The sequence below is a fragment of the Hesperophylax consimilis genome, chromosome 11 (genome assembly GCF_061612785.1).
Source record: "Hesperophylax consimilis isolate HC1 chromosome 11, BYU_Hcon_1.0, whole genome shotgun sequence".
In the NCBI taxonomy this organism is placed as follows: Eukaryota; Metazoa; Arthropoda; class Insecta; order Trichoptera; family Limnephilidae; genus Hesperophylax; species Hesperophylax consimilis.
Window position 1 is genome coordinate 35,159,165 of NC_142846.1, and position 72,089 is coordinate 35,231,253.

Below are 72,089 nucleotides of genomic sequence, written 5' to 3' on the forward strand. Positions count from 1 at the left end.
ATTTGTGACTTCAGAAATGCTAGTTGGTTTAAAATAAAAATTGTCCCCTGTAACGTGATGTTCAGATTTAAAATCATTCACAAGACACATCTCACTAGTTTTATTAGCACTGCACAGATTATTAGCGAAGCTTGGACCAATGTCACTGAAGAAGTTATTTATATGATTTGTAATTGTATTTGGACTCTCTTCCATTGAAGTAATAATATTATTAATTTTCAATTTTTTTATGGTAGTTTGTTCCTTTTGTAGGTTGATAGCCTCCTTTATAATCTTCCACTGTTGTTTAATGTTACCATTGACTTCATCCAATTTTCTTCTGTAGTATGCTTGTTTTGTTGTTCGTATTATCTTTGTACACCAATTCCGATATCTTTTATAGTATTCCAACAGTTCTTTGTTATAGATTTCTCTTCTACATTTATTGTGCAATTTATCACGTGTTCTGAGGCATTTGATTATTCCAACATTTATCCATGGTTTTAGATATTTTCTGTAATGTTTCTCAATTTGTACTGACGTACAACTTTGCACATGAGTTTTCAAACATTTAATGAAATTATCTGTTGCCAGATTGACGTCTTTCGTTGATAGTACTGTATCCCAGGATTCCTCCTTTAATTTGGTCTTCAAAAGGTTGTTGTCAACAATAAGTTTTGGTTTTCCATTAATATTTGAAATATTTAACTCTTGTGCAGCAAATTATTATAATTAATAAAAAATACTGCAATTCGTACCTATACCTATATCTATAGCTACCGTACGACACGTCGTCTACGACAAATGTCATTAAAATAGTAAATAGAATCAAAATGTATTTTGTATCACTAAGAATGGCTTCTGTTAGGATTCGATCTGAATACACGAGTAAATAATAATTTGGTTGATGATCCTCGCTGCCTAGTATGGGTGTGAGATGAGGCGATAACGGCACCCAAGCTGCTCTGTCGTCTGAGAATGAAATCAATTTTCAAAAGTAAGTATGCTCATTATAATTTGAAGCCCCAATTTAGATTTGAGATTGTGGGGTAAAGCGTTTGCCTTACATGACAGCTTGGAATGATGGCCACTCCTTTCAAGGCGGGCCAGCATAAAAAAATAATACAACGAATATTTTTGAATATATCGGATTAGAGAAGGCTTTGACGTGAACAGTGATGATGTTTTTTTTCCATTTTTTTTCATTCAATCTTTCGTTGCAAAGTTTTTGTTCAGCTTGTTTGAACTTCCCATTCTCTAATATTTGTTTATCCATTTATCTCAACTCTTTAGCAGATTTTTTTTGTGCTGAAGCATCATAAACTCCCTTACATGCTCTATCAAATTTCAGAATTTTGTCTAGAATGTTAAGTTAACTTAATTTCTCACTATTTCATTTCAAAAGTCTGGAATGTTAAATTAACTTAATTTCCCATTATTTCATTTCACAACTTTGTCTAGAATGTATAGTTCACTTAATGTCTCATTATTTCATTTCACAACTTTGTCTAAAATGTTAAGTTAACTTAATTTCTCATTATTTCATTTTGCAACACCATTTCCGTCTGTTCTTATTTAGCTTATAATAAAACCGATGTTTTGTCCTTATATTTGAGAGTACTTCTATTTTGTTCTTCTTTTCTTTCATACTCTTTCGAATGTATAAAAATATTTAAAAAAATGTTGTTGATACTCGAGCAAGCCGGGTAGTAATTACTATACCTACGTGTTAAGTTTGTAACACTTACCTTGTCAAACCTGTTGAGAACAAATGATAAATAAAGGAGGTATCAAATGTGTCAGCTTCTATCGCACTTAAAAAAAAGTTATTGCAATATTTTGCCTTCGTTTTTTGATGCCTCTTTTAATTTAATGTTTTACAGTAATTAAGAAATATGTTCTCAATATTTTGCTGAATACGAAGAAGTTATTATAAAAAAACCTGCTCAATTTTAGTTCATTGAGAGCATCCTTCGTTTCTTGTCATATTATGAAATGACAATTTTTGTGAATGAAATTTGGGTTTCCTTAGCCGTGCAGCATAACTCATAATGGACATTTCCCCCCCTTGAAATGAATAGGTAGTGTATATTCGAACTAATGACTCATTTCTCTAACTTCGAGGTGAATTAATCAATCATTGAAACAGTGATTTTTTTAATAAATTATTTTCTAGTTTTTTTCGCTGGTTTTGAAAGTTTTGTCCAGTTTAAACATTTTCAGTGTAGCTGCCTACCCTTTATAATTGGTTAGAGTTTTTGATCGATGGTCCGATGCCAGTTGACTAGTGTCATTTAAGTTAATGGTAATTACTTAGTAACGTTAAATATAGCCTGCAAACGTGAACGAATTATTTTTTAAATAAAATCCTTTCCCCGTTCATCATCTTTTTTTAAATACGCCGATTTTTTTCTAAATTATCGCTGTCAATAATTAGTCAACAGTATATTGTACCAGGTGCAGACGATGTTTTTATTTTAAACTAGCTGTACCCGCCTTGAGTTGGTGTGGCTCATTCTGTCTGTGCAGATAGAGAAACAATAGAGCGTGTTGCTTTTACGTCCAACAGGTGGCTTTGTTTTTTTTAAAATAAGCATATTTTAACTATCATAGGAGACACCTACATAATGTATAAAAACATATAGTATATAAAACACACACATGAATTGAATGAACATTAAGTTTTTAGATTCTCACGGCCAAAAGCATTTTTGTTGTTTGTTTTTGATGCTCAGTGAGATATATGAGGAAGACATCTGCAAACTTTTTGAACACTGCCTCAAAACGGGATACTTTGCGTTTCAGGGTGAACTTTTTGAGCAAGTGGAGGGAGTTGCAATGGGTAGTCCGTTATCGCCAGTAATAGCCAACTTCTTTATGGAGAAGTTTGAGGAAGCGGCACTTGATACAGCTTCAGCTGTCCCTAAAGTATGGTGGCGCTACGTCGACGATGTCTTCGCCATTTGGCCTCATGGAACGGAGAAACTTAACGAATTCCTGGACCATCTTAATTCTCTCCACAGCAAAATTAAGTTCACAATGGAGCTGGAAAACCAAGATAAAATCCTGCCTTTTCTAGATGTGGAGGTGATGCGAAAACACGATGGTAGCCTAGGACATACCGTATATAGGAAACCAACTCATACGAATCGATACTTACACGCTGATTCGCACCACCACCCAGCGCAGAAGAGAGGACTTATCCGTACGTTGGTGACCCGAGCGACCAGAATATGTGAAGAAACAAAACTTGGAGCAGAACTTATAAAACTGACCGATGCACTGGAGCGCAACGGTTACCCGGCAAGTCAGACTAGGCAAATTTTAAGAGCCAAATCTACAACAAACGAAGACAGAGTTGAACAAGACTCAAAAAGCTGTGCTTTCCTGCCTTTCGTTCACAATGTGACAGACAGAATTGCCAGGCTGTTGAGAAAAGAAAACATCAAAACTGTCTTCGGAACCACCACCAAAATCCAAGACCTACTGAGGTCTGCAAAGACTAAGTTTCCTCTGGAAGCAGATGGAGTGTACAAACTCAGCTGCTCTGGTTGTGACAAAGTTTATATAGGCCAGACAGAGCGGACGATTTCCAAAAGGATAGCAGAACATTTTCGTGCTTGTAAACTTGGCCACCCTGATAAATCGGCAATCGCCGAACACTTAATTGAAACCGGCCATTACTTTGGATTTGCTCCCGAGGTCCTGGGAAGACCCAAAACTTATAGATCACGCCTGATTATGGAGGCAATTGAAATCTACAAAAATCCATTTAATATCAATAGAGACGACGGAGCTAAGCTCAACAGCTCTTGGTATCCGGTAATTGACGGCTACACCAAAGCTAAACGCAAATAACATGTCTAAGTATACTCCAATACCATATAATAATACAATATAAAAAACCATTGCATTTATACCTTGATACTGGGTACATCTACTCTAACTGCTGTCAATCGGTTTTCTAATTCTAGAATTCACCACAAGATGGCGCCACTTCCGTTGGCATTTCGCACTTGGATGGGCCCCAGGCTATCATAAATACTGTGCTTTCAGAATTCGCCACAAGATGTCGCCACTTCCGTTGGCATTTCGCACTTGGACGGGCCCAGGCCACAAATAAATAAGCACAAACTCGACAACCAAAATTTACACATCTTCGGATCTACCGGATCTGCCCTGATGATGGACACTGCAACGCTGTCCGAAACGTCGGCTAAAGAAGGAGTTAGCGCAACACGGCATAACACCCCAAAAACAAACAACAAAAATGAATGAACATTGAATGATCATTGAATGAACATTGAATGAACATTGAATGAACATTGAATGAACATTGAATGAACATTGAATGAACATTGAATGAACATTGAATGCAACGTTGTGTCAAAATTTCAAAGTATTCGGTAAAGAAGAGATTTAAGATTTTGAACAAACTAACATTTATATTTTTATTTATACAGCGTGTTGGGGAGTAAAGTGCGCTAACTTCGGGAGGTGATTTCACATGATGGTAGAAGTAAAAAAGATAAATAACTTTCTCCAAATCGCATTGTTATTTTTCCATTGAAGAATATTTATTTTCCCATAGGTATAACTTGTTAACCTAAAAACTAACTTAAAACGAATTTCGACAAAATATCTTTATCTTTTTTACATGTACTATCATGTAGAATGACCCCCGAAGTTAACGCTCCCTACCCCGAACAGCTTGTATAGATATTTGAGGCCTTTTTGAAAAGTTTAACAAAAGTTATTACATTGTCACCACACTCAGGCTTGGCAGCTTTCATGTATTAAATGAACATTCTCACTACTCATACATTATTTGTATTGAACCATTTCAATATGCGAAAATGGCGTTCGGTATTAAGTAACAGTTCGGGTACTAAGTATAATTCGTTTAGCTTTAAGTTCCATACAAAATATTGTTTATATTTCATGGGTGTTTCGTACTTCAGAGTATATTTTCTACTTTATAGAAAAGATTATTATGTGCGTCACCTTTTCTTTTCGTACTTACCGTAAAACTTATTTATTGGAATTTATATATTATATTTGTAAATTTCTTAACATCGTTATAAGCAAACAGAAAAGTTACTAAGTATCTTTGGGTTTCGTAGAATATCTACCCTTTCAAAATCAAGTTGCATTCACATCAGATGTGTGGTGCTGTTTAGCGCTCGGACAGACTGCAATTTAAACAATATTATGTGGATGAGAATACCAACTTACGATTTCTTTTCACCCATCGCATCTGGCTGGCAGTAACGTGAAATCATTGCGGCCTTGTCATTTTGTCAGATTAGTTCTGAGTTTCTCAACCTTTTTGGCTCACCGACCTCTTTTTAAATACATTTTCGTCGAAGCCATCTCCTTCTCATTTTTCTTCAGATGTTTGATGTTACCAGCGTCTGTAAATCTTCACTCTGTCTGTAACAACTCAACAACATAACTGCACTCGTACCAGTGGCATAGATTACGAAGTAAAGTAAGCAAATATACCACAAATATATTATTGAAATTAATTTATTGTGAACCAACAGTTAGGTAGATACTTACCAGTCTTATGTTACCATAAATACATCTTTAAAAACAAAAATAAATTCGAAATAAATGAAAACAGAACCAACATTAGAAATAATAATGTATTTTATACCCCCCAAACGAACACGAAACAAATGCAAACACACTGCAGTTTCATTGGACCTCGTACTTTCAATCTTTTACCGAAAAATATTCAAGTGATTACTAAACTTCCTCAATATTTAAAAGAATTAAAATTATGGCTTTTCGATACAGCAGTTGAAACTTTTTTTATTTAATTTGTATCAATTTATGTTTCTCATAAAATATTCACCATATATTACACTAAACACTTATAACTTCACTATACACTATTATAAACACTTTTTATACAAACCGCTTAGACAAAATGTAATCTTGTTTTTATTATAATTATTGTTTATTTCTAGGTACAATAAAATAATAATTTAAATATATTACCCACGCACAGGCTGCGCCTTAGTGGGTTCCCATTATTCGTATTGATTTATATAATATTGTATGTAATTAATGTAAAAATTGGGAAAAATAAAGGAATAAAAAAAATAAAAAAATAGGTTTCTCTTATTTATTTTTTGTACGGTGAACTAAACATGTACAGATTTCCACGGTTACCAACCATCTTGAAAATCGATCAATCGACCTTTGATGAAACTTATAACCATATTATGACTCTTGTGACTTACCTAGAGTCAAGTTGAAAAATATTTTTGGCAAAACATTTTTTCTTATTGCTCTCGTCGCTCTACTGCATGGATAAAAATGAGTATTGCTAGTTTATTAAAAATCTCTTCCAAATATCGTTCAACAGGTTAAAAACGGGATATCCGGCCGTTTCCTGATAAACTTTAATTAAATTCCTAACATATCGGAACACGTGTTCATTCATTGATAATATATTATACAATGGCGAAATGCGGATTTTTAACAAGTGTTCCGGTATCACGATAATAGGTACGTTCTATTTTACTAAAATCATTATAATTATTGGGATACCTATCAATTACTTCGTTAAGGGCCTGCAATCCGGTTTTTAACCGAATTACAAATAATTTGAAGAGATTCTTAATAAAATAGCAATATTCAATATCAGTTAATTTTTCCCCGTGTGCTGTCGTTTATTTGTATACACTCGGTGCCTTCTGGGGGGCGATGTCGTCAACTTTGGGAATCGCCGGTTTAGTTCAATAATAATAGTTCAATAATTGAATGTGCGTGTGGGCGGTCGCATGAAGTTATGCAATCACAGCCCATTACATACTAAACGCTAAATTGAATAGTTATTGAAACATTTTATTCACATTCCTCATACGCCCAAACTGTTGGTAATTAATTGATACAATTTTGCGCCGTTTATAGAATTCCGGCAATTGATAAAAAATCAATTGGACCGAATCGAATCATTGATTAAATGTAACATACGAATACATCCCACGTGGACGTCCAACCATATGACTAATGAAGAGTTGTGGAACTTTTAATGGTATGAATTACGTCGTATTCAGATTATTTTCAACGTTACCTGTCGTGCCCCATTTTTAATTGGTGCCTTAAGTTAGATGAAATGCTATTCGACTTACACAAATATTACAGCACCGGTAATATTATTATTTACTATCAATTTGTGAGGTAATATTTTATGCAGTGGCAACTCGATACCAATTTTTTTTACTAACCAAGCAAGTGGCCACTTTTAGAAGAACTTGGTGAATACTTTGAGCATGTAGATAAGTTTGTGTAATTGGGAAGCATTTTTACGATCTATAGAAAGACTGATAAAGATATTGAAAGAAGGCTAAATGCAGGAAAATCAATTAATGGAAGACTGAACGCACTTGGCACTAACAAAAAAATGACCAATGAATCGAAGCTAGCAGTCCACAATGGAGTACTGGTACCTGATGTAGAACTGGCAGAGGAAAGATGAAAGCAGACTTAATGCTGTAGAAATGAGATCCCTTAGGCGTATGGTAAAACCATCTATGATTGTGCGAGAAATGTGGTATTCACAAAAAATTATGTGAAGAACAGAGCAGTCTGCTCTTCTGATCCAATTTTGAAAATGCCAATGACTTTCATTTATTTATTTATTTATTAACGGACATCGTCCAAATTACACACGAATACAGTATACACACGAATACAGTAAAATGAAAAATACAGGAGTAGACAAAGGTACATGAAAGCAAAGACATAAGGCAGATATAATATAAGAAAATAAAGTGACAAGTCGAATCAAGTCAAGACTACGCCGTGGGTCAGGACCACAGGACACTTATAATATTCCGTCACTTGTTTAGCGACTGGCAAAAATCATTCAGACTTATCCCAAAAAAGTTAAGGTTTTGACTTGAGTTGACCAGTCTACGCATTCTGGACAATGGTGAATAATATCCATAATTTGTCGAATGATGGTTGAGGAAGAGCAGTTCATTATTTCTGAGTCTGTGGGAGGGGATATTGAAGGGAATGAGTTGCAGTAGAGTAAGTATATCAATAATACCATTTATAATTTTGAAGAAGCAAATGAGGTCATTTCTTTCCCGACGGACTTCCAAAGGAGAGAGGTTTAGAGTTAGTTCAATTTCATCATATGAGTATTTGCCTTTTTCTAATCCTAGCCTCCTAGCGATCCCCCTTAAGAACCGATGTTGAACAGATTCAATGCGTCGAATGTGGACAGCATAAAAAGGAGACCAGATAACACAAACATATTCAAGATGGGGGCGAACCAAGGAGAAGTAAAGAGTTAATTACATTCTTATCAAATTAGAGTTTATTTGCAGATTTTGAAGCAGATCAGAGTCAATCAAAACTAGTATATTGGATTATTGTATGTTTGCCGTAATTTTTCCCTCTTGTAACATAGTAAAGCTCACACGGACCTTTGTCTCATGTTATTTGAATCATGCGATTCTGGAACAGGTTCATTAGCTACTTTATTAGTTAATCCACTTTCATTTAGGAAGACATGGCACGATCACGTGAATTAGATACTTGAGCCGGGCCATGTCAGGAGTCAGAATAATAGAAGAGTATGTATGAGATGATGTAGGAATGTGAATGAGGCAAGGAGTGTGCGCCAAGACCGAGTTGTTAGGCGGTCCGCCCTCTCTGACTACCCCTTCGGACGGTGTGATGGTTAGTTAGTTAGTTCTTTCATTTCGATTTTATTGCCTGCAACGAATGTTTATGTTTTTAAATGGTTAGGGTTAAGCTAAGGTTTCTCTGAGGATGTATTGCGGTGTGAAGTTTTTAGAGAACCCTGTTGTAGGAGAAGGAAACACGGAATCTGGCTTATCGAATTATAGCCGAACTTTCCCATTCGAGCAAATGTAGGCCGTGTATATTTGTTGCTTTGTCATAATTTCAGAGAAAAATAATAAATACTCTCAAGATTCACCCACCCAACGACAAATGCAAAATGCGTACGTTGCCCACAAGTATGCAAAAATCCACTATGCAGCTTTATAGTTGTACTAGTAAACCTGTTGGTTCGAATTTTTTTATGAGATGTAACAAGATTATATAATATTTTCTGTCGTCATGATTTAAAGCCATCCTATTGTTTTTTTTATTGAAAACTGTTGTATGATTATATTACATGACGTAATTAAAAATTAATCACGATAATAATTTTTACCGTGACGTTCTCAAATTATATAAATAAAGGTATTTTTATTTTTTTATTATTTCTTTTTATTTAGGAAGCAAACAGTCGTACAGTAAAAAATTATAACAATAAACATTCATATGTTCTAGACCAATTAAGTTCCATTAAATTAAATGTAGATTTAGTATTTTTTACCTACACAACATATTAAATCGCAAAAAATAAACATAATAAAGAAATACATAAAATTAAAAACAAAAAGAAAAAATACAACTTTTCGCATAGCTATACTATTCACTACAGGTGATAATAATGTACTTTTCACAACAAAAAAATCGAATAAAATAAAAGTATTTTAATTTATTAATTTATTAAGCTGAATTTTATATGATATTAAGTTTGAAATGTCTACATCTCGTAAGGCATTGTGAGTTTCACAGATACGTACTATTACATAGTTTTGCGCGTATTTGGATTTACAATGTGGTATTCTAAATAAATCGTTCGACCTGGTGTTTTGCTTGGAGCAACGAAATGCAATCCTTTCTAACAGATATGATGAATCAACTAGGCAGTTCACGATTTTGTGCAAGAATAATGCATCAGAGATTTTTCTACGTTTATATAAAGTGACAGGGACAAATCGATGGTCACTAAAACGATATGATAGGTGTTTCATAAATTTGTTCTGAATATTTTCAATGCGATCAATATATGTTTGATATTGAGGATTTCAAATTACTGAGGCGAATTCTAGTTGTGACCGTACATATGACATATATAACAGAATTAGGGTGTGTGCTACCGTAAAAGGCTTTGTAATTCGAATAATGAAACCCAATTGCTTATAAGCTTTTTTTAGAATGTTTTCAATATGATCCCTAAATAACATTCTAGAATCTAGTATTACTCCAAGATCTCTTATTGTTTCTACTCGTTGTAGAGGTACATGGTTTAGTTTGTAAGTATAATAAATTGAATGTTTTTTTCGTGTAAAAGTAATAACATTACATTTATCTATGTTTAGATATAGTTGATTGTTTTTGCAATATTCCTCAATTTTACCAAGGTCTTCTTGTAATTTGTCGCAATCATCTATGGAGCTAATATATTTATATAATTTCATGTCATCAGCGTAAAATAGGAAACAAGAATTACTAATAACACGATTCATGTCGTTTATGTATAAAATAAACAAGAGAGGCCCTAGATGGGAGCCTTGTATGCACATATATTATGTTTTTTTATGTGAATACCACACAAGAGTCCCAACTGCTCCTAACCGTCTGGAGTCAGTGAGACTGAGGAGGGTTGTTTCATAGAATTTGAATAATTCATAGAATTTGAATAATTCATAGAATTTGAATAATTCATACAATTTGGATAATAATTAATAATAATAATAAGTTATTATATCACTATGTATCTAAATTTCGCTAATAAACAATTAGTTAATGTTAATATCAAGTGACCTACCAGGTAAGTACGGCAATATGTATTTTCTCCATATCTGCCCTGATGATGGACACAGTAACGTTGTCCGAAACGTTGGCTAAAGAAGGAGTTAGCGCAACATGGCATAACACCCCAAAAACAAATATATCTCCATATATAGTTAGTAATAACGTAGATCATTTTAGAAATGTATTATATATTAATACAGCGCCCTAGAGGTGATTTTGAACAAAACGGCGCTATAAAAATCACCCAAATATTATTATTATTATTATAATGCAATTCGTATTAGTCAAAATAATATTTTTTTGTAATATGCTTTTATAAAAATTTAATTTATTCTTTATTTTATTTATGGTCATTTAAGGAATATAATGCATTGCACTTCCCCTGCATTCCTTCTGGAATACATTCCATCATTTTCAAAGTTTGTTCTCATTAGTGCCGTGAGTGTTTAGAGAGTGGTTTTAAATGGTAGAGAAAGTCGGGGGCTCACGAGGAAGACATGGCACGATCAAATTATTCAATTACTTATGTGTGGTAAAACGTGACGTATGTGATGAACTAAGAAAGGGGTGTAACGAGAAGGTATGACGTGGAAGCGAATGGTGGATGATGTCGGGGATACCCGAGGAATACACTGCACGATCAAGTAGAACAAATACTTACGTATGCTAAAATGAACGAAGAAAGGGGTGTAAGAATAATGTATGACGTGGTAGCGAATGGTACATGGGGGACGCCCGAGAAAAACATGGCATGATCATCTGAAACAAATTCTTTAAAAAACTGAACGTTTCTGTTTTATACAATGATTTTACCTTTACAATGCACCCAGTTTCAGGTACACTAGAATGCACAATCTCAAAACTTTGCTACGAACAACGCCAACGTATGTCCACACTTATTTCAATCGTACAATCCAGCCGTTTTCCAATGTTCGGTTATTTATTGCTTCAAAAACAAACTTTACGGAACACATATCTTCCTTATCATTGCATTAATGTCGGAACTTAAACTTCATCAAAATTATCTACGATCATAAATCAAATTAACGATCGACTTTTTTTTACGCCCCGCGTGTTTTATCTATTCCTTGTTCTACTAATTTTATATTATTACTTGGTTAATTGGCCTTTTATTGGTAAATGAATGTCCATGTTTGCTTATCTTTTTCATTAACCATTCGTTAAAAAATACGATTCTTATAAAAACTAATTGAAACGAAGTATTTAGCTGTTAAAACTAAGAGCATTCAACTCTTGGGTATTTGAACGTTGGTTCTAAAATAGGAAAATTGTCTTGGAAATAGACACAATACGAAGACAGCAAAAATGTTTTTTTTATTACTCCAATTTATACACGATTTTTAATAGTAATGCCGCCCAAGAGTTCTAACCGCCCGAAGAAATTGGGACTAGGTATGGTAGCTTCAATTAGGGTATATTGTGAAGTTCAGATCGCCATTTCAAGCGACGTTTCTATAATGAATGGTCGACTTTCACCTCGGCGATACTGAGAGCACCTACTACTCCATATTTTAAATGTATTTTATTTGCAGACGTCTTTTGAATTGCTTAAGTTTTATTTTTTCTTCTTAAAGTTTTGTTCAAATAGAAGCCGTGTCACAATTAAACAAAAAAAATGCATGAAAAAAAACATTTGAATATGATAATATGGATACTGTTAGTATCGAGAGTAGGTACTTATTTAATTTGTATTATAATTATATAACGGTTGATTTAACGCAGCAGCTGTGATCATACAGATCTTGAACGGTCGTTCCTTAATGTTTATATTTATTATTTATAGCTTCAGTAGTCATCTCTCTAATACTGTTTGTGCTTTAAGCGCTTCACATCCGCACATAAACGTAAATCCTTTTTTCTTGTGTTTTTTTCGAATGTTTAATGATTGATTGACATGCTACTGAATTATTCGAAACAAAAAATCTTGCTTTGTAAATATTTGTTGTTGCCAAAAAAACGTACATACGTTAGGTACACATTACAGTTCAACATACCGTAACTAGGGATGCATATTGAGCTAACTTTTTCAGTTACCGAAAAAGATTAAAATTTTCGATTATTTTCTCATTACAAACACAAGTTATACTTTTTTTCTGTGTTGAATGTAGCAGAATGGAACGCACATGAAAAATATGAAATTTGGCGTAGTGCCTTTTTTTAGACAAATTATTTAATATTTCGAAGCTACACCGTTCACATTGTAAATTACGTTGCGTGCTAAAAAAAAATGTTTTTCGATGTATATATGTATATGTTATTCGTGGACGAACGCATCTGTTAATTCATTCGTTAAAGGCCTGCAATACCGTTTTAACCGGATTACCAATACTGTTTTTATCATTATAATTTACTTATACACGGAGAAAAATGAGTATTGCTAATTTATTAAGAATTTCTTAAAATTATTCGTAATCCGGTTAAAAATAGGATTGCAGACCTTAACGAATGAATTAATAGGTTTTCTGATAAAGTTTTACTAATTTATAACGATGTCGGAACACATGTTCATGGTAATCGTAATATTTTGGCATTTCGCATGATCACGTGTTTCGAAATGTAAAAAATTTTAACAGTTCTCCGTCTGTAAATATTAAGGCATTTTCGTTGTATATATGAATAGCTGTGCTTTTCTATAAATTGCAATATCTAAATTATAATCCTCAATTTACATAATATCGGTAAACATAAACTGCTGCCGGTTTTGCAATCCCTAATCGCAGCTCGTTGGAAAAATCTAAATTTTAACTATCGCGTTAGACAACGTCCATATTAATTTTATGATTGATGAATCAATAATGACCGCTAACTTAAATTGAGATTTACGTAGGTAGTTACCCAATGTATTTTAATAACTAACCCTAGATTAAACAAACCGGCCCAATTACTTTGGAAAGTAATTATATAAATACATATTTTAATCTCTCTGTTCCCGCAAACGTTGACCAACAAATTTCAGCCAATCTATAATTTTTTGAACTTTATTTAGCCTCTATTTAATTGAGGTGATGTTTTGTATTTCTTTATTCTTAAAACGACTCGTCACTAGAATAAATTAAAACCCTTTGGCAAAATATTGTAAAACATTAGAAGGCCTACCTTACCTTCCCTGGTACCGCCGCCCCGGGAACCATTTGTTGGATAACGAACACCCCTCCCACAAGTTTCGCCGAGTGGTTTTCTACGTTTGGTGAATTAGCAGGGGTGCCCGGGTTTATGGGGTGAGGTTTGTCTAGGTCTTGGAGGCGGATGCATTTGCCCACCTACTGCGTGGCGGGCCGAATCGGGAGGGTCTGGTTGAGGAAGACTTTTTGACCTCTCCAGCCGGACTCTCGACCCCTCGCCTTGCACCGCAGTGGGAGGGATAGATTCATACGTCCGTCACTCCTGGACACTTAGAATCCCAGATTTTTCCTTTCCAGATCTTCCTCTCTTTCCTTTCTATTAAAAGACCCTCTACTCATCATCCCCAAAGATGACATAGGCCCTGAGGTAGTTTTTTTTCTCCGGGCCTTCTGTGTGGAGCTAATGTAAAGAATATATAGATATACCATTGCACACTGAGAGTGCTCCACGAAGCAATATGTAATATTTGCATGCCTGATATAGTTAATGTTATATCTGCGTTACTATGCAGATTTCGGTGTTGGGAACTCTTTGTAAAAAGTAAAAGGTTCTGAATTATAATTGTGTTTATTTACGTTGCAATTAATAGGACTGGATTTAGCTACACTGTTCATTAACCGAGGGTTGGTAATTCTCTGGTTCGAGAAGCTTGTTCCCTGTCAATATCATCTCACAAGTACCTGTCACACTCTAGCGACATCTGACGGACTCTGGAGTAAGCTTTATGACTAGCGCCATCTATCGCTTAAATACTCAACCTTATTACTATACATCACAATTAATATTTTTGTATAATCGTATTATTAACATTACATCAATAAGATCCATAACAAGTCCAACAGAATTCAAGTCTAAACTAAAAACTTACCTTTTTAAGCTGTCGTACCCTTAAATTAAATATACCATTCCTAATAGAAAGTCCAGTTATATTCAATTTTTCAATTAAGTCCTTAATCTTGTATCTAAATTTCGCCAATAAACAATTATATAATGTTGATTAAGTGTTAATCTCAAGTGACCTACCTGGTAAGTATTGTACTGTATATTTTCTCCATAAATAGTTAAGTGATAACATAGATCACTGTAGAAATGTATAATAAGTTTGTAGAGCGCCCTTGAGGTTATTTTGCACAAAAACGGCGCTATACAAGTCATCCAATTATTATTATTTTATTATTAACAGGCTATGGGCAGGTACCTATATACATATTGCAGATTGTTCATCATCTCAGCTCCGAGCAGCTCGTTACCGGTCGGTAGAATTAGGCGTTATGTTAGGAACCAACCGTTATATTATTTATCTCGCTAACATCGGATCGACGCCTCCTTAAACGACTGCTGCGTTGAGTTTTGTCAAATTAACCGGGACAAGATGATTAATGCCCAATACGTATTTGACAGGCACAAATAATATGTTTACCTTGTCCAATTTGTTCCGCCGGATAACTGATGTTGACTTGTTAAACGGCGCAGGCCACGGAGACGGAGCTGTTCACGGAATTTGAACCATTTTAAATATATATATATAGCGAGCCACGAATAATGAACCTAATATGCCGTTATTAGTTAGTACCTATTCAAATCCACAGTTAGACATTGTATGTAAAGTAGAAAAGAACGTCGTTCAAAAAATGATTTTCTAGTTTAGTTTTGTGATTTTGTACTTATTAGATTATTTTACGGTAGATTAGTTGAAAGTCTTTCAATAATGATGCGGGATAATAAAAATTAGAAAAATTAACAAAACAAAACGAATTACTAAAAATATCTAAATATTGATCCTACTTTCCAACCCTAATCTTCCATGTCTCCTTTACTTCTAACTTCCTTATTCCTCTTAACATTTTTCAAGTTGGGAACGCAACAATCCTTCTGGCTACGGGCAACTGTAGTGAGGTTTTCACGTACAAATGAAAACCACATATTTTTAATAAATCTTTAAAAATTGCATTGTGCACACCGCGATATCAAGATCATTGCGCGCATACATTTTCCAAAAATCCTTTTTTTTGTTTCGCCTTTGGTGTTTTTATTTTAGCCGAGGTGTAAGGTAATACGGCCCGCACGTAATTTACATGGGAGGAACGTAGAGGCACCGGGCAGTTGGGCACTTGTTGCGGCCGATGTTTATCGCGGTTGAGTTAAGCCTGACACTTTGACGTCTTTCTTTCTTCATTATCGCCGGTGACAATCACGAACGCTGGCAGGAATCATGCACTTGCTACTTCTGCAAAACTACGTAGAAGTGGGACTGGAAACATTTCATACAATACTGAACGTCAAATCGGTATAATACTCTAGGTAATATAACCGGCATTGTAAATAAGTGGTAACTTCGTTGAAAAATATTTAATTTTTAGAGACTTATTTTATTTTGATTTGTTTGTTTTTGAGTTATTTTGTCAAGTTATAAAACCTCCTTATCTTCTTCTTCACAAGCCTTCTAGACACAGATTCTCGAACATCTCCAGTTTTCTTTTCCGCGACTAATGATAGGTAGCATCCCTGTTGGTCATGATGGATCAATAGTGTCTTTCTCGCAAGGATGCTGTTTTATCGTTTCTCTACTCTTTATTTCACTTACTTATTTAGCGTCCAAAATTTACGGCATAATGTGATTTTTAAATTGGTTAATGAACTAACTCTCATTTTGTTCTCTTCAACATAATATAATATTCTATACCGTATGTTATTAATGGTAGTGCTAAAGCAGAACACGATGAAAGAATAAACAGTTAAAGTTAGGTAAGGTTTGTTTGTTATTTTTCTTCGCTTTTAATCAATTCTCTGTTTGTTTTGTTTGGATTTGGAACCCTCATTAATTTGTTTAATTATATAATATACCTAATAAATAATACATAGATAAGACTTCTTGCTTATCAAAAAATGTCCTACGTTCAGGCGTGTTCTTTCACTCGTAACTATGTTATTTATTTAATATTGAGATTTTGGCCGGGGCCAAGTCCCTTATATCACCCGAGCCCCTAAAGCCTATAGTGTTACCGACTGTTGTTTTGAGTTCCGCGTGCACTATATCAGCTGCGGCCCCCGCACCTGCCAAAAAATACCGTTTTTGTGCTTTATAAAACCGTTTTTTATTACTCCTCTTTTTGAAACTACTGATTGGCGGTGGAGTTCCATTGTATTAAGTATTTACGATTTTACAAAACAATTAATATTGTTTACCTTTTCCACTGATAAACGGTGGAAAATGTTATATTTTATTATTATTATGTTGATAAAGTATGAAGATCATTATATTATGTACTTAAGAACTGTTAGATTATTATTTTTTCAATATATTGCATGTGCTTATGAGACACTTTAAATCTTCCAAGAAAACAATATTATCAGTAATTATCTTTTATAACTACTTAGGGTTTAACTAATTCAAAAAGTACGTAGAACTGACGTAAGAAAAATAACGTTACTTAAAATATTTTTTATAACCTGCTGTTTCTATAAATTTGATTTGGTAGGCGGGTTTGTGTACCGCCGCCCGGGAACCATTTATTGAATAACCAACACCTCTGCCACAGGTCACCCCAAGTGGTTCACATTGTTTGGTTATTTATCAAGGGTGTCCGGGTTCATCGGATGAGGTGTGTTCAGATCAGATCAGGAGAGGCTGGTTTGGGGAGAACCATCGCCTTGCGCTGCAGTTGGAGGATTATGGTTATATGTCCGTCACTCCTGGACACACTGATACCTAAATTCCAACCCAACCCTCATACCTCCACCCAGCAAGCCTGAGAGACTCCTGTGCGGAGTTAATGTAAAAAATTAAATCTAATGTTTTACAGAGTTAGTTCACGATGTACCGAGTATTGAGTTAACGGCGAACGAATGTGCATAAAATAGCAGAGGTGTGGCATACCGTCAGGGGCACATAATTTATTTTCTCTGACAATTTAGTATTAGCAAAGTTCAAAGAGTAATTTAAACCACGGACAACGGGAGGAGATAGATCGCCCATGAAGTTGATTCTTTGTCCATTGGCAGGTCAAGATATGGCTACAGTTTTTTGGTAGGCTCAGGAATATTTTTTCGTATTTTATTGGAAAAAGGTAGAAAAATCTACAAAGATTTTCAATATCACCTTTTGGACAAATTACAATCACCCATTGACAGAAAACAACCCAGAATACATCATAAAATCTGCTCCATCACGGTAGTACACCGGTACATACGCTGATTTCAGACCGATAAAACATTTTTAGGTGAATTAGCTGTCGATTTTCGCACTTAAAACTGATACAATTATTTGATCATCATTGGATGAATTGCATTTTAAAAATTACCTTAACTTTGTATTTATATTAATTTCTCAAAACTTTGTCAATTCCCCTCTCGTGGTTATCGTTTTTATAATCGTTTAATGTTTTTAATCATTTGACATTGTGCAAGGAGATGTTATTTTTTTGTTAAAATTTTATTTAAAAATAGTTGATTCTGTCAGCATTGGCCTAATATCATTAGCCATTCTATCAATAATAAATAGCCTAGCAGAGACGAGAGATTAGATTCAATATAATGGAGTCCTAAACTTATTTCCCTGAAACATGTAAATTATCGATTTATGATAAAAGTTTCTTCGAAAAAACAAGAAAACCTACAATTCTAATATGTTTTTAACAACTTAAAAAAATGCGTTGCACCCATTATGAAAGTAGCACAATGACCCTATAATACAGGAAATATTATGAAAGTAGCCCAATGACCCTATAGTACAGGAACCTGGTTTGTCGGGCTTTATAATACTGATTACTTATATTATACATTTTCAATGCTTTTCTCACGTTGGATTCGAAATAATAGATAGGTAACTTCCTAATACGTGGTTACTGTTTTATCACCCGTAGGGTTTGTACATATAAGTTTACCTATATAAATATATAATGTGTAGTATTTTGTTCCCGTTATATTTGTGAAATTATCCATTCCCTTATCACGGGCCCTGGCCCTGGTAGCGCTACTTTGTCATACCCCAGTAATGTATTCCTTATTGTGCCCGTAGAACGTTTCCTTGAAAGATTAGCAGCCCCCAGTGGCGTGCCACAAAGGGACACCTCTTGCTTTTCTATAGTTGATTCTGATTCGGAATTTAACACTTAAATAATTTAATTTTAAAGTCGGTCTAAATTAAAAAGCAAACATTTTTGTTGATTGTTGTTGCAGTTAAATAACGAGTTTTTTTTCTTGCCAACCATCCCTTGGATAGGTTTGGTCACCGCCCCGAGAACAATTTGTTGGGTAACCAACACCCCTGCCATAGATCACCCCAAGTGGCTTACTACGTTTGGTGACTTAGCAGGGGTGCCAGGGTACATGATGTGAGGTTTGTCTAGGTCTTGGCGGTTGATGCTTTTTCCCATCTATAAATAGAGAAGTATCCTTGATTATGATTATTTTTCCACTCTCGATGCATGTCCTGCACAGTGGAGCCTTCCCGATTTTGAATGAATCAGATGATCATTCAAAATCGATGAATCAGAATAGGTTATATATATATATATCTTTTTTTATAATTTTTCGTAAAAAAAGTACTGTTTCTGAAAATAGACAAGATTATCTTTCAGGTATATTCATTTAAGATAAATATTGTTATTTCTAAATAATAAAATTTTAATATCAAACGGCAAAAATATTAACCAATTTTTACTTATTTTTTTACTCCAATCATAGAAAAATTGAGAGAACTCGATATTTCGAAAACACGTTCATTTTATTTGAGGAAATTGTAATAAAACTATACCTTCACTTTTATCTCGTTCATATAATAAAAAATAATGTTTAAAGTTGTTACAATAGCAGCGCGAAATATGAAGTATTAATTTTGGCTATTTTTAGGATTTTATTAATGTATTCCAGTCACAGACATAAGAATATATAGACTAGAAATTAAAGGTGAGGGGTAAAATCAACTGTTGAAGAACGAAGGGGGTAAAGCTGACTGTGATTCGTCAATAAATCAATCTGACAGGATATAGGCATCTCGCATTATAATATCACCATTTAGTTCTTAAAAGTAAAATCTGCTTTTGAATGAATAGACATTTTTACATGGGAGCGCAAATTACTCGCCACGTTATGAACTAATTTGCGAAGTCCAAATTCGGCAAAGTAAATTTCTTCCATTTTCAGAGTCGTAGTTAGTTTCAGAGTATTTAGTTAAGACACTTTTACAAATGTTTCATAATTTACTTACCCCAGTAAACAACGATGAGCACACTTGAGAATCGCTACATTGTGAGGTGATAGTATATGTTTCTAAAACTGATCCATATAATACGGTGTGAATAAGCTTAAAATAATGCTTACTTATGGAATGTAATACGACAATTGGGTTTATTCTCTTTTTCACATCTATTTTTACAAGTTTTCAAATCACAAGCAACCATTTTGCCGTGTTATTTCGTAAAATGCCTCGACCATAGCTCGACGCTAGTTCGAACAAGAATGATGACGTCACATTCTCAAGATTCACGGGAAGCCATACGCGAGCCCAGCCGGCTCCAATGGAACCGGTATGGGGAGTGGGGAATAATACGCTTTTAATCACTTAGGGCAGGTCTACTAATATTCATATGTCTATGATTCCAGTATATTTGAGTTAAAACGGAAAGAATTATTATTTTATAAAATATGGACACGCCTAGTCATATATGACCCTCAAACGAGGGGTTAAAGAAGATAGGTGAAATTTCTAACGGTTGAGAATACACATATGTATATTTAATAATCCAATCGGTGAAAAGTTAACATTTTTTTGGGAGGAGCAGTTTTAAAACTTTAACCGGCTGTTATTATTTACACGCCACTGGCGTACAGGTATCATTGGATAACTGCGACAACTTCCACCTTCTCCCCGACTGCAATAATTCTCACCATTATCTCATCACCGCCGTTAAGGCCCTGTGCATTATGGCGTGTAGAGGTGTGCAACCAATAAAATTGCTCCTATCCTATTTTTGTGAAATATATCTTTTAGGTTATTCGGAAATACTTTAATTTAAAACTTTAATGTAGCGATTTTGTTTCGGCATTTATTTTTTACCTGTATTTTTTTCCACTAGAGATTTTAAACAAAAAAAAATGTTTTTGATGCTTCAAAATGATTTTAATGCTTCATTAAAATGTATAACCTTCGTTCCGCAAGTCGACAACTGAGCATTTAGTGTGATTGATATAAATCTCTCAAGTTGTTAAATATTTCATAAAATGAACATAATTTTTTTAACTGTATCATTTACTACTATATAGATATTTTATTACATGACTTTTTTCGTATTAAAATTTTATCCTGGGTTTCGTCTTGTACACTTTCCAAACGGCTAAAAAGATTTCAATTTTCTTTGGTTTGCTTTATTTGGTTGGACCAGTTTCATGCCACCGTCGTATAAAAAATACGGTCTTTCCACTGGGTTGTAAATATAATTACGTCATTTATGAGATAGAGAGAGAGATGTTACAACGGAGCTGAAAGGAGTGAATACCGTACGACTATGGCATCCCCAATTGGGGTATAGTAATATTTGGATGATTTATAGCGCCGTTTTTGTGCAAAATCACCTCAAGGGCGCTATATGTTGTGACGCTAAAAGTAGTGTGGAGGTTAAGGAGTTGGGAAGAGGCAGGTAAGGGGGTTGTGAATAGTGGTCTTACACCGGGTGATACTGAGAGGATCTTCAATATGGAAAGTGCCGAAAGTTAGTATATATTATTTTTGATTAATAAATTTTGAAATGGCACAAATTCATCAAATATGGTTTTACTTACACACGCCGGGATTTGAACCCGCGTTTTGCTAGTACCCCTCGAGCACGGAGGCCAATTAATGCCAATGCATTTAAATGAGGAGAAATGGTGGAAACCTTCGATTTATTTTAAGTTTTTATACTGTGTTATTGTTATCGCAAACCATGAGTTGACGATATCTGCTTAGTACCTTCTATTACCGTTAGTTGGCAATGACAAAAAAATGTTTACTTGTTCTGCTTTTGGCTTGACCCTTTAAGGGCCGCACTTACATTTATCATTTTCAGAGCTTTTGCGTTATTTGTTCGGTAGTTTTGCATAATTTAAATAATTCATAGTTTGTGCGTTCACTTACTCGACAATAATACATGTTTCCTTGAATAATATTACGAAGTACCTTGGTAGTTTCTCATTCTACGGAAAATTACAATTGTTCATCTATTTTAAGTTTTTTCAATAAATCTCTAGATTTATTTGGTAAAATATTATTTTCGTACTTATCCACTACCCAACGCAAGGGAATTTTCACACATTTTTTTTACTGAGCTTAGCGAACTTCTGTTCTAACTCGATCATTTGGCAATTCATCTATCTGAAATTTTATTTTTAACGTTCCGGTTCCGGTTCGAGATGGTGGCCATGTTAGATACTACATTTTTAACCCACCAGAGTTCGCTTGATCGTTGTAACTACTACTAGCTTTTAAATCTGAATAATGGTACCTATCGGCCTATGAATGTTGGAAAAAAGAATTTTCATTGAGATGGTGACAATTTTTTGGACAAATAATTCCTTATTTACCTACTTCCTTATGATTTCAGAGAAAATTTTAGTTTTGATTTAACGATTGGATACGAGAAAATTAAGACTAGAGTTTTTGGACGCGGGGTCTACTGTTCACAGAACTTCTAGTTATTTATTGAACAGCTGACAAGTACGTCACAAACAATACGGGATTTACCTTCTGGATCTTGACTTTTGTTGGTTTTATAGTTAAATAGACATTTCGGAGCTCTACAAGTAGACTTATAAAGCAGAAGCTTGTGCTTGAACAATTATTTTGGAAACTTTTAACTTCGAAAATAACCAGATTATATTTGTATTGATGGAAATTGAACCCATAACCTCCGGTTTCAAATAAATTGGCTTAACCACATCGTAGTTCCCTAAACACTATTGGTAAGGCAATAAACTGAAGCTTTGTACAGTAAATGGCATCTGATTGCCGATGTTTGTTTGAATTTGCTTTCGTTCCTATGATTGTTGTCGTTGTTACAGTAAATGCCCTCTCCGTGGCAACACCGCGGACCGGCCCGGTACGGTCAACATTATTCCCTGTGTGAATACCAATCTGATGTAACTTCATGAATCGCTTAAATGATAGCATGTAATTTAAGTTCACGTGCACCTAGGGTTGCCATCCGTCCGGGTTTCCCCGGATTTGTCCTAGTTTAGAAGGCGTCCGGGGAGCGTCCGGGCGGGGTTTCATTTGTAGTCCGGGCTTAAAGTCTTGGGCCGGCCAGCATGACCTCTTGACTAAATGTATTGCTTTTGCTGGAGATAATTGCAATGTTACTTCGGTGGAATAGAACGAAATGGAACCAACAATGTTTTCCACAAGCTGAAAGAAAATCTAAACCCAAACATGGTTGGTGTGGGATGCTCTGCCCAGTCATTAACAACGCAGTGCACCACGGATGTGATTTACTGCCAGTAGACGTTGAATCCATCATCTTAAAAATTTATAATTTTTTTGCCACTTATACAGTACGAACCGAAGCTCTTAAAGAATTCTGTGAAACAGCTGAGGTCGAATATAAACAGCTTCTGTATCATTCCAAGACGCGTTGGCTAAGCCTGTTTCCAGCTGTCGAGCGGCTCCTGAAGCTCTACCGTCCATTAAAAGATTATTTTTAAAGCATAGAAAGGCTACCTGTTTTAATTAAACAGCTTTTTGAAAATCCTCTCTCGGAGGCATACTTATTTCAATTATGCACACCGTTCACTCAAAAATACAGAAATTAGAGAAAAGTGATAATTCAGTCCTTGAAGCCAGAAGCATACTTGCATCCATAACAAAAAGCTTAGATGACCGAATCAAGGAAAGTTTCGTGCCGTTGAATGTTCAGAGTATTATAAATAAAGATGAAAACACGAAACAAGAGTTTATAAAATGCTCGCATGACTTCTACAAGGAAATCAAAACGTACATTGAAGAATGGATGCAACCGTTAAAACAATTTGAGAAATTTGATTGGATGTTTTTGCCAAAAATTAATAACAACACAGAATGGACTCTTATTGAAGACACTATTCTTTATTTAAAAGACAAAAACATAGATATTGACGACGCAAAAGTATTTGACGAGTGGGTGAATTTAAAGGCTTTTAGTCAAAACCTAACTGAACAAGATAAGCTTTTAAATTCAAAACATTTTTGGGTAAAATTTTTTAAACACCAAATGCGAATTTATATTCCGAATTGCTGAAAATTGCACAATATTTTTTTTTGCATTCCGGCTCATAATGCCAACGTGGAGAGAATATTCTCATTAATTTCACAACAATGGACAAAAGAAATTAATTTACTAAACGTAGAAACAATCTCGTCAGTAATTAAAATTAAATTCAATTTCCAAGAAAACAACTGCATTGATTTTTACAAATTCCTTTTAAAAGGGGAAGATATTCTAAAAGCTATCGGAAAGAGTGATAAATACAAAAAAACTGAAAAGTAAAAAGGCAAGAAACTGAGGAAAAATCTTTAATAGCTAGATAATCAAATAATGTACTTACAAGTGCTATAATTTCTATTCATTTTTGTAGTTAAAGTTATGATTGTTTTTATTACGTTAAAGTAACGTAGAATTTTTTTTTTTTATTATTTCATAGATTTCTTGAAATTACAATTGTTATGTTTTTTTACAACCATACTAGGCTAATGCCCGTGTTAAGGTAATATGGCTGGTGATTAAAATTTAAGGTAACATAAATGAGAATAGTTTCGGATATTTTATGTTTTAAAAAATTGATAACGTAACTTACATTCCAGTAAGTCTAAACTTTGAAAAGTGTCAGTTTTGTTGCTTAAGATTTAAGAAGACTGAATTTAGTTCATATTATGTTAAGAGGTATTTTGTTGTGTAAATGGCTGCTGATACAAATTTAAAGAAGATAATTATTATTCAGTTAAAAGAGTCACCTCAAAAATTGTAAGACTGAATACTAAAATGGTCTCACTATTTTTAAGATTTTAAAAAAAAATTTAATTGAATTTTGTTAAGTTTAATATTTTTATTTTATTTAGTTTTCATAACAGAGTATATTAATAATTTTTGTTTTATTTTAAGAATGAAAAAATTCTAACTGATTATGAAAACAATGTGTACAAACTGTAATAAGATTCTGTTTTGTTAGGTACATTTAAAATGATGATAAAAGTTAACAAAATTCAATTTTAAGGTCGGAAAATAAATAAAAAGGTGATTTATGACATTTTAAACTGTTTTTATTACACTGACTGTGTTTAAAAAAACCTGTTGACATGTCCGGGTTATGGGCTCTGAAATCCGGGGTTTTCACGCCTCTTGTACGGGTTGCCAAATTTTAGAGATGGCAACCCTACGTGCACCCGTATCCGCGGGACCTGTTATCTATTTATACGGGAGATCCGGATAAAAGTGTCTGTTAAATTTCTGATCTAAAACAAATAAATGCAATGCTTTTTGTTTTAAAGGAAACATTTCCAATTTCAAAATATCGAATAATCTTACAATGTTTGAATTCCACCTACCGGCATAATTTTTTTTCTATTCACTTTAAATTAGAATCAAGGTTTAAAAAAATTTATAAAAAGTAATGTCATTGAAGAAGATGATACACATTTATAAATTTATAAGGTAATTACAGGTTTTCAATCCCCCCTAAATGAATATTTGGTTTTTCTGATAAGCTTGGAGATTTTATGAGAGATTATAATTGTGGAATTTATATGAAAAATTGGATGTCGCATTATGAATTGACGATGGATTTATCAACCATTTTTAATCAATTTACCAATATGAATCATCATAAGTAGCTACTTGTAATTATCTAATTTTAAATTATTTTAAGAACATTATGAGATTATAGGATAAATTAAATAGATAGGTACAACTTACATTTTATTTTTATTTGGTTAAACACCCAGCTGAACTTTTACATAGATTATAAGAACGAAATACACACCAACAAATATTTGAAATTGTACAAAAAAAATTTAAGCCTAAAGTTAAGTATGTAAAACTGATATATGATCAATAATATTTTTAAAATAATAACAAAAACATTACATAAAATAGAAACTAAGAGACTATTATAATACAATAAAGAACCGCAGTGAAAAATATTATGGCTAAAAAAATATATTCATATAGTTCAACAAAAGCTGCTTCTGAATATATACGTTTTATTTTATGTTCGTAGAATTTGTAAATCGTCTTTTAAAAACGAATAAAACATCTCATTAAAATACACGTTTGGTTAGTACGACCGAACTACTGATTGATTACACCCAGTCTGCATTATGGCCTATAAAATCCATATTATTGTTGTCGATTCCTGGTTGCCGATTATGGTTGGAGAATTCCCCAAATTGCGGGGAATTTTTGAAATTTTTAATATTAATTTTTATGCGGATATAACCTTTTTGTGGGGAAACCGCTGGAATTCTGGGCATCACCAGACATCACCAGACTTCTTGTCATGCTATGATATGCTAGAACATCTGTTCTGCCGTGTGGTATCTTGAAAAGTCGAGGCGATGACTACGGCTGAAGTTTTTAGGCTCGTATGAGCCATATAATTCCAAAAACTATATTAAAACTAACACCGCACATGATTCCCCCCTGCTGAAACCTGTGGGACTATGGCGTCATGAATTGGGGTATGTAGTGAGACTGGAGTGGGGAGGAGAAGAACAACATTCATTTGGACGATTTATTAGAATTTATTTGCATAGAAGCCACGATGTCCTGTAGATTGTTTTGAAGAGGTATTATGTAACTATTAGTATTTGAATTATATTTTTATATAGTTTTTTTTCCTTGTAAAAGCCCAATAGGGCGTTAATGAATAATAAATAAATAACCTAAAAAGATTGTGCCACAATGAGTATGTACCGTGTATAGGTTAGCTGGACCGGTAAAGAGATGCATCTCACGTCTGACGCAGCGAGTTATTTAATTTGACAAGAGCATGATTATCTAGAGGTTAATGTGGACGAATTCATACAACGTTTTAATTTCCGTTACGTATTTTAATGGGAGTTACTTTACATAATTGCTTTAGATACCCGAGTGCACATGTATGTGTGGGTTAATATTTGATTTATTAAGGAAAGCATTCAATAACATAATTTTTTATACCTGGTAAAGGAAAATGCACAAAGTTTCTGAGTTTTAAATACATATAAATATTTCGCCAAAAGTAATTGATTTACTACTAAAAGTACATGTATAATTATTGTAAAAACTTTTATACTATTTAAAAAAGTATTATTCATTTATTTTTTACATTCTCTACACAAGAGGCCCTGAGAAAAATATTTTCCCTTATGTCATCTTTGGGGATGCTGTGAATGAAAGCAGTTCTATGATCGGGGCACGTTTGTTTGAGATTATGCAAAAAGTGCTAAAAGGATTATTTTGTCAGTGGAAAATAATACGTTTATCAAAATTGCACAATGTTTGCAGGCATTTAAATTTAAAAAATATATTATCTGAAATAATCCTTTTTTTGTCATTAATATTAAAACGAAGACAAAAACCCATAGGTACCGTAGAATTTTGTCAATCCTTTGTTCTATCCAACTAGGAAGATTTCCCGTTTTAGGGAGTCAAAACTGAATAGTTTTGGTGAAATGTCTTTAGAAATTTCGTCACTCGATTATCATTAAAAAATATTCGGTATTTTTTGTTCGCAGAGAGTATATCATTATCTTTAAAACCTGTCTTTCAGAGGTCCAGGTAATTTATAACCTGTAAATCTAATGTTTATCTGCCGTTGATCTGATTGTCGCTATGAGGTTTGATACGAAGATCCTATCTGGAGAAGTATATTTGATTCTTGATCAACACGACTATGGATTTACACGTCATACCTTCGTACGAACCATGTATGTAATATAAACGAAGGGAATTATGGCATAAACGCGTGCTGACTGTTGCTGAAATATGTATCTACGACCAAAATGCACTTACTATCAAAACGTCGGAGCCAATGAACGTTATGAGTTTGGTATGTATCTCCCTTATCTCCATTAGCTATGTTACATACACATACACACATGGTTTTGCCGCTGAGAGCTCCGTTGTAACGTCTCTTTCGTAGTGTAGAATGCAAAGGATAATATTTACACGTTATTGGCAATTATTATACCCTTGAGATAACTGTATCTCAATGAAAACAATCGTTCTTACATTTGCGGCCCGCCCTAGTACTGATGTAATGAACCCTATTAGTAGAGTGATACATCAACTAATCATTTTAAAGTGCAGAAATGTGTTATTGTTGAAACGTGTCTAACATTATTGATAGTTTTTTAATTGAATTTCCGTGTATTTTTATCATACTCATCCTTGAAAGTTAGATAGGTACTACCCCTAACGACATGGGAGACTTTGACCACGCGAAATCATATTTTTTACCTGTTGTTTTTGTATCATGTCTGTGTTTTTTCCAATGTTTTCAGGTAGATTCACCCTTCAGTTATAACGTTAATCGAAGTGTAATACAATATGTTTTATCGATGTATCATTATACGATTGTGTGTTGGACTGATAAATAAGCTACAAGTGTCTTCTCAATTATTGATAATACTCAACATAAATAATTTTGAAGGAAATCTGAATTTTTAGTCCTGTCACGATTTTTATAGGATGTTGTCCTATAAGATTCATTATGACGACTACTATATTTGCATTTTATTCCCGAGTAGAAGACAGTTATAGCCTACAGAAATACCGAACCGAAGTAACGCGTACGATTGAAAATGCTTTATCATAGAGTGTATCGGGAGCATCTCCTATCCTATATTCCTCTTCCTCTCCTTACCTGCTTTTTAGTTTTAAAGCATTATTAAACAAACTCCCTGAAGCAACTTAGCAAGAAGCACTTTAGGCTTAACTTTATACCTCATTTGTATAAAGTATAAATAAATATTTTGTCTTATATTTATATAAGCTGTTTATTTCTTACAAATAAATAAATACATACTCTCAGAAAACCATTCTGAATCGAATGTGCGATGTGTGGAGATTGCAATGGCTTTAACTGTGCTTAGTAATCAAATATGATTTTCAGGGTAGGTACCTACCTACTTCTTATTCTTTTTCTCTATCTTTTTCCCCGTCTTACTTCTTTCAGCATCACAACTTTCCCCGAGTTGGGAATGGCATAGTTCGCGCAGTGCTCAAGAACACAGGATTCTTGTGCCAGATTATTGTCACATTAAAAGTTACCTTTAATATTCCTAGTTCAAGTTTAAATTTAGCGCTGCAAGGGAGCCGACCACTTAGTGGTATGACACTAATCTATGACCGAGTGACCGACAGACAAAAAATGAGTTCATGCGATAATCGTGTCTAGCGGTGACATCTGACGAGGGTTCTAATAACTATCTATCAATTCCAAGCCGCGCATGACATGAAGACATAATGATTCTTTTACCACATGTGTATCGTTTTAAATTTGAGTCAGTTGTGAGTGGATCTTCTTGAGTGGATTCCTTATTGCTGAGGATCATCAGCTCCACTCCAATTTCCTTGATGGACCAAGTTCCTCCATGTCCTTCGTGAGGTCCTGTGGTTCAAAGTGATCTACAGACACGACGTTCCACATACCATGCCTGTGATACTTGATCAGCCCTGAGTGAGCATCCTCTGTTTCTCATGTCTTCAATTTCCCAATGGCCACGAGCTTTCTAGAATATATTTCTCAGTTTAGCGAGTGACATGTTCAAAGTATCTTGGGATAAGTTGTAGGCAGATGACAGCCTGTTCTAGATGTCCAACTTTTCCAGAGTGGAATGAATGTTGTATGAAGATGACCAGAGAGATGAATTATATCCAAGAATTCTTTTGACTAGCGTTTTGTACAGAGCTTGAAGTGTATTGGTGTACTATAATCTTTATACAAAACCAAGACATATAGATGCTTTATTTAGAATTACATTAAAGTGATGTTATTGTGTTGCTTGGAACAAATATCCACCCTCGCCAGGTTGGGTGTAGGGTGGCGTCTAATCAATTACCCCTTACGTTCTTGACTCCTATTTGTTCAGAGGCCTTATCATTGTCTGCATCTTCTCTTCCTTCTATGGGCGTACTTCGGTCGCAAGCCGTTGATTGCGAGGGGAGGCGAGTTTTATAATTATTTAATTTCCTGTGGAACAGTGATGGGCTGGTCTTAATAAGTAGAGTTCCTGAATACTTACTATAGCATACATAAACCGGCTTTTACACTTATCAATAATTTATCAAAGTATTAACGTACCTACATTTGTACATTTCATAAATTGAGAGAAAAATAGTAAAATTACTCAGTTAATCTAGAATATTTTAACAATATAAAATTTTGTTATGTACCACAACTTAACGGAGAATAAGCACGTTTTCATATGTATTTTTTTACTAAATATCGCAAGGCAAATTGATATTGGAATTAATCTGTATAGTACTTCTTTGATTGTTAGTTGTTTGTGTTTTAGCAAACAGTTAATAGTTATAAGAAAGTGATTTTGTCATCTTACAGCAGTAGCATTTCAGTGTCATTCAAATATAAATATCAATTTGAAACTGGAGTAATCAGGGTTCATGCTGGAAAAAGTTTCTAAAATCTCTGATTATCAGAGTACGAGTATGACATACTCAAAAAGTCAGATACCAGTAAGGAGGCCAGAATTTATTGTACTGTCAGAATGCTCTACAGCTTTTTCGATAGTTTTTTGTTTTCAAATGATCGCAGCGTTGATTTCACCACTCACCGTGTTATTCTCATTAAATAGAGCTCATTAATTAAGAATCAGATGTGTGAGAACCGCTTGGTTCTGGCTGCTTCCTAATGTAACATGGTATTCAGCGTTTCAGTGCAGTGAAACGGTTGTGGTCCGTGTAGCGCTTTATCAAATTCTTCTTAGCACTTGTCGTTCGTTCATCAACACTCCGGGAGTTTGAATGTTGGTTCTTCAGAGTAAACGGCCAATGAATTCTGGGTTCTCTTGTTTCAGTGAGTTCTATTCTTAGAAGATTTGCGTATGTCTTGGAACAATATACTTTTAATATTTTCTTTCAGAATTTTTTTTATGCGAGAAAGTAACCTTTATACTTTTTCGTATTACTTCATTGTTTCATTAATAAGTGAAGTATCCACTGAATATATATGTTTTCGAAAAAAAAATAATCATAAAGATATGAATAAAACAATATAACGAAAAACTTCATTGTAAATACCTAACTAAAAAATTAAAAGACAGTACCTTCTCACAAACGGGGAAAGAATTTCATGGTTGACCTAATGACGGCCGGCATAGTCCAGTGGTAACGCATTGGACTGCCATTCCGAAGGTCGCGGGTTCGAACCCGGCGTGCGCAAATAAATTTTATTTGATTAATTTGTGTTATTTCACAATTAATTAATTAAAATAATATATAGTATATTTGCGGCACGTTCCAGAGTGGAAGATACTACCAGTATCGCCCTGGTGTAAGACCACCATTCAGAATTGAAACGTTGCTCCAAATGGCTTTAGCCGTGTTTAGTGACTAGATCTGAATAGCCAGGTACTTCCCCACCTTCCTCTCTCCCTTCCCCACTTACCTTCAGCCTCACAACATCCCCCAATTGGGGATGCCATAGTCTCACTGGCTCTAGACGGGAGCAGTTGGGACTCTTGTGAGGTATTCACTATAAAAAAAAAAAAATGATATACTTTTAACTAATATTTTCTAGCATTGAGTACATTGATTCGGGGATAATTAAGTTAAAAAATATTTACAATCGAAAATATTTGTATTTATTTCTTGTTCTACGGAAATCAAATAATTTTGTGCGTTTATAAGTAGAAAAGGAACGTTTCCCTCGGTAGAATTTTTGATTTTATAATTCTCGCATTGATTTTTTTTACTATCCTTGTTTTGTTTAACATCTACCAATAGTAATGTTGACGTTTTTTGTATGTACTTACTAAAGTTGTATAAGTATAAGTTATTGTTATATTGTTTAAGTATTTAAGTAAATGGAAAGATTCTTCTGCTATATTGCTATCCTTATCATAATCTTGGCTTTATACTCGTCTAATTGTGGCGTATATAAGAGGAGGTTTAGGGGGTTAATACCTCACAGTATTGCGTAGAAAAAAGAGAGAATAGTATCTACTCGTAGATTACTTTCCTGGAAAATACAGCAATGTTATTCGCACCATCTCTTTTAGTAATGTGATGTAAATAATAAGTTATGGTAAGTAGATGTACCAAAATACTTATTAATAATACATTTTCCAACCCCCCTCCTTTCTCTCTTGCCCCACCACCAGGTTCGAACCCACCATGTGAATACTAAAGCTACGCCACTGCTTAATTTGTTGGAAAAATAAGATTTCTAATTCTGTTAATTCTTAGTAAACCGTTCTGTTAGTCAATTACCTACTATTGTCGGGATTCACCTGTAAGTGAACAAACGTTGTATAAACAGCATTACATTAGTAATCGTATTTGCATTGGTAACGTGAGACATTATTGTTCAATGTAAATAAAATATGCATTACTAAATTTAGTTATGATATTTGTAGTATTGATTAATTTATCAATATATATCATTAATTACCAATCAAACTCAATGACTCCATAAAAGTTTTCTAGATTCTGTTGAAATAAATATTTATACTGACTACAAAGATATATAATGACGCATAGGAAAATTCCTACTTAACCCGATTACGTTTATTTACAATCAAATGAACAATATTATTGAGTTGTTGATGAAATTGCTTTGTGAACATGAGGGCTTAGAATTGTTATCGTCAATAACACTCACTAAAATGATGCAAGTAAGTGCGTCATATACAGGATGATAAGGTCGTCGGTGATAAGGTGATTAGTCTTATAGTTACACATAAACGTTGTTGCTTTTGTAAGTAAAACCTCTAATCTCGATGTACCGATTTGAAAGAAAATTGGTAAAATCTCGAATGATAAACGAAAAATAATCGCCGAAATTGTGAATTTTAATATACATTTTCAGTTCAGCTCCCCCTTAACCCCTCCTATCCCAATTTTGAACCAAATAGGTTGATAACTGTAGAATTTCAAGATGGCCGCTGAAATTTTTTATACCTATGTACTCTCTCATCACCCATACCAATTTTCAACCAAAACTAAAATAATCATATATCAAGGAGGAAAACCATACCATACAGGTACCTACATACCTACTAATTTTAACAATTATCTTTAAAAGTAGCTAACACGTTGAGTGACTGTGTACAACAATCACTATAGTACTAATATTATGAATAATTTTCATCTCTCACACTAAACCTAATTTCTACATATATCTCCCCTTTGTTACAATATGTAGCCTATACTATTCTAGACGTCTGAGTATAGATAAAATAAACGGAAACATTATCAACAAAACAGCACCTGGTAAACACCAGGTGATGTTTTGATAAGGTTTTTCAGTAAATGTCCGATGTCTTAGGTAAAAAAGGCTATTAAAGGGAATTATTACGCATTTTGATTAGGTTTCCTATTATTTCGTCTATACTTTACGTCTAGAACGCGGAATGTTTTTTGTTGTTTTTGTTCTTAATTTTGTTTATTTATGGTACACGTACCTTTACGTACACAGAATAAATGGTTTATTTAAAAATTTATATTAAAAAACTTACTAAGTAATATTATTCATACTGACTAAAATTTTCAAATAGGCTCTAGAAAGGAAAATATAAAATACTAATTTTGTTTTAGAAGAGAGTTTAAAAAAAGAATTGGTATTGAAGTTGTTGGCGCAGTGAAAGTTATTTTTAATTTGCGTGACCATTAGGAACATGAGATGACAGTTTTATAATGCCTGCGGAAGGCGGAACGGCTGTCACGCGTAATAATAGATACACCGTTACATACATATTATTAAATATAAAAAATAAAAACAAAATTGAGTTCTATAAATTAACATGATAACAACAAATAAACACGAAATAACATCAGGTCCAATAATGCGGACAACAGTAATTAATGAATTCAAAAAGAAAAGTGACATACGATGCAATCTTCTGTCGAACAGCTTAATGATTAAATATGATTTAAGATTTTCACGGCCAAAAGTATTTTTGGTATTTGTTTTTGGGGTGTTATGCCGTGTTGCGCTAACTCCTTCTTTAGCCAACGTTTCGGACAGCATTGCAGTGTCCATCATCAGGGCAGATGTGTTATTTATGCTTCATTATTTTTTGTAGTTAGAATATGTTTCTTGTTTGTTTCTTTAATAATTATTATATATATTCTACTAGAATCGGTGAAGTATTTATAAAACGATCAATGTACTAGTTATATGATAAAGATACATTTATAGTTAGATATATTTAAGAATAAGTGTTTACGAATGATTGCGATATTACTACAAACCACTCCTTTGCCAGGTATCTTATCAACTTCATCAGCAAACAACGTGATATATTATTAGGCGGAGGTAATAATTATTAATCTCGCTACGTCGCATTTTAAATATAAGCCTTTCATACAATATTTAGAATCAATATAAATAGATAAAATGAAATATGTAGGTACCTAGGTATTTGAGAAGAAACCTAGTTATTTGCTCTTTATGGCGCGTTTGATTCCCACCAATCATTGTACCACCAAATCCGCTCCTGTCTATTATAAACCTACCTGATACATTTATTTATGAATTATCGAACCCTCCTAGTAACTTAATTGCTCTCACAGATCTTTGGGCCAAGTCAAACATTAGACTCTGCAATTAAAATGATTCCATCATGCAACAAATTATTAAAATTTACTAGGCATTTAATTCTATGACTGCCAAGTGGCATGATAATTCTTATCAATCATTCCCCCGGGAGACGTATAGGTACCTACTTACCTATACTTTGAGAATAATTTTATAAATATAAATTTTTTTTAGAAGACAAACATTTCTGGGATTAAATAATCTGACAATTTTTGAAAATTTTCTACTACACAGTAAGCGGAAAGTGTTGCTTGCGTCGTGATGGGGAACTTAGCCAGCCGAGGAATTGAGCGTACCACGCCGGAGTGGGACCCAAACGCGATGCCACCTCGGTCACTGACCAGCAGAGATGTGCAAAATGGGTACCCAAAGCCATTTGAAATGCAAAATGCAAATGGGTCAAAACTTTTCCATTTGAAAATGTAAAACGCAAAATGGTTTTTAGAAAAGGATTTCAAATGCAAAATCCAAAATACCCATTTTCAAAATGCATTGAAAATGCAAAATGGTTTCTCAGGTCAAACAATTAAGTTAATAATAGAATTTTTAATCAATTTTGTCATTTAATAATTGACGTCAATGCAGAACAAACATATTACATGATGGTAAATTCAAAAACACCACGACTACAGATTATGAAACCACAAAAATTTTGCGCGGGACTAATGTTGCCAACGTAAAAACATAGAAACTGCTATCTAACATTTAATATTACAGCGTCATGGCCCCATGTTCAGTATTTGAATCAGTATTTTTTGTAATGGTATCACTCAATTGCCAGGGCTCCTACCGGGGAGCAACTTGACAAATGTAAATTATCTCTCATAGCGAGGTTGAGGACCGACTAATATTTGGGGCTTATGAAAAAAAGATGAGTGGAGATAGTAGGAAGAATGTTGCAAAAAAGCATTTAAAATGGAAAATACATTGAGAAAAGCATTTGAAATGCAAAATGGTTTTTAGAAAAGCATTTAAAATGCAAAATGGAAAATACCCATGTTGCATTTCCATTTGAAATGGATTTATTTGAAATAAAGCACATCTCTGCTGACCAGTCGGCTCCTTGACCCGCAGTTGGCTGGAGAGTAGTTCTGCAATCTGTAATCCTCATGAGGTGGAATGCTCCCTCGTGTCGGAGAGGGTTCAGAAAAAGTGTCTGAGGTTTGTTTACATGTGGGAGTGCGGCCACTAGCCCTGACTTTACTAAAGGAACTTTCTTCTGGGTATGCTCAGCTACACCCCTTGCTACTCAGAAAGGCGGGGTATTCCGCCACCCACTTATTCGGACTGCTGTACCAATTAATTAATTACTTAATTTATGAGTACCATAAATTATTTTATCCCCCTGCACGTACGCGTAACCAATCTGCCAATAATTCTCCAAATAGTAGATTGCTCCTGAACAAAGTTTTTCTTAATATCGACATAAATCGAAAGGGATATCCTATTGATTCCTGAAAAAGAAGATTGATTCCACGTTAAGAATATCTATTTATTGTTTTTGTGTTTAATTCGTAGAACTCCATTTAATTTTTTAAAAATTTAATTAAATTCAAATTTAATTAAATTCAAATTTAATAATACCTATAATTATTAAGTTCTGCAAGTGTTTTTTGGTTTTTGTTATTGTTACAGCTGTTTCGGCTTTCAAGGCTATTTTCAAACTGTCTGAAAATGGCCTTGAACGCCGAAACAGCTGTAACAAAAAAAAAACCCAAAAAATACTTGCAGAACTTAATAATTTTATTATTAAATTTGATTTTAATTAAATTTAAAAAAAATTAAGAATTTCTGATGAACACCATTTTGCATAATAAAATTTCTATGTATTTATAAGATTTTTTTTATTCTTCATTTTAAACAACTTCTAAACTGTCAAAACAGTTTTTTCATAGTTGAAGAAGTTTATATAAAGCATTTTCATCTCTCTCATCCATCTAAAAATATTGCGCTTTATTCAATGGTTTTTTTTTGTAAACTTCTAAATAAAAGCTACACTGGCGATCCTATCGAAAAAATATCGAGCTTTTGGTTTCACCCCAAGATAAGCGTTAGTACGAGTAAAACAGGTCCCCTTTCATTGTTACCTTAGTTTCGAGGTCTCTCGAGAGATGGCAGTAAAAAGCTCAACATATGTTTTTGTTGTAGGCGCTAGAATGAAAAGGTTCACTAGATTGGTAAAATTTTTTATGGCCTATATTTTCAACTAGTGCAATAAATTTTATTTAAAAAAATCCTGTATCGCTTAGCGGATATCATGATCTAGATATTTATTTTGTGAACAGTAAATAGATAGAATGACTAATTCTTGAGTCACGTAAATAAAAAAAATGAATGATTGACACTGTATGAAATGTGAAAAATGACATCTGTTTAAATGTTTACGTTGGTGACTTACTTATGGCGGATATAAAGTAATTATTTTATTAATCTTTTATTTACATTCATTGTAGCTTAATAAATTCTCTCTTTGTGTGTTGTTTATTAGCAAATCCGATAAGATTAATTGCGAAAAACGGCTGCGTGGCCTTTTTCATACAAAACTTATTTTTGGATTTGAGTTCAAAATACTTAATCAAACTGTTTTTTTTTTTATGAAAGATATAGCATATGTATTTATTTGTGTTTTAATGCGTTAAATATAGGTCTTTAAGGATATAGCAATATATGTATTTATTTTTGTTTTAATGTGTTAAATATAGTTTATTAAAGTTATAACAATATATGTATTTATTTTTGTTTTAATGTGTTAAATATAGTTTATTAAAGTTAAAGCAATATATGTATTTATTTATGTTTTATTGTATTAAATGTAGTTCAATAAAGATACAGCAACATGTGTATTTATTTGTGTTTTACTGTATTAAATGTAGTTCATTAAAGATACAGCAATATGTGTATTTATTTGTGTTTCATTGTATTAAATGTAGTTAATTAAAGATACAGCAATATGTGTATTTATTTTTGTTTTATTGTATTAAATATAGTTCATTAAAGATACAGCAATATGTGTATTTATTGTGTTTTTGTATTAAATGTAGTTCATTAAAAATACAGCAGTATGTGTATTTATTCGTGTTTTATTGTATTAAATGTAGTTCATTAAAGATACAGCAATATGTGTATTTATTCGTGTTTAATGTATTAAATATACGCCTTTATTGACCTATATTTTATACTTTAAAAGAAAATTTAATGAAATTGCTCACATCCTTTCTAGATATTTGCAAAATCTTTTCATTTAAAAGATGTATTCAGTTTGGTTTGGTATTTTGGCTTCAAATCCTTAATTAAGTTTTATATGTAAAAGGCCATTAAAAAATGTTATTACCTCGACTCCTCCACTGTCTTTAGTCATATGCAATTGTTTTTTATCTCTTTTTCCACATAAATGTAATTATTCCCTAATCGTATGAGTGATTGGGCTTTGGTTTGACGGATATTAAGTACCTAATACCCAAGGATAATATTTTGTTTTCACTTTGGATTTGTTCGGTGACAAATCAACACACTTGGTTTAGGAAGTGCTGGATGTTTAGCACGAGACGTAACTACCGATAATTTTATACCTATTTCTAGAGCACGGTCGCTCTATTGATACCCAGATCTATGATCTATAGACCGATGTTGATAATGCAATAAATCAGAATGCAATAAAATTCAATATTTTTGATTTTGGGCAACTCGGTTATTTTCGCAGTTTTATTTTTGTTATCGTATACAATCCTTATTTAGTAACATTCCCATTAAATAATGCCTTATGGTAATTGAAAATATCCTGGAACAATCTAATGTTAACCCGATAATAAGAAAAGAGTTATTCCAGTTCATAAAAATTTACTTAAAAATAAATTAGACGTCATGTCAATAAGACAACTTTACGCCAAAACTGCTCTCCTACATCTTATCCATAATAATCTTCATATTACAAATCAACCAAAAGCCAGGTCCTCAACAAATAAAACACTGAAAATTCCGATGACATACACCACACACGGACAAAGACACTTTCAGTACTACCCAAATTTTTTAACAGTATGCCCATTACTATGAAACAATTACTGACTGTAAATACATCTACAAACTTTCTCAAAAAACATATCGTAGCCTGGATAAAAAATCAAGATATTCACTTTTTTCAAAAGATTAAAATTCCAAACCAACCATAACCAAAATAAAATATTTACACACGTTTTTCAAGAATCATCCAACAATACATACACTCACATAGTTAATGTGTGTTTGCATGTTTGAATATGTCTGTGTAAAAAAATAAAACTAACTTTCTACTACAACACATAAATACTTGTCACACTTAATCACAAACACGTTAACACCTCAGCACAGGTTCTACTAGTGAGGTGTTCACGTAACATACAATATTACCCACATCCAGTTTTACCTCATCAACCTGTTTTCTTTATTTTGTGTACCTTTTGTGACATAAATAAAATATAAATAAAGTTTTTATATGGTTCTCTTTGTTTCCAGTTCGCAATGGCTATTCGTGCGTTCCAGTGGCGCTCTCAGAGGGTCTGGACATCCGCCTCAACACGGCAGCCATCCAGATCAAATACACCCCCACTGGGGTGGAGGTCATCACTTCAAGCGCCAGGAACCCTTCTGCGGCCCCGGTCACCTTCAAGGGTGAGTCCATCACGCATCAGGACACAGTGTTCCACACAGATAATTAATAGAAACTAAGGGAAATATTTCGTTGAAATATGCCGACTACCGTCGAACTTCACCTTAACCTTAAACGTCTTCTTTGGGGATGCTGTTCTTTGGGGATGCTGTGCATAGGTTATTTTAAGGGAAGCAAGGGGAGGAAGTTCTGACTAGGAAAAAGATATTTTATATAAAAAGTGGTGGGTAGGAATCTGGGGGTCAGTTTGTCTAGGTCAATATGAATCCATCCCTCCCACTGCGAAGCAAAGCGCTGGCGTTGAGATGTTCCTGCTGGAGAGGTCAAAAGGCCTCCCTTATACGGCCTCTAATCCAACTCCGATCCAACCCGACATGCAGCTGGTGGGCAGACGCATCCCAGACATTGGCAAACCTCACCCCATAAGCTCGGGCACCCCTGCTAAGTCTTCAAACGTTTCGAACCACTTGGGGTGATCTAAGGTGTCGGTTATCCAATGAATGTTCCCGGGCGATACCCGCCTCCCAAAGTGTTATTTCACCATAAAAGTTATGAGGAACAGCAACACCTGCGCGGCCTTTTTCATACAAAGCTGAAATTTGAATTGGACACTAAAATCCAACCTAACGGAATATTTTTTCAAAATTAAAGGTATGCAAGGTCCCTCACGACCCATTCGCCTCGCACTTCAGTGGGGGGTGGTGGATTCATACGTCGGTTACTCCTGGACCCACTGACCCCAGATTATTATCCACCCATCCTACCATTTTCCGTTCCTAATCTTCTTTTCCTTAAAAATACCCTTTACACAGCATCCCCAAAGATGACATAGGCCCTTCGGGAAAACAATTTCCTGTGTCGAGCTTATATAAAAAAGTAATATACGTTCTATTTTATTTAGTTTTAGATTATACATGGACCATTAAAGAATTAAATTTTTTTAGAGGCATATTTCCATTTTTCGTTAGTTTATTATAATTATTAAAAAATAGTCTACATTATGTATGTCTCTTAAAACCTGCCCAAAATTCATTCAATTACATTAACAATAATAAAAAATAAAGGTGTTTTTTATGCCATGTTATTTTTTATGTTAATGTTACATAGTTTTATGTTTCTACATAGGTATGTAAATATATATGTCACTAAGATAGTAGTTATAGGCCTTAGTCTTAAGCCACTAGATATAAGTCTTAGAGGTAAAGTCACTAGGTTTAAGTCAGTAGTTCTAGTATTAACTATTTAAGAAATATATTTGTAGAGCGCCCTTTAGGTGATTTTTCACGAAAACGGTGAGTTACGAGTTACGCTATATAAATTAGCCAAATATTATGATTATTTTTATAAGATAGGAAATTTCCAATGTATTTAGGTTCCCGACCTTCATTTCTTTGAGGGTACAAAGGCATCTACCAATGAATAGTGGAGTATCGGTTTACAGTGTACAAAGTCGTTTTCTTTTGTTTTCGATTATTCCCATCTGAAAAGAACATATCAATTTTCTTTTGGAGCATAGTTTTAGAAACAATATTATAGATAATCACTCATAAATTAAAATACAAATGTAAGTCTGTGATTATTTCACACTGCACGTCAGTTATTCGAGATAATTAATACAAAAAATCTGTATACAGCCAAGCTGTTGAATTCAAGAACTAGGCGCAGAATCGACACGTTCTCATACGACTAGTGTTGAGCGTGCGTTAAGCCTGTTTCCCGATTATGCATCGGTTCCAATGGAATCAATGACGCTAGTTCCTTGGAGCATCTTCCGTTGAAATACCGGTAGAACGAAGCAGCATTTCCACCTGACACATGTACTCTAAAGATTGCACTGTATTTACTATAAGAGAAGAACGTCATCTGAAACTAAAATTACCAACAATATATATCATTAAAATGTTCTTATAGGCGACATCGTGCCCTGCACCATGCACCCTGCAATCTGTCTCTTAATATATCCACCACAAGAGAAGAAGAATAAGTGTGTATGTTTTTGCAGGCGACGTGGTGCTGTGTACCCTGCCGCTAGGAGTGTTGAAGATCAGTGTCGCCCCGGGATCCCTGCAGCAGAACTGCGTGCGCTTTCAGCCTCCCCTGCCGGACTGGAAGGTGCGCGCCGTCCAGCGGCTGGGCTACGGCAACCTCAACAAGGTGGTGCTGTGCTTCGAGAAGATCTTCTGGGACCCGAACGCCAATCTCTTCGGACACGTCGGCACCACCACCGCCAGTCGAGGTAACTCATTCTTTTATTTGGTTCATACAACAAACCTAACCTTCGATATGATGATTCGCCCTGTTTTTTATTCTTTAGCTAAAGAAGGAGTTGCGTTTCACGGCATGAAACCTCAAAAATAAATCTAATCTAACCCAAACATAAATAAATCTTACCTAACCTAACCTAAACTTATTTAACTAAATCTAATCAACTAACCTAACCAAACAACAAAACTTAACCAAACAACAAAACTAAAACTCACCTAACCACCAAATTGAACAACAAACCTTCCCTTACTTAACCTAACCTCATATATCATATTATTTATGATCATGTTTCTATTTGGTTACTGTTCTCTTTTATGAGTGGTCTGACCCTGGGTCGCTTCCAGTGAGGCAACCGCTTGGTCATATTTTTGGTGTCCTGTAATCTGGTATTCTTCCAACATGTCCTGCTCATCGCAGTCTTTGGGACCCATAGAATCTAATGCTTGATTCGATAATAGAGTTCATGGTTCATTTTAATTATGTATGATCCATTTTCTAGCATACATCCACAGATTCCAAACTAATAATTTTGAGCTAGCCACCATGTCTCACAACCGGAGTTTAGGCTTCTATCTGTTTATTTCTTCAGTGTCAATGATTATGTTAAATTGTATATTAAATCTCCCAAACAGAAAAAAAATCCTTGATGTTTTTCGCAGGGGAACTATTTTTGTTCTGGAACCTGTACTCTGCCCCTGTTCTTCTGGCCCTGGTGGCGGGAGAGGCGGCCGCTATCATGGAAAACGTCACTGATGATGTCATTGTCGGAAGGTGCATCGCCGTGCTAAAGGGAATCTTCGGCCAGAACGCTGTTCCTCAACCCAAGGAGTGCGTGGTCACAAGGTTAGTATTAAATGTTTACTATCTTATTTTGATATCTCTAATTAATTGACTTATACGACTTACACGACTTTCCTTGTGTGGTTTTTACTTTATTTATCTCGGAGTTTTGTTTTCACCTATATTTGAATTATATTTAACACTTCTCATGAGACCCTTAAGTTTCCCTCCGGGGTTATGCCATCTATGAAGAAAATAAATTATTGAAGCCTGGGTCTTGCAGGAATCCATCTGTAGAGGTTTTTGATGTCTCTCTGCTGTACAATTGTTCACCCGTGAATATCATTGAAAAATGCAACAGTTTCACTTTCGATGTCTTATTTGGGTGAAACCTTATGATTTTACCCTCCGTTGTGTTGTGTTATGGAAGTTCCCATAGAAATTTATTATAATTATTATGTGTTGATTTTTTTTGACAGGTGGAGAGCGGATCCCTTTGCCAGAGGATCTTATTCATTTGTGGCTGTTGGCTCCTCTGGTACTGACTATGACCTGCTTGCAGCTCCCGTTGAGCTGAACCCCGGAAATCCAACCTTATTTTTCGCAGGTAAAAACGAATGTTCAAACACATATAAACATAGATAATAAAAACAAAGGAGATGGGCCATGAAACATTTTTTAATTCAAAATGAAAAGAAAAAATACAATTAGCCAGTTTGTTTCGTGCACCCTTCAATTCTACTACTGGGATAGATTTAGTGTTTTTTAAAATTATTTTACGATTACGCTGTCACACAAGGATGTCATCGTTTCTTTGTAAATGTTTAATTAGTGATAATCATAATGATGTTATCATTATTTATCTAAGGAAATTTAATGATTATATTCACAGAGCAAATATAACAATGAAAAGCATAATTGGACGTATTCACTAATTGCTCCTCAAAGCCGCAAAAATCATCTGGTAATTATGATACAATCAAACTCGGAAGAAAGCTGAACAACCTATGTGGCATTTTTAAACCATTTTCTTTTTCATCTGTCAAGCTGAACACATAATCAATGACAGTATTACATTTGTCGCCATTGATCTTGTCGATTTTGCGGTACAACTATTAATAAATAAATAATAAAAATGATGGCTCCCGCGGTCGTCAGGTAAGGCTATCGATTAGCAAGCCGGAAGTCGCTGATTCAAATCCCGGCGTGCACAAGTAAATTTTTGCTTTTGCACAGATTAATTTGGATTACTTCACAATTTACTTGGTTACTAATTACTACCATTTTCTCGGGTACGTTCCAGAGTGGAAGATAATCTCAGCATCGCCCTGGTGTAAGACCGATCTGATCACCGTGTTTGGTGACCAGATCTGAACAGCCAGGTACTTCCCCACCTTCCTCTACCCCATCTCCTCCTCCCCACTACTACCATGAGCCTCACAACATATCCCAATTGGGGATGCCGTAGTCTCACTGGATCCAGATGGTTGGGATCAGTTGGGACTCTTAGGTGTTTTCACATAAAAATCGAATACCCGTGACTGAGCACTAAATTTCTTCACTCTGGTCCCAAAGGTTGTGGGCTTACTTAAAATTAAGTTGTACGCATTTTTATTTATTTGCCTATTTTGCACTAAAATGGACCACTGTGATTCCGAACCGTGATTTAAATCTTTAGTACGGCGGTTGATTAAGTTTAGTGTTGCCTTAAAATGTTAGTTTATTTCTAAATTTTATGAAATATAACCGTCTTTTGCCATCCCTAGGAGAGCACACGATGCGCAACTACCCCGCCACGGTTCACGGGGCCTTTCTGAGCGGACTGCGCGAAGCGGGCCGCATCGCCGACCAGCTGCTGGGCTGTCCCTACGCCGCTCCGGCCGCCGCTGCCCGGCCCTAGCGTAGGGCCGGCCCACCTGACTCACTCTGCTCGACAAACAATACCAAGGAATGACAAGAGGACATAATGTTATAACTACTTTAAGCGCGAAGACAAATGCACCAGTTTTTCCCACTGGTTTTCGACCGGTGTACACAAGTTGTAAGCACGTACCCCGAAGGATTTTGTAGATGTAAATGTCATTTTGCAGCCCGACGATATTTTTTTGAATTAAAAATAACAAAATACTTTAGTTTCGTTCAGCATAGCGGGTTCAGCATATGCACTCTTTTCAGCAGCATGGATAATGGAGAGATAAGGTGTATCACGTGATCCGCTCGACAGGGGGGGGGACATTTTCTGTGAATATGGGTGGATTTTAAATGAATTTGGTAGATTTTCAAAAATTTGGTGGATTTTCAAAAAAATTCGGTTGATTTCACAAATTTCTGCAGATGTTCATCAAAATCGGTGGATCTACCGAAATTTCGGTAGGAATAACATCACTGGTGCGAACACTAATCTGAATCTGATTTTACTATGTGCGGTCTCATCGCACGTCCATGCACAGACTAATCTGAAACCTGCGTCCTTTGTGTTCGTACATCATACAAATTGCACGGGCCGTCGAAAACGTGTTTTTGCACCAACACTGCAAATAACTATTCTCTTGCCTACTACTACTGCACTCTGGCAGAAGAATGGCTATGCAAGCGTTAATGAAGCTCTCATATTTACCATAATTTAGGTATGTATGAGATTTAGATTACCACTCTTAAAAGTTATCATCAAAACATTACTACAGTTGAAGGTTACCTGGTTTAATTCAGTAGCTTTTTCTAGTATTGTACAAAAGGTGTTACACAAAATTTTGTGTGTGTTTTTAGCAGGTCCACAGATCCTTGTAGTAGGTCCACACATTGACAGTTTATGAACGTGAACAACTTTAGTAATTTGATTGCGAAGTTAATAAAATCTCATGACAATCTATTCGATTGACTAGAATTATACTAATTTAGCAGGATTAGCTATATAAGTAGGTTATTTATAAGTTAAAAATTAAAACTGTACAAAGAAAATTAAAATTGACAAAGACAGCAAACAAGATGATTAGGTTGTGACTGAGGCTCGAACTCAGGACCTATATACTGTGTCCGGGAGCAGGTATCAGATCTAGTACCAATGAAAGTGATTAACTCACTATGCTGATTTTCTGCTTTTTTAGTATTTTGCTTTTTCTGTCTTTTTGAATTTCCTTTTTGTTTTGTTAATTTCTTTATGCTAGAAATGTGTATTCTACAAAATATAAATGAGAGCGTTTAGGCCTGGATTATTACAAATTACAGCTCAACCTTGGGTTGGATTTGGAAACAGCCTTCGTAAGTCACTCGTTTATCAATTATGATGCCATTGTTAAGAAGAAGAAGATATATGTATTAATAGTAACATTTATTTACAAAAAATTCAAGGTCTTCTTCCATAGAAGAATAAGTGCTGCTTAGTTAGGGATAAATTTGTCCCATTATCGTATCTCGTGAGCTAAGGTATTTCTGCATCTCAAAGCTTACATTGTTTTTTTTGTTCATATTTCTGGTGTATTCTATGTGTATCTTATTGGTTTTTATTTCCTTAATAGTAAATAAGATTGTATTGTTTTGCATTTTATGAAAATAAACTTTGATAATAAAATTTCTTTTTTTTAAAACTTACATACTAATAATGAAAGGCTTTTATCCATGCTTTTGAACACACATCGCACTTAATCGGAGGCCTTTCTCAATGCTTTTGATGTACATACAACTAAATGAAAGGCCTTTTTCGATGCTTTCGACATACATACCACTAAATGAAAGGTCTTTCTCAATGCTTTGGAACACACATCGCACTTAATTAAAGACCTTTCTCGATGCTTTCGACATACGTACCACTAAATGAAAGGCCTTTTTCGATGCTTTCGACATACATACCACTAAATGAAAGGTCTTTCTCAATGCTTTAGAACACACATCGCACTTAATTAAAGACCTTTCTCGATGCCATCGACATACTTACCACTAAATGAAAGGCCTTTCTCGATGCTTTCGACGCATATACCACTAAATGAAAGGCATTTCTCAATGCTTTTTAATACACATCGCACTTAAATAAATCGATGCTTTCGACACACATACCACTTAATGAAAGGCCTTTCTCAATGCTTTCGACATAAATTCCACTAAATGAAAGGCCTTTCTCGATTCTTTCGAACACATTATTTATCACACAAAATGCTATTGAACCCAATCCAATGATGTCTTCGAATAAGTAGCCTGTTAGGTACCTACTGATATAATCTTGTACAAAATTTAATGGGTAATTTTTTAATAAATTGAACCAAGATTTTCATATGTTTTTTAAATCGAATTAAAAAACTTTTATTGTACAAGCGCGTGTAAAGACCTCAGCACGGGTAAAGCGCCCAGTGAGGCTCGCATTACCTATTTATATTTTATTAAAAAAATTATTCTAATGAACAGATAAGTACAAAAGGTAAAGCTTCTAGGTACATCATATTTCTTACGGCTAACACAATTAACTATTAGAAAAGTACATACATTATAATACTTGTGGACATTACGTATAAATTAACCTCCTGAGAAGACAGACAGAAGAGTTATTTGAATGTAGGTGTAGTGAAATTTGTTTAAACAGAACGTTTTTAGTGGCAATTTAAATAGTTGTTTTACATATAATTTAAAAGCTGTGTAGTGAGTAAGTCCCTTTTTGAAGTATTGTTTTGTTGGGTTATGGTGTTAGTTTCTGTAAATCTGGTCACATGTTTATGTATTTGAGTAAAAACTCAAATACTAATGGGCGAAATTCTGTTATATATAGTACATAATCTGTGATCCTAAGAAGTTTCAGTTTCTTTTAATTTTCGCATCTCTTTTGGAAAATGAAAACATGGTTAACATTTTTATTTTATTTTATTTATGGCTATCTCCAAAAAAATACATATCATAGAATAAACATATCTATAAGGAGCAGCCTGACGGTGGTCTGGATCTCCCTGCTGGTGATCGTGGACCTCTTGTTGTAGAGGGCCAGGCGGGAGGCCTCGGCGGCAATGCGCTCGAAGATGTCGTTTTTTTTTTTTTTTTTTTTTTTTAAATACATAAACGGCTATACTGCCTTTTATAAATAAACATATAACAGAGTACAAAAGTAAGAAAAATAATATAATTACATAATAATAGTTTTAAACTTAAAAATAACATACAATTATTTTGTGTATCACTACCAAAAATAACAAAAAAAGAACAATGAGAAATATCATCATTTCATTTCAACATGTCTATATTGTGTATATAAAGTTACATTATGGAAAAATAATTTTTGAGTTCATGTTTATATCGCGCTAATTTTAAAAAATAAATGTCGCCGATGTTGGCATGTTCATTTCCCAAAATGTGTAATCGACTGATTGGTGAGTAATAATGTGATAATGTGTGTGTGTTATTATAGTAGAACGGTAGAGTCAGTCTATTGTTAGCGCGACAAGGGCAATGAAATCGTATTAGTTCTATTAAATCAGGGGTATCCAGGACCGAGTGAATTATTTTATATAATATTAATAGATCACAGATTTTTCTGCGATCTGATAAATTTACGAGATTAGTCCAGTTTAATAACAAATTATAGTCCACGGATTCTCTTGGAATACCTAATCTAAAATTAATATACCTAAGGAATCTATGCTGGACTTGAATATGGATATTGTAATGTGGAGCCCAAATCGTAGAGTTATATTCCAAAATGCTTCTCACTAACGTTATGTATAAAATGCGAATAGTATCAATGTTACAAAATTGTTTTGTTATTCTAATAATAAATCCCAAAATCTTCATTGCTCTATTAATAATATTAGTTATATGGCTAATAAATGTAAGTTTTGAGTTAAAAATAATACCTAGATCATTTATTGTTTCTACTGAGTTTAATGTAATTTTGTCAAGATTGTATTCATAAATTGTCGGTTTCTTTATTTTATAAAATATTATTATTTGACATTTACTAATGTTAAGTGCCAGTTTATTGCATATACACCAATTAAACAAGTTGTTTAAATTTTTTTGTAAAATTATGCAATCAGAAATATTTTTAATTTTTTTATATAATTTTAAATCATCAGCAAATAACAGGATATCAACATCGGAAAAAACGTCTACTATGACATTAATAAATAAAATAAACAGTATTGGTCCTAAATGGGAGCCCTGTGGCACACCACTAGTGGCAGAAAAGGCATCCGATATTACGTCATTTAACTTTACAAACAGTTGCCTATTTGTTAAATAACTCTCTACCCATTTAAGAAAGTTCCCGGTTATACCCATACTCCATAATTTATTTATTAATATTTTATGACAAACTTTATCGAACGCCTTGCTGAAGTCAGTATATATCGAATCTACTTGACATTTATCTGCAAAGGCATTCGCTATAAAGTTTTCATATATTAGTAGATTTGTCAGAGTTGATCTATTCTTCATGAAACCATGTTGAAACCTTGTTATAATCCCATTTAATTTAAAAATAATTTTATCCAAAATAGTTTTTTCAAATAGTTTTGGAATAGTTGACTGTATACACACAGGTCTATAGTTGCGTATATCGCATTTGTCACCTTTTTTAAATATGGGTGTGATGTAACTATTTTTCCATGCAATTGGAAAATATCCCGATGACAATGACATATTAAAAATTAAGTAGAGGGGATACGACAAGGCATGTATACAGTGTTTCAATAGAATTGGTGGTATTTTGTCAGGACCTGAACTTTTTTTATATCTAATTTGTTAATATGGGTTTTAATTTCATTTATATCTATGTGAATGTTAGAAATTTGTAAATTGATGTTAGATGAAAAAATAGGAATTTCACTATTATCAATTGTGTTGTCATATACATCTTTAAAAAATGAAGCAAATAAATTAACAATAGTTTCTGCATTATTACCATTTATGCCGTTATAATACATGCTAGCAGGTATATCTATTTCATTTCTTTTTAATGACTTTGAGTACTTCCATAAAGTGTTGATGTCGTTATTTGCAATTGAATTTTCCACATTATTTAAGTATTCTTTGTAACAATTTTTAGAAAGATCGTGACATTGGCGCCGAATTGAATTGAATTGAATGTAATCTTTAATTGATTTAGAATTTTTGTACTTTTTATGTATTTTCTTTTTCAATAGAGTCAAGTCAATTAAATCTTTACTGAACCACTGAGGGAAATCATTATTTTTACATTTAATGTAAGGCACACTTTTTTCTATGATATTGTGAATTATTTTATAGAATACGTTGATATTTTCGTTAATATTTTCTTGTTTTAAAAAAGTCCAATCAGTAGCATTTAAGCATTCATTAATATGATTAAAATCAGCTTTATTAAAATTGTGAAGTGATTTTTTGCACTGTAGATTTGGTATTTTATTTAGTGATACGCTAATATTTAATGGAGGATGATAGTTATCTACGGGTAATATTATTTCACTTGATTTTGCTACAGTTACTGAAGTATCACTTGAAAATACCAAGTCCAGTATTTTGTTATTACAATTTTCAATTTTATTTAATTGTGTTAGATTTATAAAATTTGACATGCTTCTTTGTTTATAGTTGACAAGCCAGCGTTTTCTATACCTGTCAATTCCATAAAGTTTTGATTCCAAATGATGTTCGGAAGATTAAAATCGCCAGTTATAATTATTTTTACTTTTGGATATTTTAATTGTAAAATTTCAATATCTTCAAAATGCTTAGTATAAATACTTAAATCCGATTTAGGCGGAATGTACACATTACCCAATAAAATTCTGTTTTTACCTGTATTAATCATAACAAATAATTGCTCTATTTCAACGTTTTTTGTATTTAACTGTCTGGAGACAATATTTTTCGCTACTGCAATCAGAACTCCACCACCTCTTCTTTTATTGTTTTTAATGTCATCGTTTCTAGATTGATTTCTATCCCGGCGGAAAACGTTGTATCTTGACATTCCTAGTTCTGCAGTGTGAATATCCGGATGTAACCAAGTTTCTGTGAAAATCAACACATCAAATATTGAAGTAGTTATTTCTAGTCTGAGAGTGTCCAGTTTAGTTCGAATTCCTCTGACGTTTTGATAATATAGGTAACAGTGATTTAGTTTATTGTGTAGTTTTTTGGTGTATGCTGTTGAACGATTTTCGGAATAGAATGAACATATTTTATTGTGAGATTTGTTTCGCCGCTATTTTTCCGTTGTTCTAATTCTATTATCAGATTCTTCATGTGATTTCGTTGAGTTATTGTCAAGTCCGGTTTTATCTTTATTCCATCGGTAATTTTAAATTTATTCCGAAGAATGTATTTTACTTGGAAAGAATCTTCAAATTCCACTTTAATTGGTCTGATGACTCCAGGTTTTTTAGCACCAAGTCTGTATATTTTTAGATTTTGTGTTGGTATGTCATCAATTTTTTTGATAGTGGATATTATTATTTTTGAGTCATTTGTTTTCTTCTTGAGACAACTCACTTTCCGGTACGTTTAGAAAGATTGCATTTTTCGATTTTTCCTTCCTTTCTTCCAATTCCATTATGGTTTCACAAAGGTCTGGAATTTTTTGAGTCGGTTGATTTTGAGACAAGTTTTTGTAAACGGCGAGTTCACCTTCCAACTTCGCCATTATAGCCGCCATATGAGAAATTGAAGCCATGATGTTGTTGGACTCCGGTATTATTTTTGCAATCTGCTCTTTGTTAAATTTATTATTAGGGTTCATCATGAAATTTGTTAATTTGTCAACTGCTTCCTTTGCAATTGTGACGAAATTAATAGATTCCATATTAATTTAGATATCTGAAACTTTTCGTTAATATTTTTGAACCGCACAGTGCAACACCCCTGATTTATATTGGAATAGGTACTGCACAGGTAAGGTTTAATATAGGTACCTGCCGCAGAGTTCACACTGTATTATTGGCACATTTATGATTAATTTCGCCTTTTGCTTCGAGCAATATTCAAGAATATAATTTTAATAATAAAATTGATAATTCTCACCGTAATAGGTAGTATGTTTACGTAATTTTAAATAGCACTTTCTTTAACCTATACTGGTAACTGTTTTAAGCCACTATTATTAGTATAAACACTATTTAATAATATTATTATGAAGAGGTTAAGGAATACGTGTACTCACTTTGACAGTTGTTGTATTATGATAGTATTTTGTTTTGATAGTATTTTGATAGATTGTAGTTTATTGTTTCAATTGGTTGAGTATTGTGGTTACGCCGTGGTTGGAGAATTATATTAGTGTGTGCCAAGTGTTTAGTAGATGGATTAGGAAAAATATTGAAGGGGGAGGATTTGAGTGTCGAAACCTATAGAAATTCAACGAAGGTCGTCTCGTGCGTGCACTTCCACATATCTTAATGGATTCTGATGCACACAACTGTTTCCTGCCAATGCTCGTAATGCTTTTATGAACCCACCCAGTGCTTTAATAGGATATATGCTAGAATGCGCTTCTGCGCGTTTATTCTCAGCATTGTCAAGCATAATATATCCTCACAACACCGGTCCGAGGGTTATTGCAAGTTGGACATTTCTGTACTAACGGAGAGCAAACTTTGCAGGTGTTGACGTGACCACAAGGTAAAAATGCAACATTTGATATGCGCATGTTGCATCTCTTGCATACAGTCGGACTAGTCCGTGTTGAAGAAGGACTTTGCTCAGTCTCGGCATTGATGATTTTTGGAAGCTTTTGGGCATCTTGGTAAATGATGAACGGAGCGTGTTTGCACGTCAAAATGGGAATTGGTCCGTCTTTTTGGCAAGTTTTCCTGCATTCTTGGACATTTTGGATGAAATCTCTGCCCTTTTTTGTAAGAAGGAAGCCACATTTAGGGCTCCAGTTAACGTGCTCTTCCCATGGGATATCTGAATCTACCCAGTCCTTGATGCCTATGCCGCAATGGAAGCAAACAACCTTGTCCCCGCTGTCGATGTAAAAGAAACCCGCTTCAGCGCAGGCGTCTGCTGTCTGCCGCATGCCTCGTGGCCATGTCCCGTTGAAGGTGTCTCGACGAGTTCTTACATCTGAATAACCCGGGTATCTAACGATATCCTTTACTGACTTGTCATTCCCTTGCAGCTGCTGTCCGCCAAGTATACCACTTTTTAAGTTTTCATGAGATGAAGATAATGGTGCTCCAATTTGTCCACTTTGAATAACTTCCGCCATCACAGATCTGTGAAAATTTACAAAATAATTCAGGTACCATAAAAACGTAAAATTATCCGCATACTTAATAGGCCATGCAATCATTTTCATACATTGAATTTGGTTTTGAGGCCAAAAAACCCAACCAAACTGAATAATTATTATATCTAGTATGGATGTGAGCTATTTTGTTTATTTCATTTTTAAATTATAAAATATAGGCTATCGAATAAATCAATATTTAATGAATTTAGAGGCAACATTTACAGTTATTTGTTACTAAAAGATATTTAAAAAAAACTTGCCCTACCTACTATGAAAATATGGTGAAATATAAAAATTAATAATAAAGAATTTTGGTGGGCTTAAATTTAAAATACAAACGACCGATAGTTGGAATATCAATTTATCGTACATAATTAAATATAGGCAAGGGTTGGCTAAAATTATTTTATTATAGAAGCTTACTAGGTTGTGTAATATTATTTTATTATGTACCTAAGTATAGTACGTTGGTTAACATTATTTTATTATACATATAAGCATAATACATTGGGTAACATTATTTTACTGTATAAGCGTAGTAGGTTGGGTAAGGTTATTTTTTAATTATTTCTATTAACTCACAAGTTGCCTCTAAAATCATAAATCATTGAACCCTTCAATGGTCTGTATTTTATAATTTAAAACACAATCAAATAAAATAGCTCATATTTGTACCTACAAGAAGATATATGCCACACCAATATTATTAAAAATGAATTTATGACAACCAGCACTTTCTTATCAAATAATAATTGTAAATTAACAATTATTGTAAAATAATATTTTTTGTAAAATAATAATCATTGTAAAATAATAAGTATTGTAAAATAATAATTATTTTAAAATAATAATTATTTAAAAAATATAATATATTATTTTATATCACATTTTATTTTATCTCACTTTTTGTTCACTTTTTGATGCTGTTCTATGTATTAAGAAATTTTTCGACGCTTAACTTCACGTTATATACCTGGAGCTTTATCTTTAACCCTAGAGTGTGCGCACTATGAGCATTTTGCCGCCCTATGCAACAAAAAGTTGATAATTCTTAAATCTATTGTGCGTAAACTTTGCGCTTTTTAGTAGCTGCCCCCACTATCGTTCGCAACCCGCGCCGAAAGATTGGACGCCATCGGTATCCAGGGACTGCTTGAGAAAGAGTTTGTTACTATCAAGTGTCACTATACTTTCATAATAACTATCAAGTGTCACTATACTATCACTATCAGATTTGCTCACTGCGCGCCTTCACTTATTATGAAAAATACAAGTGATACTTAAAAATAAATATAAGAATTACTTATGAGTATTATAGTAGGTACTTCTAAATAAAGAAACTAATAAGTAGTCGGACACTCTTATTTGACCAATAAATTACAGTATTGTAGGTAGAATGAAACGGTGAATGTTCTATTACGTATCATTATAAACGCAAGTCTATAGCAATTGGACATTCTATTATGCTTAGAGTAAATAAGAGTTGTTTATTTACAAAGTTGAAATGTAGACTATATCTTATGATAATTTTATTGTAAAAACTAAAAAAGCCCTTTTATTTCAATGTATCATACGTGTCCAGAACCATGCCAGAATTTTCAATAAAATTCATATTTACGTAAATGAGGCCATTAAGGTTGTTTTTTTAAATGATGAATATTGCCGGTATAAATAGCCAAATAATTTACAAATCCAATACTGAACACTTGATGCTACGCTGACAGTACTTGAAGGAGATTGCGATGGTCCTGGTTAAGCCATATATGACCGCAAGGTCTTTTGTAGATACTTTAAATATTCCTCTGAGGAACTAAATTGCTTGCTTTGTTCGTATAAAACAAGCATCATTTTCAAAGAAGGAAGGCAAATGCATAAAGATGTCCATCAAAGAAAAATAGGCGCACGAAAAAATGGTGCTGCAGATGCTCAAAATTGCTGTGCAATGAACATTTGCACGTACTTATGTGAAGACATTTTCGCCAAAGCATATCATGTAGATTTAGAAAATATTTAATGTTGTTGTTTTTTTCCATTTTTATAAATATTATAGAACGATAATGTAGGATAACTTAAAAAAGTAAATTAAAATGTTAAATTTTATAAAGTCGACTGAAAACCAAAGTTCCTTGCAGAGTTCAATAAATATGTCGATTTGTAATTCTTTATTTGTTTTTTACTTAAATCCTGAGAAAATAAATTAATTAAATTGCGGTATTCCTACTTAAAATTGTCCACGAAAACGAGCGGAAAAATGTTCCCCACGCGTCCACTAACGTTTTACGGAAAGACGTGCCCACTCTAGGGTTAATATTGATGTTTGGATAAGCTTTTTTTGTAAGTACTCATATATACAAGATAAGAATTTTATTCAGAGCTAATTAATCCGTTGGCGTATCAACACGCTTATATTAAATTCCACTATAAAAAGTGTTTAGGGAGAATACAACAATAATATGGAGTTAATACGTTTTTTTAAATAATTTTGACTTCCCTGGATCAGTGGTTCTCAATTCGCTACTACCAATTCAAACTAAATTAATTTGAACCCCCTTGACATGCGGGACATTACCTCTTCCGAAAGATGGCTAAACTATAAGTTTATATGGGATATTAAGTCCCCGTAAACTAACGCAAATCATCACCGCACGAAATTAGCCGGATTTTCAGAATATAGGTTAATAATGTATTTTAATATGGCCCAGAGGATTCTAATGAAACTTTTGCTTCTCACTTCATTGGGTCTCAAATGGACCGGTTAAATTCATTAAGGAACCAACTCGCACCCTTCTGATAACTGAGCTACATGACTCCGAGTAAAAATTACCCATTCAAAATAAAATTACTGTGTACATTATTCGTGTCACGTTTATTTTAATTTCACGAGAAATTAAAGAGTCAAAAATTTACTTGTCGATTATATTATTTGTAATTCTGGGACTTTTGGGATGAATTTATGTTTCCTTGAAAGTGAGTCTTCGGAACCAAAACACCACGAAAGGTTTGAGAACGCAATAATTAAGAATGCTCGTAGTGTTAAGATTTTTAAAATTATTTGAATAGAACAATAACCACTCGAGCGATGGAGATTCGTGTTCCGATTTCGATTCGGCCATTTGATTTAATTAATTTCGTACTTTCAAATATTAATACGGAAACATACGAACTGCTTTCTTCACTTCACCAAGTCAATTCACCTAGATTTAACCGCTTATCACATATTTTATAAATCGCTAAATTTATAATTAATTTTATTTCATAAAAATCACCTAATTACTAAATTTGGGTACCTAGTTATAGCTGGAGTGGGGAAACTTTACTAATATTTTTAGATATTTCTAGAAAAAAGTTTTTCAGGTTTTCTGAAAACTGTAGGTACCATATTATTAATTTCAATTCAATTCCATTCGATTTCATTCCATTCGTTCCGTTTTGAATCATTTTAGAACCACATTAAACAAGGGAAAATTTAATTGTATGTAAGTAATAATAAATTAGTTATTTGTAATCTTAAATGTAAAAATAACTTATATAAAATTTAATTATCGCTGATTCATCTTCAAATATTAGAAATCATCAACACTCAAAGCGTTTTTATGAAATCGCTAACGGTAACGGAAAAATTATTATCAAGTGAGATAAGATTAACTATCAATAACTCTGTTCTTATCTGCCCCATTTTATAAAGTAGGTACACGAGCACCACAGAGAGACAGAGACGGAGATAGGAGAACACAACGGAGCTCTAACAAGTCTCCATTTATGAAAATCAGCCCCAAAAACGATGAGTAGGTTTGTACAGATCTGTCGTGTTAAATAAATAACAATCGCTGTCAAAACCTACTGGTATACAAATACCAACACAATAAGCGTTGATGTGAGTCATTTAAAATAAAAATATATAATATTGATCCTGATGTACTAAAAATAACACTAAGAATTTAGGAAGTTAATTTGATGGAGTTGATGGCAAAGTACGCAATTCCCACAAACAGTCAATAATCGCCCACTACCAATACCAATATGAATATCATAAACTTATTACATATGTCAATATTTGAGGTGAATTAGTTCCCAGGGTACGAAGGCAAGAAATAGGTGGATGTATGTGTTAGTTAGTTCTGGAATCATTTTTGCAGAATAATATCTTTTTTTAATTTCGTTGCTCGATTTGGTACTTTAAAATCGATCAGATGAAATAAGAAGAACATGTTCTATCGACTGAGAAAAGAAGAAGAAGACTATAAGTGCCTTCCGTATAGACTTGAATGGAAAACGATGTTGTCCCTGACTTACTAAATTCCTTATATATCTGAACACGTTTTTATGCACCAGCATTTGCCTTGATAATATATTATGACACACGTGTTCCGACATCGTAATAATGTGTTCGTCATTTAATAAAAGTTTATCAAGAAACCTGTTAATTCATTCGTTAACACCTGCAATCCCGTTTTTAATCATATTACCAATAATTTGAAGAGATTCTTATTTATTTCTTCAATAGTTGCAAAATTACTTTGTGGCGTCATTTTAACTATATGAAAATGAAATACTTTGTAAATACTTCAAATATTCAGATTCTTAATAAATTAATACCTACTTATTTTTCTCCGTGTGTCTTTCTTACATAGTATATCACCATGTCATTTGAATTTCATAATGATGGTCCAAAAATGAAATTTAAGCAAATAATGGTCAGACATTTGGACCACGAAATACGCCCGCTAGCAAATTCTTGTGTTCTTCATTTTTTTTTAATTGATGCAATCATGAAGACGACAGCTTCTAGAAGGGATCCGCTTATTCCTTGCTTGAAGCGTTGGCTGAAAATACGACACTCTCATTGCGCCATTGCCACAATTAAACCACACCACAAAATAATGGTCTGGAACGACTCCGAGCAAACACAAATGGATAAAATAGCGCTGGAGCTTTACATAGCCGTGACTTCAAACAGTTTTGGAATAAGACAAATAAACACTGCAACATGCGATGTAAAATTCCGTGCAATATAAATGGAGAAACAAACACTAAAGCAATTGCTAACATTTTTGCAGAACATTTCGCCACCTCTTCTCCGACCTCTCCGATCCCCGCAAGCGAACCTCCAGTGAATCGTATAACAAACGAAGACAGCGGCCTCTTGATCACAGCAGACATGGTCAATACCGCCCTGAAATAAATGAAAACTGGGAAATCAGCGGGTCATGACGGACTGAGTATCGAACTCATCAAACACGCTGGAGGACCGATCTTTCTACTACTGGCGAGTTTGTTTACCGACATCTTGAAGAACGTATACTTACCAACTAAAATGACAAGAACTATAATTACACCTATTCTAAAATCTAAATCATTGGACTCTACCTCCCAGGACAGCTATAGACTGATCTCAATTGCCACCACCATCGCACGATTATTCTAACGTCTATTACTAAACAGGATCGCACCCAGCTTGGAAACTTATAACAACCAAATGGGATTCAAAAAGCAAACTGCTACCGATACTGCTATATTTACGGTAAAAAGAACCCTGGTATACTACAGGAATAAAAAGACCACCTCATATGCATGTTTTTTAAACGTGAGCAAGGCCTTCGACAGGGTTTCTTACCTTCTGCTGTGGGCTAAACTCAGAGAAAGAGGTATATCCTCGACTCGTGGCACAGACAGCAGGAAAACCTAGTAAGATGGAAGGATGGTTTTTCCGAACCTTTCCTCCTAAAGAATGGCGTCCGACAGGGAGGATGCATGTCGCCGATACTGTTCAATCTGTACATGGACGAACTCACCAAAAGACTAAACAATGCAGGAGTAGGCTGCCACATCGGAGGACAGTATCTGAATAACGTCAGTTATGCGGACGACACACAGTGGGCTGAAAATCGGCTTTCATAGACATAGAGACTTGAATTTTCAAGGGTATTTTTTTTGCTAGAAATGGATTCTGCTGATCATGTGCACAGTGTTTTGGCTTGCAGTGTAAATAAAATATTGTAAACTAGACAAAGCATACTCATATGTAAAGCATTTAAGCATTAAAATGATTCATTAACAAAAAAAAAGATTTTTTTTCAACTTTAGGATTTTTAAAAAATAAATCGCACCTTGCGCCACAATATGAAATATGTCAAAAAAATAAAAATAAATAGTAGTATTATCTGTGTGTAAAGATAGAACGGCCAACCTTATGATTCCAGAGATAGCCTCATTTTTAATGTCAGCGCCATACAAATTTTTCTTAAAAAAATTATAACTCCTTCATTTGTACACGCAATTGCTTCGTACGACATTTTATAGCATAGTAATGATCAGCAAAATCCATTTCTAGCCAAAAAAAATACCCTTGAAAATTCAAGTCTCTATGTCTATGAAAGCCGATTTTCAGCCCACTGTGCGACATGGTCCTGGTGACACCATCTATAAGGGGACTGCGCATTCTTCTGAAAATCTGTGAAGAGTATGCTGAAGAAACAAATATGTTGTACAACCCCGATAAAACGGCTCTATTGGTCATAAGACATGGGCGAGGCCCGAAAAATATTCCTCCAGCTACCCTGACCGGTGTGAACCTGAAGGTTACCGAAGGAACTAAATACCTTGGACACATAATCACTAGTAATCTGATGGACGTTGATGATATCGATAGACAAAGATGAGCTCTCAGCGTTAAAGCTAACATCTCAGTAGAAGATTTCGCCTTTTCAGAACCGCTGTAAAAAGGACGCTCTTCCTTTCCTTCTGCGCAACGTTGTACACGTGTGAACTATGGGCAAACTACACACCAGAGTAGTATAGAAAGACTACGGGTCCAATACAATAACGCCTTCCGCACAATGTTTTGTCTCCCCAGATACTGCAGCGCTTCCCGTATGTTCACGGAGGGGCGAGTTCCCGGATATGCAGCCCTTATTAGATCCAGGATGGCAGGAATGAGGGAAAGATAAGCAGCTCTGGAAATATCCTCACCATGGAAGCCCGCCTCAGTCCATCCTCCAGCATTGACGCACACTGGAGAAAAATACTAGCGCCTAATATAGTCACGGCTAAAGGCTTTAACTTTCTATTATTTTTATCATTTTATTCTGTTTTATGTTCAATTCATCTGTTTTTTTTGTTTGTTTTGTTTTTAATCATATTTTTTGTATCTCTATATGGAATGTGTGGAACTGCACTAAACTCCCCACATACCGGAATTAACTATATTATTATTATTATTTTGTATATTTCTCATTAGTTACCTACAAATACAGATAATGCAAAGAGATAACCAATATCTAAAACGTAATAACCTTTTTTTATCACACATTTGTAAATAACACACCTGTCCTAAGCCACGCTGACATCACTTTTTTGGTTAAACACGTATTATAGATTAATATCATGTTTGAGCTAAAAACTCAACCTATAAATATGAGTTCTTATTTGCAAGTATATCAATTTGTATTTTACTTTTGTTTTCATATACGCATTTCTTTGAAGTCGGATGGCATCACAGCCTAAATATAAATAAATCTCGGTCCTACCCAATCGGCATTTGGCGAGATTGGTAGAGTTTTCAACTCCAATCGAAAGGCTCAATCCTCAGTCAACTAATTTAACTTTTGAAAGAAATTTTAATATAGATATATTTGAGAACAACAACTGTTTTTACGGGATGATGTTAAGATACGAGTACCTACGTAGGTACATACCGTAATAGGTTTCTAGCTTATTTTTCCAATTATTAAAAACTAAAGAGACTAAAAAGAAATGCAAAAAGAGTAACTAGAATAAAGGGAAAAAACGGATATTTCTTTTAAAAGAGGTTTTTTGTGAGGACAAAACAAACTCTCAAGATTAGGCCCTGTTTTCGCGACAAATATTCATGAACAAGAAAAAAAGATAATAGGTATACGTTTTTTGTTCTATATTTATCATAGTAATTGTTGATAAGGAAACAATAACTATGTTGAAACTCCGACGTAGCCGGAAAAAACTAATTAGGTGACAAATATTTTTACGTAACCTTTTTTGTCTCCCTCTTCCCTATGGCCTAAGAACTATTACAAATTAACATAAAATTTATTCTTTAATGATATATTTCATTGATGGGTATAACCTTCATAATAAGATCAAAATAAAATAGTTGTTCATAACTATTCAAAAATTAACGATCAAATCAAAAGATGGATTCAAAAGTACATTTTTTTCTGTGGAAAGTAGTTCCTTCGACATTTTGGAGTTGTTATTGCAGAATAGATAAACTAGAAGTGTCTTCGTTATAGATTTGATATACCCGTTGGTTCTACCCATTTACCACGTGCTTCGTCTCTCTTACACTTGTTTGACATCATTTATCGCTATTTCATTTGAATTTTATAATGATGATGAAATACAATTCTGGATTTTAAATTTAAAGCTCGATTGGCCAGACTTTTAGAAACACGAAGCACGCCCACTTTGCATTTCTTGGTTTCTTCTTTAATCTATGGCGACGTGACGTGACAGCCTCCGTGTTCGAAGGGTAAGGCCCTCGACTAGCAATCCGGAGGTAGCGGGTTTAAATCGCGGAAAATCAAATGCGGAAGTAATTTTTATATGATTGATTTGTGTTATTTCACAATTTATTCATTAAAAATAATATTGTATAGTATATTTGCTGCAAGTTCCAGAGTGGAAAATACTCTCAGTATCGTCCTGTGTAGGACCATTATTCACAATTGGTGTTTGGTGACCACATCTGAATAGCCAGGTACTTTCTCACCTTCCTCTTTCCCATCTCGTCTCCCTCCTCTCTACCTCCAGGCTCACAACATAACATACCCCAACCGGGGATGCCATAGCCTCACTGACTCCTGATAATCCAATGATGAAGAGTCCTAACGTGGGAATTTTGCATTTCGATTAGGTATACCTTGGTCGATGGTCGTAGGTCGACTGGAATAGAGGAATAGAGAATGTTGTACATTTCTAATAATTTATACTACCGATATCTATACCAATGGTCACCCTCATATTTAATTTCAACATGGTATGTGTGTTGAATGAAGTCCCATGTTCTTTTTGGTGAAATGCACCAAAACAAAATAATGGTCTGTAGGTTATTTATTTTATGGGCATGGCTTACGAAAATTCTTTTTACACACCGACATCCAAATCATTCTGCTAAGAAAAACGGTATTTAGTAGTTTCCAGTAGTATAATAATTTCTTAATATTGTAATTATTGATTTAACTAACAACTCCTCGAAACCTGAATAGTAAAGTTGACGACAATCACTCTGGCGGGTGTCTGCAAAAGTTAATTTCCACCTGAGAAATCTACCACTATTTTCAACTGCTTGAGCTTCGTGCGATATATCATAGATGGCAGTAAGGTAAATATTATTATAAAGTTTTAAAAATATAAGAAAAAGTTGCATTACAGATTAATCATCCATTTACGGAAGAAGATTTCTCATTTTAACATTTGGGAAGATACTCTTAGGTTTAGTTACCAAAAGTTTAAAGGTTATTTTAATAAGCTGCAAAAGATTTCAATAATTCAGGAAAATTTATTATGTTATATAAAACCATTGTCAGATGCAAAGATGTGCAAAATGGGTACCCAAAACCATTTGAAATGCAAAATGGAAATGGGTCAAAACTTTTCCATTTGAAAATGCAAAATGAAAATGGTTTTTAGAAAAGCATTTAAAATGCAAAATGCAAAATACCTATTTTCAAAATGCATTGAAAATGCAAAATGGTTTCTCAGGTCAAACAATTAAAATAATTATAGAATTTTTAAACAGTTTCGTCATTTAATAATGGACATCAATGTAGAACAAACATATTACATGATGGTAAATCAAAAAATGCCACGACTACAGATTATGAACAGCAAAAAATTTGCGCGGGACAAATGTTGCCAACGTAAAAACATAGAAACTGCTATCTAACATTTAATATTATAGCGTCATGGCCAAATGTTCAGTATTTGAATCAGTATTTTTTGTAATGGTATCACTCGATTGCTAGGGCTCCTACCAGGGAACAACTTGAAAAATGTAAATTATCTCTCTTAGCGAGGTTGAGGACCGACTGACATTTGGGGCTTATGAAAAAAAGATGAGTGGAGATAGTAGGAAGTATGTTGCAAAAAAGCATTGAAAATGGAAAATGCATTGAGAAAAGCATTTAAAATGCAAAATGCAAAATGGTTTTTAGAAAAGCATTTAAAATGCAAAATGGAAAATACCCATTTTGCATTTTGCATTTCCATTTGAAATGGATTTATTTGAAATAAAGCACATCTTGAGTATAACTCTACGTTATGGTCTCCATTTTTCAATATTCATTCAGATAACATTGAAAAGATTCAACGGAAGTTTATAAATTATAAATTGCATATTCCTATACAAAACATAAATTACAATTACCTCTTGGATAAAATGTCTCTATTGAAACATTCAGAAAGAAGAATAAGCACAGATTTAATACTGTTACAAAGAATACTATATTTTAAAATTGACTGTCCCGAATTACTTCAATGTATCAATATCCATGTTCCCAAAAAATCATGCCGACATTTCTTACCTTTTTACTTCAATGACACCAGGACACTAGCTTACCAAAATTCTCCGATTCCGAGACTTCACAATCTCGGAAACAAATATTCTGATCTGGGTGTTATATTTCATTTGAAAACTAATCAGTATAAATTTTGTATATTCTATCACTTTTATTCTTCTAGACACAAATAGACCTATGTACCCATATAACTTCTCCGCTTCTATTATTTTGTTTTGTTGAATCTTTTAAACTCAATTATATGCGTGAGGATTCATTTTTGCCATTATGTTTACATTCTTCTTTATTGTATTAATTTTTAAGTGTTTACTCTGATACAAAATGCTAGTATTTTTTTTAAAGAAAAGCCCTTTAGGGCGTGTAATAAATAAATAAATAACATTTCAATATATGCAGACAATTTTGCCAAAATTTGTACACGTTTTTATAATGTTTTCACTGATACCAGATTACTAGAAGTCGGGATGTTTTTTCAGTGCAGAATTTCTGGGACGAAATATAATTTGTACTCCTCATTACTAAGAAAACTATTGGAGGGTGGTAATGGGAATTTTTCACTTACTAAATAATTTATTATCACACTTAATAATAACAATTTATCACTTAATAAATAAATAAAAGTTGTTGCTAGGGCACTTCAGTTATGTATTTATTATTTTTTCAGTTATGTATTTTACTAATATTAATATTATAATAATAAAAAAGAAATCATAATTTACATACTTGCTCTATAGACTACCAAAAAGCTTCCGATAGTGTTCCGCACTCGTGGCTGATCAAAGTATTAAATATATATAAAATTAACCCCATTTTTTTTTTTTTTTAAAAAGAAAGACAAACATTCCCAGGTTACGAATAACCCAACAATGTTTGAAAATCTCCTACTACCACCACAGAAAGCCGAAAATGTTGCTTGTGTTGTGATGGAGGACTTAGCCAGCCGAGGAATCGAACACGCGACGCTCGGGTGAGACCCAAGCGCTATGCCCACTCAACCACTGACCGGTCATTATTATTAGCTTTTTGGAAAATATTATGTCCTTTTGGAATACCAATTTAGTTATCAATTTAAAAGGTAAGAAAATACCGGGCATTTAAATTAAAAGAGGATTTTTTCAAGGAGACTCATCGAGTCCTTTTTGGTTTTGCTTAGCATTGAATCCTCTATCTAAAGTGTTAATTAAAAGCAAGTTTGGAATAAAAATTAAGGGTAATACAAGGGAGAGTAGTAAAATTTCTCATTTATTATTTATGGATGATATAAAATTATTTTTGAATTCTGAACAAAATTTAGAGAAAATGATCAAGGTGGTTAAAATCATTTCAGATGATTAAAATGACTTTTGTTTTAGATAAATGTAGAACGATCCATATAGAGAAAGGCAAAATTGTAGATGGGGACGAGAGTACATTTAGAAATTTCCAAATTACTGGTATGAAAAGGGGATGAGGTTTATAAATATTTAGTATACCCACAATCAAATAGATTAGACCACACTAGTATTAAAAATGATATAACCATTAAATTTCAAACTAGGATCAGGAAAATTTTAAAATGCAATCTATCTGCTAAAAAATTAATAAAAGCAATACATACTTGGGCAATACCTTTATTAACGTACTCATTTGGCATATTTAAATGGTCCAATACAGATTTAGATAACTTAGAACGATTAATTAGAATAACACTAACAAATTTTAATTGCCATCACAAAATTCAGATATAGAACGAATTAATTTACCTAGAAATTTAGGAGGTAGAGGTATAGTCAAAATAGCTTCTTTGAAACAAAATTGGGTAGGAATGGACGAGAATGCCAACATTTTTATAAATCCCAACCAGGAATTATCTGATTCCTGGTCAAATAAAATTATTCACCCAAAACACTTCAATTATCTCAACCAAACGTATGTTGACAAATTTTCGCCAAACAAATGGTTGAGTATTGGAGAGTTGAGCGCAGAAATAGAAGGATTTATGCTTGCCATTCACGATAGAGTCAATAATACTAAAAAATTATAGGAAGCATATACAAATCAAATTAATGATTTATGTAGAAAATGTTTGGCTTTTCCAGAAACTGTAGAACATATTATATCGGGATGTTTTGTATTAGCACCGTCCGAGTATACATTTAGGCACAATCAAGTTTTAAAAATAATTCACCAATGTTTGGTAATTAAACTTAACTTTATTGACTGCCGTAATATAATACCATATTATGAATACGAAACAAATTCATTTTTAGAAAACGAATTTTATAAAATATATTATGAATACGAAACAAATTCATTTTTAGAAAACGAATTTTATAAAATATATTATGATAAAACTATACTAACAGACCGAACGATTAGTAATAACGGATATAATTTTATTTATTGATGTCGCTATTCCAAATTCCTGTAATTTTCACAAATCTTTTCGGAAAAAATAAGAAAATACACAGGTTTAGGAAATGAGATTAAAATAATTTGGCATTCTGAGAATATAAAAATATTACTATTTGTTATTTCGGCTACTGGCATTATACCTAGCTCCCTCATTCAAAATTTGGGCGTATTAGATCTGTCAAAGAATTTATATACATAAAAATTCATCATCATCATCAGTCATTTTAAATACGAGTACACGTAGGATTTGTATATAATTTTATAAATAACTAAACTAACCTCAAAAGGGCTTTAAAAAATAAATCAAAATGGTCACGGAATGGAACTGACGGATTCTTTAACAGAAATATTAAACTTGATTATTTTCAAAGTTGGTTCAAATTTATGTTATAACTGTATATTTTCCAAAAACATATTATGCAAGCTATTTAAGAAACCAAAAAATTAATCCTACATTCCTAAAATTAAATACGAAATCAGATGATTGCTTAATTGAATGTAGAAATTGGACAAATTGTAAAAACACCTTTGCTTCTTATCTAAATAATTAATTAAAAATATATGCAGGTTCGACAGTCATATTTAACTGACTGAATAAATGAAATTAATAAATTTGTATGTTAAAAATGTATAACTTTCCAATATTCTACTATACATGACCATGAAAAAACCAATCAAAGTTGTAGGACATGACAAAAAACTAATGCATAAACATGTACATGTTCACTTACGAATTAAACACAAAAACAATAAATAAATATGCCATTACTTTTATCAGGCTGTGCTGTGCTAGAACAAGTGTTCTACTATAAAAATATTTTGATGATTTACAATACGCCGTTTTTGTGCAAAATCACCTCATATTTGTGTTGGTACTAAATTATTGTATGGTATTCAAATAAAAATAACTACACGTTCCTCGAAATGTAATTACATGTTGACAATATTATTTAATTCGTTGAGCCGAGAGGCGGCCATGTCGCATGTCGGCCAGGAAACGGTATGAGGAAACGAATTTGGCTGCGGGGTATTTGGTTTATTTCCTTCTCTGTGTGTGTGTGTGGGATGGTGACGGGAAACGGAAATACCGATCCTTTGACGGCGGAGGCGAGAGCCTTTTGAAAAACACCCGCAGAAGGATGTGTGAAGGGAAATTCAATTACTTTATTCGATCCTTTTGTATTTGACGCCATAACGGGGCGAGTTTACGGTCTGCGTGCAAACGAATGTTTCCAAGAAATTTGTTTTTATTTATTTCGCATGCATTTTGCACAATGTCTGGGTAAGAAAATTAAATAATATTGATAGGGTGTTCGAGTTTCATCAATTTATTTTGAAACACGTTTGTTTATTCAATATTCAAGAAAAACAAAGAAAATGGCTACTTAGTAACACGAACAATATGAAATAATATTTTAAAGACAGTCTTATAAAAATAAAATCATTTTAAATTCCTCTTAAAAATAACCTTTATCTTACTCGTTTTCCATAAGTGACAATTTCTTCTCCAAATATATAATATATATAAAGATAAGTTCTAAAACGAAAATCCATCCTAGTTGGAAAGTCAAAAGCATAAAATTTAATTAATATTATAAGAAATAAATAAATGATAACAAAGACAGCGTTATGTTCATACTAATGAAAAAAAACTGCAAATTCCTGTTTCTAGATTGAAATCAAACAACGAAACGCATAACAAAAGAATAGCCACAACGAATATGTGTGAATGAATGAAATGGCTACAAATGACATCATTCATAGCTAAATGGAATGGAACGCATTCAAAGAATATCTGTACGGGTGAAACAGTTCCTTGCGACCCTAGTTGACCTGACTGGCGAACATGTCCGCGGCAAGCATGACGTCACAGGTGAGCAACGAGCATTTTTGTATGAAAGTCCGCTGGATAAATCGCGTGACGTGATCGCCTGATCGCCAGACTGCTCGCTCTTAAGTGGGTTGCTTTTCTTCAACTTCTCGACGAACGAACGAGCGAGCAAAGTTGATACAAAGTAATACGACGTACTTATTGTCACTTGGTTGTCCTTCCTACGCTTATTTGTGTATGCGTTCGCCGTCTAACTTTATTTTATTTGTCGTTTAATGTTTTCGGATAATTAAAATATTATAGTTTGTGAATAATTGTATTTATTGAAATAATAAGTGATTTTTGATCAGATTTGGTTTTTGCTCGAGGATTTGCATTTTTTTCTCAAAAAGAGCCTAGAGCGAGGTGTTTGTGGCAGCAGATGTCAGCTTGCCTTACCGACGGGCTTGCATACATGCGATGCTAAACGCAGTAAATCACATGTTTGTCCACTGGATGCAGTTCAGTAAAACCAAGCACTTTGTCTCAGTAACATAGTTTTCCTTTTAATTCATCTCAAGTTTTATGACCAATTAAATTATTTACGTTTTAACTACTTACATTTATATTACATTTACCAAACATGTAATATAATTATTTTTACTTACACAATGCAATGTGCTTACTAGAGCAAATAATACATCCTATCATATTATTAATTACTTATAAATAACTAAACACAAGCTAACGCTACCATGGAAGAGTAGTATTCAAATCTCATAATATGTAGAAACGCAATGTAAATACTATTTCAAGTGTGAATACTTTATTTCTTTGATAGAAAAAATAGTTTCTTATGTAAATAAATAGATACTTAAGCAAGTTTATACGTGTCCCAACTTTGTGGTGCAACAGGGAATTGGTAAGTCTTCGTCGCTTTTAGAGTCAATTTGGTGGTATATTTTTAATGACTTATGTTTTCTTTATGAGTACATCGTCTCCGAAGTTGGAATTCATTAAGTAAATTATGAAAAAAATATCGGTGCGGGGTTACTAACAACGGTTTATTCTCTTCTGATTGCGTTGAAGCATAAACCCGGCTTCAATAGTTTCATCACGCTATAGTTTCCGAAATATAAGTAAACAAAAAATTTGACTGTTCAAAAATGAAAAAAAAGGTTAAGTATGTGTGTACTCTGCGTGATGAAGATTCCTCAGTTTTCCGCTTATACCACTAGTTTCCCGATACTGTGTAAAGGGTTATATTTAGAGTTTTTGATGTATAAGAGTGCTAATAATTAAAGATTGCATTATTGATGTTGCTGTAGCCGAAATTTTTTTTTCATAAATTCGGTTTTTTGTATGAAGATTTTCAGGAAATCGGTGCAGTGCTAAAATTTCCTGAACATTTTCATAAAAAAACCGAATTTTCGAATTAAAATAACCAATAGTTTTAGACTAAACAACATCAATAATGTCAAATTTTAGCGAAACTTATAGGTATGTCATATCAACAATGTTGAAGTTCGTTTAACATATTTTAAATGTGATAATACCTAGTCTTTCATAATATTATGTAATTCTATTAGCTTATTTGAAGGTAATAAAGTCTTAATAGTACTTAAACCTACATCATGTGGCCCGCCATCATTATTTCAACAACTTTTCCAGGAAGTCTTTCATTAAGGCTTCTTTAATGCCAACAGTTTTATCTTTGTAGGTAAATATTATAAAAAACCGTTCATTTTCGAGTGAAAGACCGAGACCGCAAACCTCAATTAAAAAGTAATTAAAATCCTTAATTATTTGCCTTTATTTTCACTTGTTTCCTTGTGGGACGGGGGGTGGGGGTAAATAATTATTACTTGGGCCGTTTGCCGTCTTCTGCGGTGGCTTTAAAATTGGTATAAGTTAACTACTCTCCTAGAGCCGGTCTAGGGGCAAAGCAAACAAATAAATTAATGTTAGATTTGTCAAGCTTGAAATTAAACAGATTTTCACGTAATAACTGCTTGACTCTCGCGAAAAATAACTCACTAGCTTTAACAATAAATAAGCAATGTTGGTTTATTGATTTATCAATTACCTAAAAAATTTCCGCCATCAGGATGAAATGCGTATAACGCTGATTATTTTATTTTATTTATTTTTTTATATTTATTTTATTGGAGAAAATACAGTTACACACAGTAAAACACATAAATTTTAGAATTTGCCTGCATCCTAACTATTTATCGCATATTAACATTAGAGCTGTTAAAAATAATACTAATAAGCCTTTAAGACAATTATTTTGTATAAATTTAAGAGAAAAAAATGTAAATAAGAAAAATTTCTCATGTGAACAAATGGGAGAAAGTATTCAATATCTAAAAAAATGTATTCAAATGATTTATAGAGAATAGAGGGAATATAATCAATTAATACAAAAATTTTGTTAAACAGAAAAATGTAAAAGTATATAATATATGAAGGAAGTATGTCAAGGTTATTGTTGTTATATAGGGAAAATTTAAGTTTTCTACTAAAAGTACTGAATGGATCAAAAAATATGTCGGAATCCTTCATGTTTTGATTTTTATTAAACATTTCGCACATTCTTATGATTTGTTCGTGATAGGCTAATGTGGAATAAGTCGTTAAACCTAGTTGTTCTGGGTGGTATTTTATAAATACCGTAAAGTGGAGTACATATGGAGGAGCAATATTCAAATTGAGAATGGACCAGCGTATAGTTAAGGAGAAGGTAGATTTTAGAGTTTCGAAATACACGACTGTTTCTGAAAACAAAGCCTAGCATGCAGTAAGCTTTATTCACAATATTCTCAAAGTGCTCATTGAAATGAAGTTTGGAATCAAGGTCTCTAATACAGTATACAGAATAGTTTCCAATATAATAATTGTGTATGACAGCATTGTGATTTTTAGAATAACTTATTTGTTTAGATTTGTTTTAATTCAGATAACTTTCTTTTTCATTGCAAAATGCTTCAAACATTCAAATGGAAGACATATAAAGGTCTTTTTGATTGTCGTATTTCTTACGTGCTACATTAAAAAAGTTGACAAGTGATTCCCGAAAGTTATTTTTCGACAACATTGAGACTTCATTGATGATCATATATGAGGTTAGTCAGTGAGTCAACGAGACAACTCGGTAATGCGGATGAATAGACATTGACTTAGTTATTATACTATTATTAGAACTATACAGAAAAAAATATTGAAGACAATATTAGCGATTACTAAAATAAAATCTGAAACAAAAAAAATCAGAAATGGATACGGTCACATCTAGGACTCAAACCCAGGACCCTTGCCTTGCCGGGGCACTGCTCTACCACAGAGCTAATGGGACCCTATTTCCTTCAGTCATATAACTGTATCATACTTCGAATAAGAACTACCAACATTGTCTTCATTTTTTTCACCGCACATTTTTATTGGCTATCATACTATCTATATGTATGATAGCAAGATTCAACCCGACAAGTGAAGAAAAATGAAGACTCGAAGTATGATACAATTAAATATGACCGAAGGAGATAGGGTCCCATTAGCTCAGTTGGTAGAGCGGTTCCCCGGCAAGGCAACGGTCTTGGGTTCGAGTCCTAGGTGTGACCGTATCCTTTTTTGATTTTTCTGTTTCAGATTTTCGTTTAGAAATCGCTTATATTGTCTTCAATAATTAAATATTACAATTTGAGGTTTTAACTATTTTTTGTTACTCTTTCATTCTATATTACTATGTATGTACCTGAATTGTATATGTATCAAAAATTATGTTAATAAAAAAAATAACTAAGTTATTCCAATAAATAAATAAACAAACAAAAAAAAAAAAACAAAAACCAAAAAAATCAGAAATGGATACGGTCACATCTAGGACTCAAACCCAGGACCCTTGCCTTGCGGGGGCACTTCTCTACCACAGAGCTAATGGGACCCTATTTCCTTCAGTCATATAACTGTATCATACTTCGAATAAGAACTACCAACATTGTCTTCATTTTTTTCACCGCACATTTTTATTGGCTATCATACTGTCCCAGATGTGACCGTTTCCTTTTCTGATTTTTCTGTTTCAGATTTTCGTTTAGAAATCACTAATATTGTCTTCAATATTTAAATATTACAATTTGAGGTTTTACTCAATAAAGTTATTCCGAAAAAATTAATATTAATAAACAAAAAATAGTTGTTTACGTTCCTTGCACCACAGTGGGAGCGATGGATTCATACGTCCGTTACTCCTAGACCCATTAACCCCCAGATTCCTGCCCACCCCCTTTACCCCTTTCCTTCACAAAACTTCCTCTCTTTCCTTCCCTTAAAAACACCCTCCACACAATACCCCCAAAGAAGGCATAGGCCCTGGTAAAATTGTTTTCCTCTGCCTCCTTGAGGCTAATCTAAAAACTCCGCTACCTTCAGCCTCACAACATACACAACTGGGAAAGCCATGGTCTCACTGGCTCGTAACAGTTGGAAGCAGTAGTTTATACTCTTTTGTGGTATTGACATAAAAAAACATTAATTTCAACATACCAAAAACGTAGTGAAAACACCGCTTTAAAAAATTTTCAATGAATAAGTTAGTAAGCAAAGGTTTGATCTAATTTTTTAAGTTATATTTTTACATCGAAGCAATTAACTTTTCTCAAAACGAAAAATAAACTCATATCTAGTTTTTCTCTGAAAACGTTAAAACGTAAACAGTCAAAAAGGTTGCAGGTACCTTATTCAAATTGACGGTTCCGATAACGGCCGCGCCGTGCCACAGGTAAGTTACTAATGAGAGATATAGAGGGCGCCTTGTTAAAGCACCCTCCCCTCGAGCACCCTCCGCCAAACAAAGCAAGAGGTTTCTCGTGACGACAAAAAGAGCGCGAAAGCCTCCGTCGAAATAATAATATCTTGTGT

At 33.6% G+C, this 72,089-nt stretch overlaps 2 protein-coding genes across 2 annotated transcripts; one reads left to right on the top strand and one right to left on the bottom strand.

The window, feature by feature from the left end:
- Positions 1–38,283: 38,283 nt before the first annotated feature.
- On the top strand, positions 38,284–45,741 carry LOC149420087 (lysine-specific histone demethylase 1A-like). Its single transcript, XM_089636950.1, has 6 exons — positions 38,284–38,293; positions 39,022–39,177; positions 41,178–41,411; positions 42,100–42,283; positions 42,700–42,827; positions 43,987–45,741. Exons 1-6 carry the CDS (start codon positions 38,284–38,286, stop codon positions 44,118–44,120), a joined length of 846 nt encoding a protein of 281 aa, XP_089493076.1. The 3' UTR covers positions 44,121–45,741.
- Positions 45,742–50,172: 4,431 nt separating this feature from the next.
- LOC149420088 (death-associated inhibitor of apoptosis 1-like) lies at positions 50,173–53,323 on the bottom strand. Its single transcript, XM_089637163.1, has 2 exons — positions 53,313–53,323; positions 50,173–52,392 (listed from the first exon to the last, which is right to left on the bottom strand). Exon 2 carries the CDS (start codon positions 52,383–52,385, stop codon positions 51,690–51,692), a length of 696 nt encoding a protein of 231 aa, XP_089493289.1. The 5' UTR covers positions 52,386–52,392; positions 53,313–53,323; the 3' UTR covers positions 50,173–51,689.
- Between the last annotated feature and the right edge of the window lie 18,766 nt (positions 53,324–72,089).

Excerpts from the sequence above, each read along its gene's own strand:
- LOC149420088 (XM_089637163.1), bottom strand. The coding sequence starts at position 52,385 with ATGGCGGAAGTTATTCAAAGTGGACAAATTGGAGCACCATTATCTTCA.
- LOC149420087 (XM_089636950.1), top strand. Across the intron at positions 41,412-42,099 it reads CACCACCACCGCCAGTCGAG|GGGAACTATTTTTGTTCTGG; the intron begins GTAACTCATTCT and ends TGTTTTTCGCAG. Across the intron at positions 42,284-42,699 it reads AAGGAGTGCGTGGTCACAAG|GTGGAGAGCGGATCCCTTTG; the intron begins GTTAGTATTAAA and ends TTTTTTTGACAG.